General features: G+C 41.6%; 6 protein-coding genes across 7 annotated transcripts in view; 4 read left to right on the top strand and 2 right to left on the bottom strand.

The window, feature by feature from the left end:
- Positions 1–27,985: 27,985 nt before the first annotated feature.
- cks1b (CDC28 protein kinase regulatory subunit 1B) lies at positions 27,986–31,936 on the bottom strand. The gene is made up of 4 exons (XM_083900200.1): positions 31,817–31,936; positions 31,533–31,600; positions 30,805–30,932; positions 27,986–28,078 (listed from the first exon to the last, which is right to left on the bottom strand). Exons 2-4 carry the CDS (start codon positions 31,589–31,591, stop codon positions 28,029–28,031), a joined length of 237 nt encoding a protein of 78 aa, XP_083756326.1. The 5' UTR covers positions 31,592–31,600; positions 31,817–31,936; the 3' UTR covers positions 27,986–28,028.
- Positions 31,937–33,047: 1,111 nt separating this feature from the next.
- pbxip1a (pre-B-cell leukemia homeobox interacting protein 1a) lies at positions 33,048–43,863 on the top strand. 2 transcript variants are annotated; one of them, XM_083900330.1, is made up of 11 exons: positions 33,048–33,370; positions 34,124–34,255; positions 35,864–35,948; positions 36,029–36,096; positions 36,658–37,336; positions 38,640–38,870; positions 39,919–39,942; positions 40,333–40,376; positions 40,545–40,640; positions 40,737–40,917; positions 41,008–43,863. In XM_083900330.1, exons 2-11 carry the CDS (start codon positions 34,181–34,183, stop codon positions 42,012–42,014), a joined length of 2,490 nt encoding a protein of 829 aa, XP_083756456.1. In that variant the 5' UTR covers positions 33,048–33,370; positions 34,124–34,180; the 3' UTR covers positions 42,015–43,863. The 2 variants fall into 2 exon arrangements, with proteins under 2 accessions (XP_083756456.1, XP_083756455.1); XM_083900329.1 differs by having other exon boundaries at positions 33,048–33,603.
- A 2,525-nt stretch (positions 43,864–46,388) lies between these two features.
- On the top strand, positions 46,389–47,743 carry s100a11 (S100 calcium binding protein A11; the record flags this gene model as incomplete). Its single annotated transcript, XM_083900282.1, has 3 exons — positions 46,389–46,429; positions 46,508–46,657; positions 47,618–47,743. The coding sequence occupies exons 2-3, from the start codon at positions 46,529–46,531 to the stop codon at positions 47,741–47,743; spliced, it is 255 nt and encodes an 84-aa protein (XP_083756408.1). The 5' UTR covers positions 46,389–46,429; positions 46,508–46,528.
- A 3,721-nt stretch (positions 47,744–51,464) lies between these two features.
- Positions 51,465–58,695, top strand: s100u (S100 calcium binding protein U). Its single transcript, XM_083900054.1, has 3 exons — positions 51,465–51,562; positions 54,193–54,321; positions 54,460–58,695. Exons 2-3 carry the CDS (start codon positions 54,202–54,204, stop codon positions 55,039–55,041), a joined length of 702 nt encoding a protein of 233 aa, XP_083756180.1. The 5' UTR covers positions 51,465–51,562; positions 54,193–54,201; the 3' UTR covers positions 55,042–58,695.
- A 1,312-nt stretch (positions 58,696–60,007) lies between these two features.
- Positions 60,008–61,027, top strand: s100s (S100 calcium binding protein S; the record flags this gene model as incomplete). Its single annotated transcript, XM_083899483.1, has 3 exons — positions 60,008–60,063; positions 60,378–60,531; positions 60,851–61,027. The coding sequence occupies exons 1-3, from the start codon at positions 60,050–60,052 to the stop codon at positions 61,025–61,027; spliced, it is 345 nt and encodes a 114-aa protein (XP_083755609.1). The 5' UTR covers positions 60,008–60,049.
- Positions 61,028–67,173: 6,146 nt separating this feature from the next.
- Positions 67,174–71,334, bottom strand: part of LOC310935383 (SH2 domain-containing adapter protein E-like) — a gene marked incomplete at both ends in the record, with an annotated part of 8,954 nt that continues 4,793 nt past the window's right edge. Inside the window, 3 exons of the mRNA XM_083899271.1 lie at positions 67,174–67,357; positions 68,167–68,286; positions 70,808–71,060. Coding sequence (XP_083755397.1) covers positions 67,174–67,357; positions 68,167–68,286; positions 70,808–71,060 — 557 coding nt within the window. The remainder of the gene's footprint in view (positions 67,358–68,166; positions 68,287–70,807; positions 71,061–71,334) is intronic.

The following is a 71,334-nucleotide window of genomic DNA, read 5'->3' as shown; positions in this document are numbered from 1 at the left end:
AATCGTTCAGTACTTCCTGCATCACTGCTCATGACCGCTGTCTTTCGGCAGTGTGGTCAAAAAATCCACCAGACTCCTCCGTTAAATATTTTTATTTTAGATTTTAGACGTTTCCTTGCTATATGTTCACCAGCTCTCTGTGTGTCAGTTCGTTCGCGAATCATGACTGAGTCAGTGACTGACAGCGTGAACGAATCACAGCAGCACGGCAGACACAGTTCTTCTTACTAGTCACTCCATCCCCGCTCGGCGCACGTTGGCTGGCTTCGTTGGCCGAAGATTCACGAGTGAGTGACGGCGTTGCCGAACGACTTCACGAGTGATTCACAGAACGCGGCAGTTCCACTCCCGGCATCGCTGCTGATCTCAACTGAACTAAGAAAGGAACGAATCAGTTCATGAAGTGATCCCAGTCAGTTCGTTCACTCAAATGATTCGTACTTTCGAACGAATCACTCCTGACCGACACAACACTAGCATTTTGCACTGATTGTATGAATGAGAGAATTGTGCAAACATTTATGCACATATAACAGTACATCCACAAGTTCCTTTTTCCCCATGTTTTTGTATGTATGAAGTACCCATGTGTGCATGGGCACTGCTGCTCCGGCTTCTATCTGTCATCTCCGGACCAAAGGTCAGCAGCTCAACTGTCACATTTAGTCTGTCACAGGATCTGCTCTGTCTTACAACAACGGTGTGAGGTTCAAGGTCCGCTGACGACATTCGACCTTCCAGTGTGGGCTGCATGTGTGCCGGGGAGGAGAGTGACAGGGCCGGGCCCAGAAAAAGCAGCCAACACAGAGGTCACGGAGCCAAAGGGCCATGAAGAGAGTCACAGGGATGGAGAAAACATGGTCAGGGTGACGGAGGATAACCAGACGAGAGGACAACTTCTCTGGGTAGTATATGCATCTCTCTCATGCTCTCTTGCTCCACCTATCCCTATTTTTTCCTTCCCCACCTGGGTCTGTCTTTCTTTACCCTCACTCCCTTAGTTTTCTCCCACTCTCTCTCTAGCTCTGCTGCTCGCTCTACTGCTCCGTTGGCTTCAGGCAAGGCTGTCCGTTCCCCTCTCTCACTCTGTGATAGAGGGATGGCCTGTGGAGTGAAGGAGCGATGAAGCGATGGAGGCCTTCAACGCGGAGAAACACACCTCCTTTCCCTGTTGTGGCACCTTTTGTTGACCCTAAACATCCACCCAATTAATCATTTATTGTCCACATGTCAGCCTTCAGAGCCTCACAACCGATGTGCTTCTTACATTAAAGGGTCAGTTCACCCAAATTACTAACGGACAGACTGTTTCCCTTAGCTCTGATGATGATTTAGCCTTTGAAAAAGTTTTGATTTTTTTTTGTAAACTGCACAGAGGTGTTTTAGGTAGGTGCTGAGTGTGCAAAGCATAGAGGGCTTTCAGCATACAACAAGTGAACACGTTTTGGTTACTGTTCAGAAAGAATATGGTTCAATTTATATTAATGAATTAAAGGAGATATATTATGCTGTATTTCTCCAAGTTAACCTAGTTCCCTGGTGTCCTAATAAACATGTCTGTGACATGCTTTGGTCAAAATACCTTAAGGATGAAGCATCACAGCAGTTCAATCACCCTGCCAAAACAGCCCTTTTCAGAACGCTTCATACCTGTCTCTTTAAATGCAAATGAGACACAGGAAACGAAATCAGCATCACTGAGGCTCCGGCAGCTAACAGCAGTTAGCATTCGGAAAAGCCATCATTTGCCGACTCTAGCAGGCACATTGCCGTCATATATAAAATGTATCCACTGGACGCGTAAATCCTCTGAGGCTGGAAGTTTGTGTAGAACTCTGTGCTGCACTGTGCAGCCAAGAATAGAACAATTCGCTGACTTCCGCTCTTCCGGATACTAGTGCCCTTGCCCGCTCTCTCGCGTAGCAATGAGTGTGGAAGACAGCATCGCGTGTTTTATCTCCTGTACTTAAACTAGTATTAAAATGATTATAAAGTTGATTTTGCATTATATGTCCCCTTTAAACACACTATTTTCTATAGCAAAAGAGTATAAATGTAAACATGATCACAACAAGTTTTACCATACTGAGATTAAGTGGATATTTTAGGGGAATAACACTCAGGGAACATTTTACTTAGTCCACTGTTAGCATTTTAAGACCTGCCAAAATGCATGAATTAACATTTCCAAATTATGTTAATTAAAAAATTCATGCTGACAAAACAGTATTTGTTGGCTATGTAAAATATGAATAAGATCAGTGAGCTGGGGTTGCATAGGGATTGTTGTTTTAATATGAAGATCATGTACAAATGCTGGTGGAGGCTGAAATGTTTGGTGGACAAACAACACCAAAAGTGCCTGCATGGCACAATATTGCGATTACTGCTCCAAAGTGTCACTTCCTTCAGCCATCATACCACGGGAAACACAGGTGACTGACTGCTTACACTAACCTGGAGGGGGAGGGGTCATGTTACTCAATGCCTGTACAACCTGAGTTGAAGCAGAGCTGATCCCTCCACTCTGATTTTGACAAGTTATTAAAAACAGCTCATACCTGAGGGACAGTGTGACAGGAAAAGCATTTGTTGGTATATATGAATGTAGTATACTTGTGCCCTACATAAAGAACAATGTCGGTTATCTGTGTGGGTATTCTGGGTGTGTTTACTCCACCTGCATACTTTGCATCTGCAATATTCCCACATTTCCCCTGCACTCTGGGACATGCTTGGTTTTCTCCTCACACACATTAATGAGCCGGTTCCTCAAGATTGGACCAATTAGTCTCAGTAATCCGGTCAATTTAACCATTCTGCTCTCTCCTCAGGGTTTTCAGCCCCTGGAAATTACACTAACGGATTCCCATTCGATGGAGCATTGAATGGGGAGGAAGTAGGAGGAGCAGAGGGGCTGGTGGAGAATTGGATGGGGGTGGTGAAGGGAGTCCAAGGGAAGCTATCGTCCAGTCAATATCATAATGGTGCATTACAGCTCCGAAAGCTCCCCATGCGTCGCAGCAAGCCACACCGGAGGTTGGACAGAGTATCATTTAGCTGTGATAGAAGCATCTGTGTTGTGAGCGGCGGACCTCTCTCTTCCTCTCACAGGCATTATCGTTTAATTGCAGGTATAGTTTGTACCCAGGGTTCGCAAAGGTTATCCTTAATGGGAAGTGGCATGGTTTACGACCATGTATCACCATCGCTCTTTTCCCCATTAGACGCGACCAAGTGTCGTCTTATCGATTTTTTAAGCCTCATTTACATCCAATAGCCTGCACTATTATCAGAAGCTTTAATGAAGATTTTAAATCTGCATCTGGATCTGCTGTAACCTCAGCATTAAGATACGTGGTCCGCTGCCTTATATGCACCTTCTCTCTGACCCTTGTTCAACTCTGCCTCATTACAGGGTGACATCTGTGCGACAAGTATAACTTCAATCGAGCATAATTAGCTCCAACCTATAATTAAGCCACCTCTCATGGCTCTTCACTATCTGATTGTTTTGCTTTGGTGTGCTGTGTTATTAACTTTGCAGGGAGGAAGAGAAGAACTCCCAGGTTTCTGTCTCTCGGCTGACTGTCTCATCAGAAAACTGTTCACCGAAACATAAATGCTTCTGTTTATGTTTGCCTTTTTTTTTACTACAGTTATTATCGTTATGCAGCACAATTTAACCCATCTACAGCATAACCTTTGAATATAAACATTCAAACCACTGTTATATGAGTTCACTCAGTGCTGATTAAGCCTATCAGCTCCACATGAGTCTCTGTATCGCTCAGGTGTTTGGAGCATTTGTCTCCCAGCATCATCCACACAGTGCACACAGGAAGTTATTTGTTTACAGCTGCACATAGGCTGAACTGAAAACACAAAGAATTGCTCATGAAAAGTTTATACTGCTCAAAAAAAAACAGTCTTTCAGCAGTTCTATACACATGAATGCCCTGGTCAGGTCTGATAGTATTACTTGTCAGAGCCCATTTTTGTTCACAAAGCCTAAATAGATGCAGAATAAAATTAGCACAAACAACAAAAGACACCTGCAGCTTTAATATTCTCCTAATGTAGTTGCAAGAAGAGACGGAGCACACAAAAGTCTAACAGTGGCAGCCTAAAACAAATATAAATGTAGACAGCATCCAATAATATTAACAGTAAGATAAAAGTCAGCATTTCAATCTTTTTTGACAGTGGTTGCTGTAATGCATCATCATTCACTCTGCAGTGTGCATGAGTGACTCTCTATCAAAGTATGCACTGGCAAACAAAGCACTTAATTGAGATACAGAGTGTTTGTCTTGACCTAAATACACTAACATCACATCGATTCCAAGGCCTTGCTTATGTCACATTTGACTGAGCATTATCAATTTTGTCCTGGCACTTTGATTGATCACCAATATGCTGTCACAAGTATCGATCAAGGCTATGGTTAGAATAATGCCACTATCCTAAATGGGCTGGATGAAGAAGAAGAAGAAGATGCTGAGCTGGGCTGTATTTGTTTCTGGACAGTTCTTCTCTGACTCCGATTCTAACTTGAATTTCTCTATTTCTAATTTCTTCATCTTTCCCTCCTGGCCTCAGTCTCTCTTTCTTGCACAAACACACACTTCCTTCCTCTCTGTTCTTTGCTCATTATCCTTCCTGCTTCAACTTCTTGACTTGTCATTTTTCCAAAGCTTCTCCCAGATCTCCTCTGTGCATCTGTGAATTGTGTCTCACCATAGCTGTGCCCCTGTACAGCCAGACTCTTCACTCCATCCATCTCTGTCTCTCTCAAGCCTCTCCACACTCCCCTCATCCATCTCGCCTGCTCCCTTATTCATATCCTCTGAGCTTTCTCTCCTCTCTCCTCTTTGCTGTGGGATCATGGCAACCAAGTTTCTCCTTGACCCTGTGTAGTTTACACACACACACACACACACTACCTGGAATCAAGTCAATATAGGAATTGACCACATAGAAATTTTTTTTTTTTAATTTATGAAATACTGTATATTGTTCTGTATGGTAACTATCTATCTATTTCTCTCTAAAAAAACCATCTTAAACACTAATGTTGTTATTGGCTCCCTCCTCGTAGTGAGGTTGACCTGACACTCTCTGTCACAGTGTCACAGTCTGTGTTCCAGTTCATCCAAGTAGCACTGGATGAGGTTGAGGTCAGGTCTCTGTGCAGCTCTGTCAACTGTTTCCATACCAGACTGAAGGAAAACAGTATAGTTCTTTATGCACCTCCCTTTGCGCTTGAGGGTGCTGCCATATCAAAACAAATTTTAGAAGTGCTTCACTGAATAAAAACTGTGTGTGGAAGGATAAGTGTTCTCCTTAATTTAACTAAAATGCTCCACTTTGATAAAGAGCAGAGCTAATGGAAAGTATATAAAAACAAATGCATATTTTAACGCCGTCTTTGAAAGGTAGTTTATTGGTCTAGTTGTATGTTGCAGTTAATTATCCCTCACCCCTCACAGTTTGCATCAGATTGTGGTGTAAATATAAAAGGCACATTGTGGGGTCACAAAAATTCGGGGTAAGTATAAATCTGCTCCAACATGGCTAATCCAACTTCCCTTTCTTGGGGTTTCAAACAACAACTAAGAGCAAAAACGATCCTGAGGTGAAGAAACATGAAAGTGCAACCTCCTGCAACAGTGACATTTCAGAAAATACACCACTGTAAAAGTTAAATGAAAAAACCAACAGATTTATATATTTAGTATAATTATATACTAATTATACCTGTAGTAACATTAGAGGTATGTAGTACATAGCTCTAATGTTACCTGTAGTGGCAGTAGCCACTACAGGTAACATTAGAGCAAATGAATACAATCACCGAAGTCAACTTTTCATTTAAACTCAACAAAAATATAAACGCACGAACTTGAAAGGGTGAACAAAAATAGAATGTCATGACATTTCCTCAGATTCTTGATGCATTTGTTTATGGAATGATTTGTTTTGCTCAAACCCAGTAGTCCAGTCAGTGTCACTTGGCCACTCCTATTGACTCCTATTTCAACTCACAAGAGTCATGGAGCATGGCAGAGTGGTGGTCAATATGTGTAACACATACACAGTACACAGACACTCCTTATGGTCTGGTCAATAAAAGGGCACACCAAAATGTGGACTTTTGTCACTTGCCAATATGCCACAGATATCACAAATCATGAGGGAGCGTGCCATTGGCATGAGTGCTGGGTTGAGCGTTACAGCTGTGGCAACACAACTGAATGACACCGTATTCACCAGACATGTCACCTATCGAACACCTTTGGAATGTTCTGGATAGGCGTGTCCACCAGCGGGTTCCAGTTCCCCAGAACGCAGTAACTCTGCAGGAGGAATGGCACAACATCCCCCAGGCCATGATTAACAACCTGGTGAAGTTTGTGAACTTGGATCATTGACCCCCATTGTGTTCTTCCTGCCATTACTCCAGGACTTTTGTTTTGAAATTGATCCTAATGCTCGCAAATTAAAGCCACTTTATTGATAAAGTTGTACTGTTATTTTTGGATAGTTACTCTGTTTTGTCACATAACAATAACTACAAGTTTTTCTTTGTGCGTTGATATTTTTGTTGAGTGTATAATTACCAAAAAATATTATAATATTATAATAGCTGTACTGTAACTGCCAACAAAGAAAAAAAATACTGTCACAATTATTGAAACTGTTTGACATAACGTAAACACGAGCAATTCTTAATTACATGGCATTGTGTTTTTTCAACAATTTCAAAGAGTGAGGAAAGCTGAAGTAAAAATGTAATGAGTTGAGTAACTGCGGGAACATCTCTCCACTGACACATGCATCAACAACAGCTTCCTCATGTACAAACAGACAAAAGTCCAGTCATTCCTCGTCCTTTTCATCTCCTCCCTATAGTGTCTGTCTCGTTTTTTCCCTCCTCCCCTCTCTCTCTCTCTCTCTCCTCACAGAGCAGGGCCAATTAGAGAACAACCCGTGTTCCATCTTGGCTCGACCAAGACACTCTCCAGGGCTGCTAATTAAACACAAACCTTCCACCTCTCTGTCTCTTCCTTTCTCCCTCTCTTGTGCACTCCCTGGTCTGTCACCTCTCTCCATCTGCCTCACATCCCCTCACTCCCTCCTCCCTTCCTGCCAGCAACCTCTTTCCATCAATTTGCTCATGCTTCCCTCTATTCACAGCTCTCGCCCGGCTCTCCGTCCCCTGCCCTCTTTGCCTATTTGTCACGGTAGAGGTTTGATATTCACATTGGGACAGTCTTCAGAGTCAATCTGTACAAAGCACTGGACTTGTTATTCTCCTCTGCCGGTGTTAACCATGCAGCCTGTGACCTCGGCCATGTACACTTTATGAGAACGTCCAGATCTGACAATACAGCTGCCTTTTAACAATGTTAACCCCGCAACTACTGTTGCCCACTGTCCACAGCTGAGCCCACTGACACTGACAACCAGCCCTGTTAATGGGTCAGTCCTAGTTACTGCTGTGCTCCTGTTTTCTCTCTCAGTCTCCTCTTTTTTCCCCCCGTCTCCCCCATCACTTCCTGTCAGGGCACAGCGTCTGAAGCAAATATATGCAGTTTCATAGAAACATTCACCTGGCTTGGCAAAATGTCAGTCAGCTCTCACTACATGTACGTTTTTGGCAAAGAAAAACAGCCATTGTTATAGTATTATACGCTTACTTTCTTCCAAGACACAATTAGTCAAAGACATCATCCAGCCATTGTGTTTATTCCCATTAGGAGCATCTATTTGTTCTTCCTTTTCTTGGCTGCCATGCAGATTCGTGTGACAAACAGCGAGATAGTTAGCGTGTTCTGCTGTTATCTCCTTTTCCCCTCTTGCGTGTATACTTTGAAGAAAATATCAGAATGCACAAATGCTTTTGTAGTGTATCATTTTCATACCCACTATCACAGGAAAGAAGACCTTGTTGAGCTCTATTTCTATGATAAAGGCTCCCCCGATGGCATCGGTAAAAAGAAAAGAAAATATCTCACATGCAGAGCTTTCATTTCCAAGGCAAAGTAGGAGCAACAAGAGATTCCTGCCAAGTGAGAAAGAAACAGCTTTGGATGTTCATTCTGAGTCATGTGCTGCCAATTAGTGTTTGTTTTGGACCAAAGAAGGCACTTATTTGTAATTTTGTGGGATAGACTCAAAGAAGAAGAAAGATAATATATTTGAATACAATCATTAATTGGTGTGATCCATCTTTTTGGTCAGGCAGTTTTTTTTGCTTACCCACTGTTTTACAAGCAGACACAACAATGATATATGCCATCGGTTAAATCAGGGTCAGTGTTGCGAAATAGATCTGCGTCACAAGTTATATCTGCTATATATCATTTTGAAGAGGAGGATTTCTGATTGAAATGGCAGCGACAGTGTGAGCAGCAGCTGAACAGTAGTAATGCCAAATGCTAATCAACATAGTGACAACGATATTTAAAGGTCTCTCTTCGGTTGCCTCATTCTCCTTGGATGCACTGGCTGGATGTGAAAGACAGACATTACTCTTCACTTTCTTCTTGTTAAAGTACATTTTAAAAAATAAAGAGCATGATCTGGCTGGTCTGTGTGTTCAGGTTGCTATAGAAACATGTTGGCATATGATGGTGGCTTCACCAACTAAACTATTTGTCCTTTAAAGCATTTTTACTTTCATGCAAACATACCTATGGGTAGTATATTCAATTTCCACCTATAAACTCTGCTAAATGTTGCACACTGGTCTTTTGAATGATGTTGCTACACTCTTAGAAATAAGGGTTCCAAAAGGGTTCTTCTACAAGAGCTGAGGTTCTACCTGAAACCATTTGCTTCTGAAAAACCCTTTCACGGAGAAAGGGGTTATTCAAGGGTTCTTGGTAACACTAACGGTCCAGTAAGAACCATTTTGATCCAGAGAAGCCTTTAAAACCCCTTTCCTGAAAGGGTTTTTCAAGGGTTCTTGGTAACACTAATGGTTCCAGTAAGAACCATTCTGATCCAGAGAAACCTTTACAACCCCTCTCCTGGTTCTCCTATGAGGACAAGCCGAAGAACCTTATATGGTTCTATCGAGCACTTTTATTTCTACGATTGTATACACTTAGAAATAAGGGTTTCAAACGTGTTCTTCTACAAGGGCTGAGGTTCTACCTGGAACCATTTGTTTTTCAAGTGTTCTTGGTATGGCTAATGGTTCCAGTAAGAACCATTTTGATCCAGAGAAACCTTTAAATTCCCTTTCCTGAAAGGGTTTTAAAAGGGTTCTTGGTAACACTAAGTGTTCCAGGTAGAACCTTTTTATTTATTGTCTGGCTACCAGATGGTTTGTAGCCAGTGATGCTCCTCATACCACTCCACACGTCCTTTACATTGTTCTGCTGGAGTTTGTGCTCCAGCTTCCTCCTGTAGCTGTCTTTGCCCTGTTGAATCCTCTCCTTAAGCTCCCTCTGGACCTGCCTCATCTGCTCTCTGTCCCCATCTCTGAAGGCCCTCTTCTTCTTACCTTGATGTCTCTGGTGACCCACGGCTTGTTGTTGGGGAAACAGCGTACAGTCACTTTAGGAACAACGCTGTCCACACAGAAATTGATGTACCCCGTTATGCAGTCCGTGAGATCATCAAGGTCCTCTCCATGTGAATCACAGAGCAGCTCCCAGTCTGTTAGTTCGAAGCAGCCCTGTAAAGCTTCATCAGTCTCCTGTGACCATCTCCTCACAGTCCTGGTGGTCACAGGAAGCCGCTGGACTTGGGGCTTATACAGGGTCTGCAGGTGGATGAGGTTGTGGTCCGATCTTCCAAGAGGAGGAAGGGCAGTGGAGCTGTAAGCCTCCTTAACATTGGCATACAGCAGGTCCAGTGTCTTGTTTTCCCTGGTGGGACAGTCCACAAACTGCTTGAAAGTGGGCAGTGTGGCAGTCAGAGTGATGTGGTTAAAGTCCCCAGATATTGCAATGAATGCGTCTGGGTGCCGTGTCTGAAGATCCGCGACGACGGTGTGTATGACGTCACTCGCGTGCGCCGCGTTTGCGGTCGGAGGAATGTAAACAACGAGGACGATAACGTGTGAGAACTCCCTCGGCAGATAGTATGGTATTATTTCTAAGAGTGTATTGATATCTTTAGGTGTATCAAACCAAGTTACTTATCAAATTGTAAGTAACTGCTCCTACACTACTGTCTTTGCTTGCTAGCTGAGATGTCTTTGTCCCAAAGATGTGTCTTCCCTCGATGCAAATACATGCAGAAAAGCTCTGCCAGATGAGGAAGATGAAATGAAGTAGAGAAAAGGAACAGAAAGATCTGTGAGGCTGCAGGTGCCACTGATAATAGAGGACAGGACTGTTGCTAAACCAGTGCTGTTTGTGTACAGCAGCCATTCCCAAAGAAAAATGGTCCACACCTAAACCTCAACTCACAACTCTGATCAACACATGGATCAATAGGATCATATAATAATAATCCATTCACTTTATATCTTTCAACGGTTATGGTTATTACAGCTGGACTGTAGGTTTAGCATCAAAACTCTCAAAGTAGGAAATTATCCATAAAGATAAACATTGATTTAAAAATTCAAATGCACAAGTTAAAAATTACTGAAATGTTAGGCCTGTATTCTGACTGGCTGACACTAGATACTTACACATAAAAGTCATAATATCACCTTATATATTACCTGCTAAAGACAAATAGCACATACTAATTTAAACGCCGTGGCTTTGTTTAAGTATTTCTTAAAATGTATTATACACACTTTACAGCAATTTAAAACTTCACAGAGGTCACATGGTTGGTGTAGTGGTTCGCTCTCTTGCCTTTGCAGCAAGAAGACTCAGGTTTGCGAACCTTTCTGCACGGAGTTTGCATGTTCTCCCCGTGTGTGCGTGGATTTTCTCCGGGTTCTCCAGGTTCCACCCACAGTCCAAAAACATGCAATATGGGGATTAAGTAAATTGGACATGGATGTGAGTGTAAGAGTAGATGGTTGTTTGTCTATATGTGTCCCTGTGATGGACTAGAAACCTGTCCAGGGTGTAACCCGCCTTTCGCCCTATGTCAGCTGGGATTGGCACCAGCACCCCCGCGACCCTCATGTGGAGAACAAAGAGGTATAAGATGAATCAATGGATGGCTCTTTAATGGGCCACCTGCAGTACCGTACTGCAGCCCACACTTTGGAAATCACTGTTGTACAGTACGTTGTTAAACTGCAATGAAAATGTTGAAAATGTTGCTTCTCTAAATGTTTGTCAGACAACTGCTGCACCTACAAACAGCCATGACATTTGTGATGACTTAAAACCAGTTTTTTTAAACACTTAACTTTTTAACACTTGGCAAGATTGGTACGTATTACCTTTTCCTATGAGATGACAAAGTCAGAGCAGACTCTTTTTTTTATGGCTTTACACACACTTAAGTGCCAGAGCAACATTGCTGTTGTGCTCTGGTAAAAGTCAGTGTAATATCACTTCACTTCCTCCCCAATTAGTTTCAGATATGTCCAGTTATCTCACCTCACTGTTTAGCCCTGCTTACATTTCAGTTTCTGCCAGTTCATTCCCAGCATTTAGTCTGTGTTCCACTAGTGCATGACTTTCCCTGTTTTGTTCTGTTTTGTTTTTGACTTGTCTTTAGTCTCTGCTTTTGCCAGTTTTTGATTGACTGCCAATGTACCAGCCCTTTTCTGAGCAAGTCAACTAGTTTTGGGGGGATTTTTTGCCTCTAGCCTCTATTTCTGTGGTTGCCTATATCTGAGTTGTCAGTCATTTGTTGCAGTCAGGGCATCAACATAAATGTCCATCATGACAATTTGTCTAAAAGCTACATATGTCAATGTAGATCATGACTGGCCATCTGTAAAACCAGTAGAAGCACCAACTTTGCCATACCCGTCAAGTGTAATTAAGCTACAAATGTTAGGATATTGGTCAAAAAACAAAGTGCCGCCACTGATGTCTTGATATACACATCCCAGAGGGCCAGGAGTGCTGGGTGAAAGGAAGAGAGAAAGAAAGAGAGACAAAGAAAGAGAGGGAGAGATTGCTCTACGTCTCACTTTGTCAACAACTGATGGATAAGAGGTTTTGTTTTCATGACGCCACCAAGATCACCCAACTCCCTCACCCTCATTCAATCCCCAGTCCCTGGAGCAAAACTAATCCCAACTAAACTCCTACGATTCCTCCCAATTCCCATTCCACTCCTCTTTCTCTTACTCCACCGAGTTCTGTCATTCCTGAATTGGCACTAATCCTCCCTACTTCTCTCTTTTTCATCTCCTCTTTCCTCCCCTCTGTGTTTTTATGATCTGTCGTTACCGGAGCAAAACTAATCTTTCCCCCCTCCATCTCTCCCTGTCAGGGCTACAGTCCTCCTTGCTCCCTCCTCTCTTCTCTGGCACTCACTTCTTCCCTCTGACACCCTGCTGTTATTCACCTCAGACCATAACTGTATTTACCTCTCCCTCCACCACAGAACATCGCTCCTTACTCTCTGCAGGCAAAGATGTATTGACAGGCAACTCTTTGGGAAAAATGGCTCAGGTGAAAGCCGTTGTCATGTATGTGATGTTCCTCCCAGAAACATCTTACAAATAGACTTCATTTGACACTTTGTATTCAAACGCTGTACTAAAAGGAAGGAGATGTACCATGTAATAGTGCTCTTCCACCTTTCAAAAGGAGACAGCGGAAGTGCACGCGGGAATAAAAGCAGAAGCAAAGATTTTTTCCCCAGAAGTGCCTGCAGCCTAGCTGGATTCAGGCACCTTCTGACGTCTCATTCATGTAATGAGACACACTCAGACGCCCTGAAGTACACACACACAACTACGCATGTATTTGTATTGAACGAGGCCTTGCAATTTTAACTGTATCTCAAGAGTGGACATAGAGAGAAAGAGCTGTCAGCTCATTCTTTGCAGCTCTGCCTCCAATGTGTATATCTGCTGTAGCCACGTAATTACAGAGTTATCAAAGCCTTTCTCGGGCCCTCAGCTGCCGACAGCATATGAAAAGACCCCAATTAAGCAATTATCTTTAAAGGTAGAGCCTAATACAGTCATTTGTGCCCCAAAGAAGCATTAAGCAGGAGACCACAGTGGCTGACAGCTAATTCAGAGAGTGCAGCTAAAAACATTCAGGCTCAGATAAAAATGGAAGGGTCCTGTCATCACGTAACGCTCGTGAAAATTGCAGTGGCAGCGCCAAAATGTCACACTCTCGTCAGGAAAGATTACAGATTTTATATGCATGCAGTGGACATTCATGCCACTTTATCATACACACAGCTCTTAATAGTGGAGTTCAGTTCATTTTAATTCTTAGATAAGCCACTAACAGAAACACTAGGCAATCGAGTAAGGGATTCTTTCTCTCTCTCTCTCCAATGGCCAACAGCTCTCTCTGCAGCGTGCCACCTTTAGTGCCGCTGTTCAACAGTGGCTAAATGCAGTTCTCATTAGTTTCTCACACTTTCACTCTCTGTCTTTGTCACTCTGGCTGATGTGAAAAGTGCTTCTCTTAAAACACCGGCCGCTCACTATAATGACCCTCACAAATCATCTCATCAGTTACATAAGTCTATGCCCTGGTAATGAAAAAAACATGTTTGAATCTTTTCTCTTTTACTTTGTTTAGTCCTTGAAAGTCTTTTTTTTTTTTTTTTAATGTCTTCTGACTTGTCACCCCAAAGAAAAATGTGATTCTAACCATCTTACCAAATATGAATAATTAAAAAAAAAGGCAGTGAGTGTTTAAAACTGAGGATTCACATCATGTAAAATTCAGCAACGTTCTCTGGAGGAGCCAAACACACACACACATACTGACTTATAAGCTTTAGTGGGGACCAAAGTCTGCAAACGTCGCTGTTCATCAGAATATTCACTTAAACGCACCTGAATTAAACAAACATGTGGAGAAGCATTGTTCAGATGCTCTGTTGCCACCTAAAACGTGTATGTGAGTTTGTGTCCACTGGAGGAGCTCTGGCTTCTCCTAATGCACTGCCACACACTCAAAATGACATATACACTTTAGTGGGGACCAAAGTGTGTGAACGCTGCTAGTTGTCAGTGCTTCTACAGAATAGCTGATAACGATCTGGTATCAAACCACGTGTACATTTAGAGAAGCAACATTTCTACCATTTTGGTCACGGTTGACCAACATACTGTACAAAAACAGAGAGCTGGTTTATCTACAGTCCTGCCCTCATCAGTGCTACCTGCAGCCTCACAGAAAGATTTTCAGTGAAAGTTAACATTTTTAGGAGTTTTTGTTGCCAAGAAACTTCTGGTACATGTGCATGTTTTGTCTTTTCAGTATCCGGCACATGGAAGCCTCGTTTACGTTGACGTATCAGACATATTTGACCCCTTTTAGCCAATTATCTGTTTGACCATAGTTAGACCTCAGGGCATTGGAAGTGATGCTGTGTTCCAATAACTCCAAAAAGGAGGACAACTGAGCCAGACATTTTAGACGTGCCTAAAAAACAGAAGACAAGGTTTATATTCATCTTTACCTTTACTTTACTGAATGTTCAGACGTTTCCTCTCTTTGTACATTTGCGCTCTGCTGTCCACAGATGTAGTCTGTGAGGAGACAGTGCTCCTGCTGCTGTGAACTACTTCGTTATGTCCAGAGTTCTCTGTGCGCCTCTGCAGTTGTATCAATCACAATTGTGAGCACTATAGTGTTTGTCAGTCTGTCAACACCACCTGGGCAGAGTGAAGTGATAGACGACTTCACTGCCCGTCTTCATACGTATATGAATACGGAAGTGACGATTAAACTTTGGACTTATAAGAACTTTTTGGCTTTAGAGGAGCGGAGCATGTTTTAGATGGTTACTTCCACAAATGACTCAAATGAGTGGATCATTATGGCCAGTGGGTCCCCAGGACCAGATGGGCCTGTTCGATTAATCATTTTTAAATCATAATCACAATAAGTTAGGACAACGTTGGAACGTGAAAATCCCTTTAACTAGGGTATTTACGGTACAACCCACGTTTATGTATCTAGGCTATGCTGTGTTGCCGTAGTGACTTCCGCCCTCTGTCCTCCCATGCCATGTTGGCATTAGATTTCGACGTAAAAAGTCCGTTGTGTGGAAGTGGTACGGCTTCGACACTTCAGATGAAAAGGAAGTAACTTTGTCGGTTTCGTTTTCACATTGTGTACCATATAAGTCCAGTCGCGTTTCACTGCAATAGACATGGTCCCGATATGCACAGTAGAAAAGGCTGGCTTCAGATATTTACTTCATGTGCTCGACCCCCCCTAACAAACTACAAGACCGAAAACATTTCGGCGAAGTTGTCTTCGTAAAAATCGTAATCGTATTTGGAAATCCGGTTTTGAGATAAGAAAATCTGTTAAATCGAACAGCCCTAGGACCAGGATTGAGAAACCCTGCTGTAAGATACATGTGATACATGTTTTGCTGTTGGACTTATAGGTGAACGAAATTTATTTTCATTCCAACAACAGTGATCTGGCTTGCTCTGACAATAATCAACACAATGATAGCCAGCCATATTGTGATGCATTATTCATTTTTTGTCTGTGTCTAAATTACCACGCTGCCATTTGACAACTATCACACTCAAATGTGTTTGGATTACCAGCACTGAGGAGCGAAAAGGGGGGAATGGCTCATATATTGCCTATCTATCATGCAAAGAGGCTCTTTTGCAGTTGTACGGGAAGAGAAGTATACATTCACTGACTCACTGGGGGTATAGTTCATAAACACTGCGCTCCAGTTTGACACAGTGTCTGTCCTCGGGGAGGATAAGCAGTCCCACGTGTAGTCGATAAGTCAGACTGCTTCATAACACAGAAAAACAAATCCACGGTGCCAAGGCAATTCATAACGTTTGAGTTGTGTGGGGTCATTTAACTATTTCCATTGATTGCTGTTGGTATTGAAGTGTGTTGCCGTCAAAGGGTCTGAATGAAGAGGCTACCTAAGACTCAACATGAGGATCAATAGAGCAGTCTACATGTCCAGACAGCATCTCACACACATCAAGACCGTGTGGTCCTCCCCAGCTCTCCTGCAGGTGGATCAATACACCATGCATACGCACATTTAAGCACACTTATTTGCTCCCAACATCCCATCAACAGTTGCAGTTTAATATGCCTCATTTATAAGAGCAAGTCAGTGAATAAGCCCAGATTGAGTCTCCTTGTTCTACATAAAGAGAGCACTCAGACGCTTCGACCGCTACTCGCCAGTGCAAGAAATATACTAATGTTTAAAAGACCCGTAAAGGATTTGCCAAGGTTGAAAATCAAGATAAAGCGTCTGGTCGATCTCAAAATTGATTTATGACCTTCCTCTCACAAAGAGCTCCTGAAAATATGTGAGCCAGTGCCACCGTCTTTAAGGCCGATTTCATTTTCAGCAATTTATTTTTTTATTTTTTTAATATAGTGGCGCAGCACAATCTAAAAATATGGTTGGATAATATTTCTGTCAGCTTTAAAGCGATCGCTCCAAGAGAGAAAACGAAAAGACACTAGATGTGGTGTCATGAGTTCATACTGCAACACTATAAGTAAAGGCAGCTTGACCCCCCGCTGCTGGTATCGACAGCCATTACTGATTTTCTCTGCTGTAGGCGAGAGCAACGCCGCAAGCATTCCCGACAAGCCAGCCCATGAAAGAAGTGCCAATCTCAATGTCCTTTTTTAACAGGCCAACTCATAGAACAACTCTTACACAAACATGCCACAAATTCCAATGAGCAAAGTCTGCTGCTAAGATCAGTACAGATAATAGCGAAATAACCCGGGCAAACATCTTAAGATCTGTAGGAGGAGCCAGATTTGCTCCTGAGACCAGATCGATACCTGACCGGCTGATTCCATTAGAAGCCCTTGTTATCAACATAAGTGATTGGTAGGGACGCAGGAGTTAATGCTGGTGCAGGTGCTGGCTCAGCCTTTAAACTCTTCCAAGAGATTTGCACTAAATGGATTAACTCATTTGCCATCTTGGTTGAACTGCTTGTTTACTCACCAGACTACTGAAAATAAGAAGAAGATATGGATATGCCGTAAGTGGAAGATGCAGCATATTCAGATACTGTCCAGATGCTGTTTGTCTTAAGTGTACGATGGGGACACACTACACAGCTTTCACAGGCGTATACAGTACACTAACCGACAGATTTCAGCAGATTTTTTTATGGCTGGGGATCACACACTGACTGGGCCTGATGAGAGATCTCAGACTACATGATTTGTCAAACTAACTGAAACGTCGCTCTCACAAGAGTTTGATGCTGATCGTACACATGGTCGGTCTACGAGAGCATCAAACTCTCGCACAAACTCTCGTGAGAGCGACCGTGTCTATGAGAGCGATAGTTTAAGGGGTATGATATTCCCGCTACTTTCTGACGTCTTCACCTTTGGACGCTGTTTCCTTAGTCCCACATAGTCTTTTCTCGTTGGCTGTTAGGAACGTGTTTGCAGTTTGGTTGGTAATCAGTACAAACTACCTTATTGCGTCCAGATTTGGCTAAAATATCCAAGCATGTTTGAATGACTGCGACTGAGGTCGGGTCTGTTACCCCTCACACACTAACCAATGTTCCAACTTGCCCTGCCGGCTAGTGCTGACTGGTTCAGACTCTGCCTAACTGTGAATCGTGGGTAAAAAAAAAAATATATAAAAAATCTTGCAGTGTGTCCTCAGCTTTAATTTCAACCACAAATGTTTGGCCTCTCTATCAGATCAGTTGTCGCACGACGAGCTCTTTAAGGGAGTCACATTGCTTAATTAATTACCTGAGTAATCAAGATTTCTTGCAGCCGGACACTGCTGCATGGATTTCTGGAAGTGTCTTGCAGTTTGAGCAGCTCCGTGGTCTGATTTCCCTCGTGAGTGCTACTAACAGATCCATTATATAGTGTAGTAAAGCTTTTTTTTTTGTAAAGTAAATGTAGTATTTTAAAGCGGACCTAGACCAGAAGTTCCAATTAATGCTGGTTTTTTTGGTGTGTATCTGCGACATTACCTCGTTTATGAAGCCCTGAAGGTTCGAAACAAACAGTTCAGCCACTGCTGAGAACGCTTTGATGTATTGTAATCTCAGGCTCAGCGAGATCTCTGAAAAAAAAAACTCTGGTTACGTAACCAGCATTTCTCCTCAACAGCAGATCCTCCTGCTCCGGGCACTAGTCCGGGCACATCCGGTTGCGTACATTGAACCGCAGAAGAATAACGTCCGTTGTGGAGGTGTTTCACGAGCGACAGTGTCTTCTGACTCTGTGTCTGACTCCGGGTCAAAGTCATAAAAGGGACTGCGGCGGGGAGTCTTGAAGAAGCTATTTTTAAACATTGTTAAAACAATGTTTTGATAATGAGTAGCAGTGCATCCACCGTTTCCAGAGGGGGGAGCTGCACTTCTGAGAGCTGGTGTGCTAATTATGTCACTTCCGGGTATTGGCCAATCACAAGACAGTTGGGAAGGCTCTACGCTGGCTGGCCAATCACAACACACTCTGTCTTCTGGGGGTGAGATTTCAGTCTGAAACACCGCGGCTGAGGAGAGTGTCAGTAAGGAGAGATTTCTATCGGCTCATTTGCACTAACTAGGAGGTTTTTGACCATAAAAACAAGTTTGTAACATGTATGTAAGTAGACCTCCATAACTAACATATATGTGCAACAGGACCACTCTATGTGAGCTTTAAAATGCTGTCTTCAGTGAGACTGTGCCCTCATTTGCCACCTCACTTCCAAACGTATAACAGATCATAACCAATTAGCTGATCTGGACAGGAGGTGGCAGATTCTGGCGGTGATGCAGAGTTGGGGAACGTCTTCAATTATAACTTCCTTTGCAGGATGTATTAAATTACTGAACATATACAGTGCATCACACTCATTCTCAAATATGCTTGCTGACACTGCTGTGGTGTAATGATGCTGCCGTGTATTGCTTTCAAAAACAGCTTTTTTTCCGCCTTGGCTGTGATCCCACTCACAGCATATATCTGTTGTTTTCACTGCAGGTCACCGAAATAATTAAGATATTGAATAATGAATCATGCACTATGCTACAGAGTTGGTCGTCATCTCAAGGACAAGCTGGCACTGTGGAAGCGTTGTACTTTTTTTCACTTCAAGCATCATGCAATCATGCACTCCTTCACAAATTCTCCTGCTGAATGAGGTTCTCGGGCCTTTGCTGTTGTCTTTTTTTGGTAGAAATTGGTCTTGCTGCGTTTTAGCCGCACAGACTCCACTGGACCGCCTTAAACTTTATCCAAACACGGTTTGCCCTTGAAACTCCAGCTGTGGCCGCATGTTTCCAGCAATAATGAAATTGTCTTGGGGTTGTTTTCATCACTGCAAGCATGCCCCCGCAAAGCAACACCAACTATTCCTTCTCTTCAACAAAAACAGTAATCATTTGCCAATTTCCACAGGAAACTATGATCCATGTCACAAATGACACGAGTCAGCAAAGGAAACAGCAAGCGCTATGCGTGTTTCCTTAACCCCTGACCTCCGTGCAGACAGCAGGAACCATCCTGAAGGACATGTTAATCCACCTTTTTTCAGTTTTTCTCTTCTATCAGAGAAAAAAATAATTGCTGTCATGACATGTCTTTTGTATTCTACGCCTCCTGCTGTACAGACAGGCTGAATCAAATATTGAGTGTGTGGAAACACAATATAAGAAGTACTGTCTTCATCTTTACATAGTAGACAGCTTTAATACTTAGTCCAAGCTTCTCTTATCATTTTACATAACCATGAATCATGCTGCTCATTGTGACTCCGAGTGTTTCAGTCTCTTTCGGCTCATTTTGGTTAACATAGCTGTGATAAAATAACTCTGAGTTAAAGGAGCGTAAGTATTTAACTTGTGTTATGATTTGTACTGCAAATGCACGGTAAAATTCACATTTTTACAGCAGGCAGGTTTAAGGCCCAGAATAGGTACTATCCATAATTGATAGGCGTCATAAATCTATACATGATGTTCACTTTGCCTTATGATGCACTGTTTGCATTTCGTTAGACTCAGAGGACTCTTCTCTTCTCAACTGGAGGTGAAGATGAAGCCTGCTATTTAAATTACTGTGAATATATATATATTTTTCTTTTTTTTTTGGTAAATGGTAAAGTGTGGTCGAGAAAACTTACAATGAATATTTAAGACGAGCTGAAGAAAAGAATCCAGGTAAAAACTTGCACAAAATGTCATTGACTTTCCTCGTAGGTCTCCATTTTTGTGGCTCTTTCCATTTTATGACACTGCCACGGTTCACCAGCATTAATGTGGTATTAAACACGGCCCCTTGAAAGTTTTAATTTATGTCCTCATTTAGTCTTCCATAACTAATTATGTGTAAAATTGAAGCTGTTAAACACTGGACTGGATGTTTGATTATTTTAAATTGTACTTGAGAAAACGGCAAATAAAAAAAAATCATTGTATTATGTTATAACAAAAAATGCATGCTTTCTTTGGCATTTAAAAAAAATCTGGGTCAACCAATACTTACTTTAACCCTTAATGCCTAAGCCTCAAAATGTCCGTCTGGATTTTTTGCTTATATTAACCATAAAAGTTGCCAGAAAATGTCCTGTAAGTAAAGGGTTTCCCTATTTTACCAGAATAGCTTTCAATATCTGGAAGTTATTTACAATTTACTGCATATTAAAACAGTGTATTAACAATATAAAATGAAGAAAAACAAAAGGTTCCATAAAAAACATTGTAGTTGTACAAGAACACCAGATTTTGCGTGTTAAATGTTACATTTGAACAATATTAAACATATTTTGGTCTCATTTTGGCCAAAAAATAGAATTTATGTACAGGCGTTTTTCCAACTCTCTCCTCTCTGGTGACAAAGACGCTGATTCGCTGGTCTTCCTGCAACAGTGTGAGTGAAATTACCGTAATATTTGGCTTTGATGTGCAAATTCTCAACTGTCAGAAACAGTTGGACAACCATCGCGTAATTACGGTAATGCAAAGTGGGAGTTAAAGGGTTTATCAAGTACTAATCCTAACCGATACCATATTTTACAGAATACAAATTTTAACCTACTAGTTAATACTTTTGCTAGGTAACATTTTCACTATTTAGATATTTTAGATCACTTTGAAGTCCCACAGAAGAAAATCACAGCAGTGTCACTGACTTAGTGGCGGCGAACAAGCTGTCACAGTGATTGACATGCCGTCTTTTTTCCTTTAGCAGGAAAAAAAAAAAAAACATGTCATGTACGAGAGCCACAGCAGAGATGTTTCTTATATTGTATTAGAAGCGAAACAAGTGATTTCCCACGACTTTTTGTCTTCTATAATGTGCTCAGCAGTGGGCCTTTGCCTCTGGACACATCCCACCACGAGCTTTAATTTAATATGTGACACTCATTTTTGTCAGGTTTTTCCCTCCGTTTTTGGCCCCAAGGTCCTGGTATCAAGTGTTGAAGGGGTCACTGGATCATTTCATGTTTTCAATTTTTCCGTGACAGTATCAGTTTGGGGCAAAATCGCTAAATCGCATTAACTGAATTATACATTTTGGGAAATGTATTATTCAAGGATTAATTTATCACAGGCAAGTTTGTTTTTTCGCAGAATATTAACCTTAGAATGAATTGCCAGGGGCGTTTGTATACTTTGATAGATTAGTTTTATGAATTATTCCATGCGGCTCTGAAATTTATTTTTAGCATATGATTCACTGGACAGTCTAATGGAGCAATTTTGAGCTGTTTGTTCCATCGGCTGTCTTTCAGCTCTCGCTCCTCTCTCTTTGCTTTCTGTATCAAACTTGGCTTCCTTTTAGGAGGTGTCCTGCTGTGCCAACGCCACTAGACGTAAATACCCCCCTCTCACCAGAACACTTTCCATCTCTTTGTCTGACCTTCTGTCTGTCTTCTCTCGCTCTCCCTGACGCTCCCTTGTTTCTTTTCCGTGCACATCTCTCTCTGCCACCTGCTCCTGTAAAGACTCTGTCGCTCTCTATCTTTGTGTGTCACCTTTTTCTAACGGTGTAATACTTCCCTCTTATTTCTCTCTCTTAAAGCTGAGCACATCCTCACACCTCCAACATCACACTTTACCCTCACAGCCTTAAGTTATTCATATATTTCATATATAAGTATGTGCTTGAACATAATCACTTCCCAATACCAAAGTAGAACGGCACAAAACCAAAACATGATTAATGTGCATCAAAACTTTTTTTTTTAAATATTAACAAATTCACAAGTTCATTTCACACCATTAATCGCCCTATGTCAGCTGAGACTGGCACAGCATCCCTCACGACCCTCGTGTGGAGGATACAGCAGTAGAAGATGGATGGATGGATTTCACACAATGCTGATTCAGCCTCTCAGTTTCACACGACTCTATGTTGCTCTGTGTACGTGTTTTACCATTTTAAAAAAAACAGTACATTTTGTCTCCTTTGTGTGAAGATTTGGCCAACTTTACAGATAATAATAATTATAATTCATTCATTTACATTCCGGGAACAGATACGGTTCAGATCCATATTACTTTCTATTATACAACGATGGTAAATTATGATACAAACTAAACACATAGAAAAACTACAGTATATGTCTGCCTCCTCCACACACCTGAGGTTAATGTATGACCTACCTATTATGCCCTTTCAAACCTAATGCCCCCCTCTGGTGGCGTAACAAAAGAATTACATAATGGCTCCAACACCATAGAGGCGCTAGTAAAGCTGTAGTGGTTGGAGTACAAGGCTTTTCCACCATACAGTTCTAGCACAGCACAGCTCGACTCTACTTGTTTTTTTTTTTAACATTAGTGATAGCATGATGATGATAATGATACCATTAGTACCTGGTAAGTTTTTTTTAGTACCTGCTCTGGCAAGGTACCAAGAGAGCTGAGCCAATACTAAAATGCGACGTCACACCAACAGACTGCCGGCCACTGATTGGTCAGAGAGTGCCGTCACCGGAAGAGTCATGAGCATGAAGTCTGCACGTCTTAAAAATCCAGAAAACTTGTGTTAATCTCCGACATTTAGTAAGGAAAAATGTCTAAAATCTCAATATGAGATTCTGGTGGAGTCTGGTGTATTTAGCGACAGCAAGGCTGAAATCCAGCGATCGTGAGCCGCATCACAACCTGTTCATCGTCGTATTTCAGTTCAGCTGCTTTGCTCGGCACTAGTTTGTGCGATTGTGTTACAGTTTCGTGTAGCTGTGCTATGACGAAAAGAAGTGCACAAGAACGGATTCAGAAGTTATTCCCACTGCTCAAAAACGTGGTTGTTCAGCAATTCCTAAGAGAAAAATGTCTTGACTCTGCTCACCCCTGCGCTACTGCTGTATACACACAAATTCTCCCTCAGGCAGATCTGATAGTTTTGCTTGACAGAGGCCATTTCCAGATGAAGGATGCAGCATACAAATAATGTACAAAAGTTACACCCTACAGCTTCAATGCTCTTGGCTGCAATGATGAATCGATTATGAATCAATTACTAAATTAACCACTCACTATTTTGGTGATTAATTAATGGTTTGAGAGCTTTTCTAGATAATTAAAACAAGCTCTCTGATGTTTCAGCTCCTAAAAGGTAGATTACATTTTAAGGACAATACAGCTAATTGATTAATCGAGAAAATAATCAACAGGTAGTTGCAGCCCTAACTTACTACTTACTAGTAGTTGACAGCTTTTTAATGTCTCACAGCCTCAAACATATAAAGCAGAATGTCTTTTCCCTTGTTAGTGTGAAGAAAGATTTATGAGACTCGGACTGGAAAGTCAATATTTCAACACTTTCACATTTTTTACACCAGTGACAAGTATCTTGAACAGATATGACCGTGAGCAGAGACCGCCTGTGAGGCTGAATGTGATCAATGACACAACTCGAGAGTTTTCTCATGCTATCGAGGCAGACAATAGACAAATGTGAAAAGAACACAGACATACAGTGTCTTTGACAGGGAAGGAAATAATATTCAAGCAACAGTTCTTCAGTTCTTACTGAAGAGGACACTTCACCTGTCAATCAAAAGGCTTCTTTTTTTACAAGAGGTGAAATATCTACAAAACTCAGAATTATTATTATTATTATCATTATGATTATTATCAACAGAGGTCAGATGTGTTTAATTCGGCCCTTTGTGGATAATCATGACCCAGACGAAAATCTCCACAGACATGCATAAAAAGAGAAACAGACAAGAATTTTTTGACCCTGACATTAAACAACGAGTGGTTGTGAACGATCTCAGAGATTCACAAGAGAGTGTGTGTTTTATAGCAAAGAAGTAATGGAGACGGATCGACAGGAGACCAGAGATTTTAAACCTTCTAAATGAGGCATAACTACAGTGGCCCTGAGGTGCAAAACACAAACGCAAAACAAAAAACATAAACGCAAATCAAAAAACACAAACTTAGTTAATGTTTTTGTTTTCTGCTTTTGCATTTGTGATTTGTGATTTGTGTTTGTGTTTTTTGCGTTTTTGCTTTTTGTTTTGCATTTGTGATTTGTGTTTGTTTTGCATATGTGCTTTTTGTTTCGCTTCTTGCATTTTTTGTTTTGCATTAGTGTTTTTTGTTTTGCGTTTTTTGTGATTTGTGTTTGTGTTTTGTGATTTGTGTTTTGTGATTTGTGTATGTTTTGCATATGTGTTTTTTGTTTTGCATTTGTGCTTTTTGTTTCGCTTCTTGCATTTTTTGTTTTGCATTAGTGTTGTTTGTTTTGCGTTTGTATTTTTTGTTTTGCATTTGTGTTTTTTGTTTTGCATTTGTGTTTTTTGTGATTTGTGTTTGTGTTTTGTGATTTGCGCTTGTGTTTTGCACCTCAGGACCACCGTACATAACTGAGGAGGTTTGATAAACATTAACATATATGCTTTTGTGAGATTAAAACCAAACCAGGCAACAATATTCATTTTATTTGAAGCAGCATTTCTAATCGTATGACTACACTTGCTTTGAAGTTGGTTAATTATATTAAAGTTGTTTTTCAAGTAAATGTGCCAATCAAATTTAGAGACATGCAGCTTGTCTTTTCATTTAATTTGACAAGAGAAGCAATTTGAATAAATCATTATCATTTAAGAAACATGGAATTTGGTTGATTTTCAACATTTTACTGGCCAGGGGGGATAAAGAAAGAGGATAATTCAGAATCTTAACATATACTGGAAATAAATGTGTGTGTGACTTGCAGCTCTGACCTCTAAATTCTTGTTTAGCACACCCTAAGCTCGTCGTTGAAAATAAGCGCGGTAATAACGTTACACGTGAAAAATGCTGACTAGTAGATTCTCCATTGAAGGTCATCAGCGTGATAAGTGCTTCACCAAGCTCTTCTATAAATGCACCTCCAGATATAGGTCATCATTTACCTTGTAGTTTCTTCGAGGAACCACATTTCAGCATGTTTCATTGATTCTTCCGGCAGATGTTGAAGCAAGGTTGTTGGGGGTTTTTTTCCCTCCACCTCAAGGCGTGAGACGTTTTATTCTGCTCTGCACACACGTCTGGATCTCAGCAGGAGGCTCAGACTGCTGACCATCACAGCTCAGTGATTACCTGAACAACATTTCAGAGAAAATGGTCATTAATCTCTCTGGGCGTTACACAACATTTTCTTTCTTCCATTAAAAATGAACTCCAAAAGTTGTGTTATCTCCACCATAAACTGTTTTAGCAAAGACTCATTTGTTTGTATGTAACTGGAACACTCAGAAAATATGCAAAATACAACAATTTTATTTATTTATTAAGATCAGAGCTAAACAAACTGTTAATTGACTAATAAAAGGAGCAGTTTCAGTCTAAATGTCAGTGACATTTATGTTTATGTTTCATGCTCAATGCAGCTTATACAGTAGATGCAGCCGTTGTGCTGTACTGCCCCCTACAGTCCAAAATATGACACTGGTAAATTTCAATTATGCTTTGAACCATTTTGTGGAAGGATTATATTTGATTTTAATATAATTAGGTCAGTGCTACAATAATCAGCTGGACATAGTGACAAAACAAGATGTTTTCATTGATTTAAATAGTAAAACAAGAGCGTGGTAAGACAACAGCTCCAGTGAGCCTCCTGATCCACTACATCACACATTCACAAGTCTGTTTTCTGGCATCATGGACTCCTGCATATTTAAGATCACAGCTTCATACCAGCAGAGTTCATCACATTATACTAGAACAGCTGAGGTGATGTGATGAAAAATGTAAGAGCAGATCTAGCTCACACTGATGGCAGCAACACATGTTGAGCCATCTTCATTATTAACAATTCCTGTGAAGACTTCTAACATTGTTGCAAGGCATTTTTACAGGAAAATGACACTTGAAATTGCATTCACAGGAAAGCTGATGACATAATTGTGTGACATATTTATTCTGAACAGAAAATGCACATCAATTTCATTACGGTTATCATGGGAATACTTTTTTTTTTCTCCCCAAGCTTTTGCAACAAACGACAGTGAATCAAGTGTACGTTCAGTTTATTTTACAATTGACAGAGACAGGAAACGGCAAAGAGAGGCATATCTTAAAGAATTTCATGCTGCCGTCTACTTCAATTTGGTTTAGATCAACCACTACATGATGGGATGAAAACAATCGGATCAACTTCAGTAAATGTTCCACTGTTAAACATTCAAATAAGTTGCACATTTTATATTTAAGTACGCTCTTTTTTCCCCCCCCATTTAAAGCAGCTGCAACTTACAATGCAAAACGGAGCAGAATCAACTCTACAATGCAACTAAAAGTAATCCGACGTTTCCAGACGTCGTCAAACAACATGACACAAAGATTTCATCCAACATGACTTCAAAGATAAAATTCAGCATGACTTTCTTCATACGGATTTATTAAATCTGAGTTTTGAAAGAAGTTCTGTGAGAACTAAAGCACAGTGGTCATTTGAGGCCTTGAATGGCAGGAGCAGCTGACAAAGTGATGGTACGGTGGGCGAGAACATCAACACGTGACTGCTGGGTGCAAATATTATGAAGGCTTCAGGACAGAAGTGCAAATATACAATACAAAATACATGCAGCTGCATTTACATCCGAGTCACTGTTCTCTATTTATTCCAAAAGAGCATTTTTAAAGCATAGTGTTTGCTGTTAAAGAAGTCAAATGCCTTCATTTACTTATTCAACATTAATCTTTAAGAGGCCCAGTGTATTCACACAGTATATGTAAAGCCCAAATATACACTAATACATTTTAAAAGTTTATATTTATTTCAGCCGTGTCAAGACATTTATAAATACTGAGCAACTCACTGGTACAAATCAATTGAAATGAATTGTTCCAGAGAAGGCCTCAAAATCATAGAATAATCTGAATTAGCAGTTATGTGACCATTACAGAAGCAGCTTTTCATGTACGTGATGAATTGCAAATGTCAAATTACAGTGTCATTTTAAACAGAGCAGCAACACGTTACTTAAAAACCACAGTTTGACATTACGCTGGAGTTATATCAAGTTCGAGGTCCAACTTTCTTTCCGCTTGTGTCACAACCCGACCTTGACCCAGAATGTTGTTACGCCAACTCAACACATGAGCAAGTTTCATTCCCCACATTTTTATAGCAGTCGTTCTAAAAAGCTGGAATATCCAAGCAGGTTCAGCAACTTACATGGACAGATTCAGTCAAAAAAAAAAGAAAGAGACATTGATAACTGATGTGAACTGTGGGTTGCTGTTTAACAGGTGCACAAGTCTTTTTTTTTTTTTTCCCCAAAGAGAATGGTGATGATTTTGTTCCTTCAAACACATCCTCCATTCCACAACCACTGTTCCTAAGTGAGATAGTCCTTCTCCAGGTCCAACGTGATCAGCCCAAATTACAAGCCCCCCCGACCACACAGAGTTTAGTAATGCGAGGGCATGATCCCTATGATGTGTTGATCTGTGGCACATAAGTGAGACTGATCTTCCAAGGACCCAGAGTATCGCTCACCTATGACCTTTGGTTGGGCAGGGGGCGCCGGAACAGCAAGATGTGTGGCTCTAATGGAGGAGTGGGGAAAGGAAGGCAGTATTTAGGCAGATATAATGATACTTGGAAAAAGAGAGAAATTTGGCTTTTAGACTCAAATTACAACATGTCTGAACGGAAGCTGTGACTGGGATTACATCTGCTGTTGCCACCAGATCTACTGGAAATAGGTGACAGCATTATGGGCAAAAAACTATCTTTAAAACATTTTAATTGTTCAAGTCTTTAATTGCTGCTTACAGATTATAATCACTGGACACAATGTTTCAGGAAAAACAACACATTTTTCTTTCATCAAAAAACTAAAAGACACAACTAAAACTACCATACAAAAAAAACTGAACTCTTAGTTGCAGGGCCCGGTTTCTCCATGTTTTCTCCCAGTAACAATAGCCACACGCAGCTAACCTGTGTGGCAGGGAGGATGCTAGCAAGAGGTCATGTGATTACATAGGCCCATTTGTGGTCAGGTGACACTGAATCCTGCTCTCTGTTGCATCAAGGAGGGCTTCTGCTGCACGCATTCAGGGAATGTGTGGAGTTTCAGTGTGTGTGGTTTTTTGCAAAGTCACTTAAATACTTGATTTTGCCCACCTCTAATTGGAAAACATCAATATTAACATGCTCGACCATTGTGTAAATGTACCCATTTTACCACCAAACATCAACTGGGGACCATTAAGGGACATGTTTTTCAGACTTGTAATTTTTATCAACTAAACAAACATGGAAATGGCCAACATCAGCCTCCCTTAATACCCGATATTAAAAAGCATCTTCTGTGATTGGTTAGAGCCTGACCACTTGGAAGTAGGTGTAAATACAACGGAGACTCATTGAGGATGGATTGTTATCTACTTCAGGAGGTGGTCAGAGACACATTGGGTTTACACCCTTGTACAATGTGGTGGAGTCTGAACTGCACAACTTCATGCGCAGCTAACATTTTGTTGATATAGCAGCACACAGGATGTGATGCTGTAGTCTGCTGCTGGAAATCTTTGCAGAAGAGGGGGGGTGACATAATGGGGAGGTTACGGTTATCGGATAGCAATCAGATCTTGATATGGACACCGGAGATGCATGTTAATACCGGGTGTAAATGCATGTGGTGAAGTGCTATCCAATCACAGAAAATGCATTCTAATGCCAGGTGTAAAAGGGGCCCATATTATATAGAATAAAAAAGCAGACATAATCGACACCGATGAAAGAGGCACACCGTTCTCAAACCTTGGTTGACATCAAATTCAAGGACTTTCCAGAACCATTTTCCTCAAATTCAAGGACCAAATGTGCCGACCGTGTAAGATGGTAGGGCAACTCCGCCCATGGTGTCCTCTTTTATTGATTTGCAGCATGCTCTGCATCTGGACAAGTGATTGTCCTTGGGATGTTGGGCAAGTCAGACTTTAGAGTTTTATTTGGCGAGACAGATCTTGGAATTTGGAACTAGGAAACATGATTTGCTCTCCTGCTTAAAATTACTCGCCCATTGTTCTGCAACAGAATTTCATGTCAACAGCAGAGAGAGAGAGTGTACAGTGCCTACAACACCACAGGGGTTTGACAACATTTTTTCTGCATAGGACTATTGCACGTACATCAAACATTACAGGGCGCATGAAACAGTAGGTAGCAAACAAGCGCACATTGGCATATTTACCTAAATATCCACTTTTTTTGTTGCACAAAATTCAAGCATTGCAATGACCCATATCTCAACACATTTTTTTTTTTTTTAAATGAAGGTCCTTGGGGGAAAAAAATTAAATTCACAAATTTAAGGACAGTGGGAACCCTGCAGTCCTCGTCTATATAGTGTCACGTGCCTAGATGTTCTCAGGCAAACCATCCACTATGTAATTACAAGTGATCAAATCACATTTACGTGTGGAGAGATAACCAACACATCGACATGGGTTACTCTGACGATGATATACAAATAAACACGTTTGTATAGTAGCTTTCAAACAAATGCCAGGTGGAAAAAAATTGCATTGTCAAGTAATGGTGCAGAAGTAAAAGAAACTCAGTTAGAGTGATATATTGTAGATACTGCAGCATTAGGTCACAGCTGACTATTGTGCAGTGAGGGGTGTGGTGTTTTGATGAGTGAATATTTCCAACACCAGTTTTGTGTGATGCAAAAGAAGACAGAAAAAAAGGTCTCAACTCAAAGTTAAAAAATATAGTTCTATGGATTTTATAGAAAATATCCATCATTAAAAATTGTATTAGTCTAGTCTATTGAGAATCGGTGTTTATTATAGCATGGTACTTTAGACTTGGGCTAAAACTATTATGATTCGATTACCAATCAATAACTGAATTAAATCGTCAACCATTTAGATAATTGATTTGAAGTTAAAGTGGTTGAGTGTTAGTTTTCCTAATTTTTAAATGTGAATATTTTCTGGCTTGTTTACTCCTTAAAACTGTTGGTCTAAAGCTGACAGATCAACATTTTCTGACATTTTATGGACCAAACGATTAAATTAAGAAAATAAAGAGATTTATCAATTGTGAAAATATTTGTTTGTTGCAGCCCTAGATTTGGCTCAGGTTGACTCATCGTGTCATGCCTCCATTATAACTTCTTGGAAGTTATTGTGGGGAAAAACCCATTATTCATTCCTAATTGGACTAATCTAAGGACATTGACACAGGAAATTTTTAAAATTAGATGCTTTCAGATCTCCTGATGATGATGATACGAGTGTCATGGTTTAGATACCTGGCTGGTGAATCATGTAATGCACCCATCCTTGGCTCTGTTGGACACCCAGGTTCCTCCACTCAGTCTCTGACATCAAATGGGTCTTGGGAACACGTTTTGCAATGTCTTTGGGCAGCATTACATGCCTGCAATGATATACAACAATAATAAACTTTATCTTTAATGGCACCTTGCAAACTAGACAGAACAGGCTTTTCAGAAATCACTCCCAGACTAGGTTGGGACACACAGACGGGTCAAAGTGGAATATTTTTGGGTCACGGAAACATTCTATAAGCCTTTTACTTATACATGTCATATTTACATGTACATATACATACTAAAAGAAAGGGTAAGTCTACCAACGTGTAATAAGGGAAGATATTAACTGTAATAAAAACATACAGTGTTACATCTAATGATAGTTTTAGTACAGGGAAGATTTGCTCAATGGGTCAAAAAAACATGTTATTATTTATGACGGGCATTGCGGTTGTAATATGATTTATAATTAATACAGCTTATCCTTTTTTGCACTTTCCTTGTCATTTTCACATAAATGGATTAAAATCGTATTGTGACTTTTTAACATCTGTCATCACAATTTTGTTCTGACATACATTTGATCTCGGCCAAATAACTGATAACTTGTGCAACACTAGTGTAGCACTACTTTAGTTTGTTTATAAAATGTTTCATATATAGCGACATGAGAAAGTTCTGAAGCGTGCATGAGTCATACCAACCTGTACTCGTATTTTTCATCGTCGTACTTGTCAGAGTAGTAGATTTGTTTGGTAGACATGGTGAGAATCTGGTGAAGAGGTTTGTAAACAGTTAGTCGTCATTCACAATCACAAACATGAATTAGCCAACTACTTCAGTGGCCAACGTGACAGCAAGCTGCGCGTGGCTAAGCTAACAAGGCTGCCTTTAACTGACGGAGAACAAGAGTTATTTTTGACAACATAGGCCGGAATAAACAAGCTACTCCGACTCACGACAACAGCCTGTCAGGTTTTAAACTCACCTGAAGAACTGACAGAGTTTCCTGGGGGTGAAAAGGTGAAATAGTCCAGAGTACAACAGCGACGAAACGTTGTCCTCTTCTTTGTTTCCCTCTCGAATGTCGGCGAGCCCGCTTTACAATGTTCAAATCCTCATCGTCTCATGTGATTGGCCAATCGAGCCTGAGAGCGATCTTACTATTGGCCACTTCTATCTGTCGCAGGATGTCGTCGTCACGACCAAGTCGCTTTCTAATTGGTTAGCACGACAGCGGAGAAGAGCCAGGTTCTTTGGAATCATGACATGACACACTTTAATTACATTATATATACCTTATATTATATATATATACACACACACACATATATATATATATATATTTAAAATATAAACATTTATTTTTTTAATTATTATTATTATAATATTTATGATGATATTTCACATTATTTCAAAAGAAATGTGTCTGCATTGATATGGAACAATAAATGTCACAATATAAATGTATTTATGATTGTTTTAGAAGAAGTACCAAAACAGTTGCTCACAGTAATTATCACACATTAAATGAATAACAATACAAATGCATATGACACATGAAAAAAGATTGGAGGATAAATACAAAGAGTAAAATGAAACTTAGAGGAGCTTGTTGTTTGGCCCTCTTAACAGTGGTGTGCAGAGACAATTGGAAGGAGCGAAAATTAAAAGGGCATCTACTGTGCACCCATGGGGCCACTATGCCTAAAGCAGCCGGGCCCTGGGGACTGAATTTCATGTGGACCTCTATAGACCTCCACATATTATTGTTTAATTAATTTATATCACTGAGATGAGCAATACAGCACTGAATATAATTTCCTCTAAGGACATCCTTTGGGTCAATGCATAATTAATCCAAAACAAAGAATGTGGCAAACCTCTGATGGAATTTCTAATATGATCAGGTAAATAATTCCAACAGAGGTCCTTGGAATATGCTGCTCTGAATGACTTTGTACAATAATTATGCATTTGGGAATATGACTGAAATACTGACCAGACTAATAATAGAGAAGGAGTCGGATGATGAAATGAATGTCCACCATGGAGCAATAGGAGTGAAGGGGTTGTCCACTGTGGTAAGTCCCGCAGTTCAAATATAACTTCTGTAGACGTGTCAGAGTGTGGCTGGTGCTGGCAGCCCCCGCCTTCTGTGTATTTATATATGACTGTGTGTGTAAGCACGTATATTCTGGGTTAGGTTCACACATGAAGTTGTATTATTGAGAGCAAGAGGAGGGAGCAGCGTCCATCACCTGCCGCCTCCACCTGCAGGTGTCAATCAAGCGCGGCCGTGCGTCCCTTTTTCCCCTGACACGACACTCCTACCTGATTGGTCGAGCCTCGCTTCGGAGGCGGGCTCTCCCGAGGCTTTGCTGGAATCCTATTGGACGAGCGGCGCCTTGGTCGACGTGACGCAGCTCGGAATTCCCAAAGTTCCCAAGTTCAGAGGAAAAGAGGAGCCTTTTTTCTTTCTAATAAACACAAAGTTTTTTTGAAGGGAAAACAGCCGACGACTGCGCCGCGAGAAGGCTGGGTAAATAAAGCACGATCCTCTGTGTTTAATCTGATAAGAGTCGAGCAGGAGGAGCTGACGATCCAGGGGGGGCCTGCGTGAGAGAGAACGCGGAAGAGTGGAAGTGGGAAATTCAGCCTAGCATCCTTTGTTTACCTTCATGACTGAACCTTGAAATTTGGTTGCTTACAACAATCACAACCGCGATACTGCGTCGTCTGCTCAGCCTAAAGCGCACACAGTGTTATCGACAAGTGAGTATTAGCCCATTTGTTCGTTATGTGGATCAATGAACCGCTCGTGTCTGGCATTTGACCATTTTTGGTCATTTGACTGCCTCACAGAGGAGAGGATGGAGGGCTTTGAATGAATGGCTTGACTGAAAATGGCAGCGGCCATGAGTTACAATGCAATATCTCTCTGTTTAACTACGCAGCAGTTTAATATGGACGACACTGTTGCATAACTTGTATTGTCGTCATCCTGGTCTAAATCCCATGTGTGCGGTGAATCAGGCTCTTAATTGCATGTGGCTGTCATTTTACTATTCAGCCATCATAATACTGCAGGGAAAGAGGCGTAGTTTGTTGAAAGATTGTGTGTCCTGTCCTGTTTATGTCTGTGCATACGTGTGTTTTCCACTGCACACACACGTAATGCTCAGATTATTAGTACATTTTAAACAACGTGTATAACCTTCACATCAAGGCTTGTCCTGTTTGCATCGATCTGGCCTCGTCATTGAATAAGTGCCGTTTCTGTCGTCGTCTGCAGAATTATTGTTAAGCCGAATCTGCACCGTGCTGCGCCACGTTGAGCCTGAAGAGGGCGATGTCTGACAGCAGCAGCAACAGCACAGGCAGCAGTGCGTCCTCTACCAACAGCTGGACCCTCCTCTCCCCCGAGGTAAGACACTCAGGCTCAGTCCCAAAGACTGCCCCCCCCCCCTAAACCCCCATGACCAAACCCTCAAATGCTTTGATGAGGTGAGAGATTGCAAGGGCTCTACACGATATAAACAGAAATATGACAACACTTAATGCTCCATAAGACATCAAAAATTGGTTGGCAGGGTTTGTTCTTTTTATTGAAATAGTTTGCTTTAGGCTAAGTTAAAGGTCCAGTGTGTAACATTTAAGAGGTTTATTGAGTGGAACTGACTATAATAACCATTAGTTTGTTTGAATAGGTGCATATTCACTTTGGTTTTTCCAGTGCTTTATGGTGAGCCTGCTGCATGTACTTTTAGCTCAGGGCATGGACGTCGTCAGCCGATTTTTCAGCCAAAATAATTGTAGCCTGTACTGTACAGTAAATGTAAAGTACAGGTTAACGGCATGAAGAAAAAGCTTGCTGATGTACTTGGAAAAGGGAGTGGTGAACGGAGGAGTCCTCTGTTTGTTACCATCTGATATCACTGATTCTCATAAACTGAACCTTTAAAGTCTGAATGAGGGATTATTTTAAATGTTTTAAATGTCATGATTATACATGAGTTGAAATAAATGGTTGTTCTTTGAACTTAGCATATTCTTGTATTCCTATGTTTATATGAACATCTTTCTGTTGTAATGTCCACTGAAGGGATTAGTTACTGTCCTTATACTGATAAAATGTTGTTTGTTGATGTAATTGCTTCTGCAAATTACAAAAAGTGGCCACCAGAGGGCCCTCACATGGTTGATGAGACAGCCCTAAGCCCTTTTTTTTTTTTTTTTTACTGTGAACACACCCCATACTCTGGGAGTTAGTGAGGGTGGGTGGACATAGGCACTTGACCTCAGAGACCAGAGAGGAAACTGTTTGGATATGCGTGGGCCTGGATATTACACTGACTCCCTAATGCAGGCTCATTTATAGTACAACACGTCTGGGCTTGCAACCCCCAAGTCGCCCATATTGTATAAAAGCATAAAGAATGTTTGCCAAATTATGATCCATCAATCACATTTTGTTCAGTTTGAATATGCATTCAGGACATTTGTAAATTGTGTTTACTTTGTGTATCATCCAGGTATATTTAACATGCTGTACTGTGCATAAAGCCAGTGCATTGCAGATGCAAATGTTTTATTGTAATCATAAAAAGCTGCTGCTCATCCATCAATACACATTCTGCTGTGAGGTTTTTTTTTAAGAGCACATAAAATTCAGCATAAAACAACACAGCTGCCGTCATGATTGTAACACTGCTCACTCAGTTTTTGTTGAAACAGTATTAGAAACGTTTTGAATAAATAAATACACATGGTGCTATTGTAGTTTTATGCAACATTATAATATTGTTTTTTCAACTTTCACTGAGGTTAGTTGACAATATGTCAACCATGTGTGACTGAGTAGAGTATCGCTTTCAAGAAAAAGAGTTATATGTCGACATTTATAACAATTACATTTGACAGCTTGGCCCTTTTTATAGTGTGTGCTCTTACTGTCATGTGTTATTACCAAGTACAGCTTTTAATGTTAATATTTGTAGGAATCCTGAAGTAACTGGATGTTCTTGCTCCGTAGGAAGCTGCTGTTGAGAATGTCGGGCCTGTGGACGATGGCACTGAGAGCTTGGGTGACGTCCCCAGTCTCTCTGAGGAGGTGGCAGGTACTGAAAGTCTTTTGTAGGATCTGAAGCATGATCGTGTTCAGACTGAAGTGTTGACGCTGTGTCGATCTTTATTGCAGGAGCTGCTGGGGAGTTAAAACCGATTGACATTACCGTAGAAACCGTCCTGTCTGAGGAAGGTCATCAGGTTAGTTCACAGTTAACATTGTAATGATCGTAGCATGTTTATATGTAGTGCTGATGTTTAGTCTGTGCATCGAAATTAGAACACCAATAAAATATAGCAAATAGCAAATAGCAAAACCGATGCCCCCCACACACACACACCTTTTGCCCTATGTCTGCTGGGATTGGCTCCAGCGATCTATATCTATATCTACACAGTAAATTAACCGTTTCTTGTTTGAAGGCATTATTTAACTGCCCACACTTACTTAATTTAACTGCAGCAAATTCACACTCCACTCTATTTTACAATGCTTCATTTATGTTAACTGTAAAGATTGAAGAGGGAGTAAAAAATACAAATGAAGCACATCAAGTAGGCCTAATGCAGCGTGACGCCTTTTTTTTATCAGATGTTAGATGACTGGAAAATTACAACTGCCTCATTCATATTATGCCATTTCCTATGCTCCGTGTAAATGAATGAGTCGAAACCTCTTCTCTAGAACTTGTGTTTTAGGAGAACAAAAGGACTCGAAAATGATTCACACATTGTTTTCCTCTATCACCCTATCATTTGTAGGTGTGTCAAGAGACTTCTCCAGAGTCCAGCGAGGGTCCCATCCCTTCTAGTCCATCTCGAGTGAGTCCTCTGCCACACAACCCCCTCGACCTCGACCCTGCAGACCTGGACATGGAGAGTCAGCCTCCAATCATCCATGATATTGACACCAGCTCGCCCAGTGACAACGAGAACCTCGGAGCCATGCCCTTTCTCTCCAGCATGGATTTGGATGTCCCGCTTACTATTCCTGCTGCCGACTTCCCCCTATCTGAGTTTGAGGAGTCCTGCTCTGCGTCTCTCATGACCGACACTCCTGTCTCTACAACCTCCGTTTTTGACACACCTGCTGATGTATGTCAGATTCACGTGAGCCCTGCTGAGGAGAGTCCGATCTTCACAGATGAACCCGAGGTTAACATCACCGCAGAGACCATCACAGCCGCTGATGCTCCCTCTCACGTTGACACAGACATCAGCTTTGCTCCAGAAACAACAGATCTGCCAAACCCAGTTTCAGAGAGCCTGTTGACAGAAGAACCCACGGAAGAAACTCCTGCACCAGAGACTGTTAGTGCAGTCGAGCAAGAGGAGGAGGAGACTGAGGAGACAGAGGAGCAGGATGAGGCAGCAGTGGAAAAGGAGGCAACCGACACATGGGACACAGAAAACCAGGATGAGAGACAGGAAGAAGAAGATGGTATGAAACTTATGCTGCATGTATGATTTTAGAGAACAAAATATATGAAGCCAGTCAGTATTTTCTCAAACAGTCAATCCCACATTTCAGATTTGTGTGTTTTCTTTAGATTAAGTCCCTCATACCTTCAGTAAACACTCAAATGAAACAATGAGAGAAAAGCTGTTTGTCTCCACTCACAGCTACCCCACAGCTGTAATGACACAAGAAGGCGTTGCTTTGTTTCAGTGGGTCACACGGCACAAAATAACTGGGAACCGCTGGGGACCAGATGGCATGATAGAATCATAATAAGTATTTTAACAAATCCAACTGAACAAAAAAACAGATTAAACAACATTTTAACATTTTAGAAGTCATCATGTTTGAGTTAGTTGTGTGTAATGAGTGTGGAGCAAGATTCAGTTTACAAGGCATTCTGCAGCAACATAATAAGGCATATCTATGGTATGGTATAGGCTTTATCTACATATGTCAACACATATATAGCACATTGGGTCATTGGTCATTTATCAACCATATACTCCTCGTACTTACAGTATATAAAGGACTTAAATTACAGAAGAACAGCATAAGTAATGATAAATATGCACCGTGTAAGCTGAAATAATCACATGTCAAATCTGCAGTTTAATTTGGGCTCAGGTCATTACACAGGACTAATCATTTAGTATTGTACTTCCCGAAGGCATAAGACTTTCAGATAGTTTCAAAAGATATTTTAGATTGTCATACTATAAAATAACTGCGACACATTGAACATGCGGTTTTGGTTGGCTCGTGTAAAGTGAAAAGCTTTGCATGTTTGGTAACACAGCCTTCGGGGGAAGTTGTAGTTTATGGCTCTTTATAACAAGAGAAATGAAATGAGAGTCCTATTGTTGAGATTTGGTGAACGTGTTTCTTATTTGTGTCATGCTAGCAGCTGGAAAGTGATTTATTAGTACCTTAGGGAGGCGCGCACACACCCTGCTACGAAAATAAGAAACACACATGCATTAGATTAATGGTTTATTATATAGTGAGAAAATGTCATCCGTTTCCATGAGAGGCACTAAATGTTTTTGGTTGTTTTTTTGTTTTTTTGAACACACAGTTTACGTGTTCATAGACGGTGTCTGTAGCTAATTATCATTTGTAAATGAGCTAAGTTCTCACAGTTCTGCAACCAAAAATCTTGAAGTTATTCAGGGTCACATGTGGTTTAGGTTTGTCGTGGAAGAACATGTCAGCTCTGCGAGGTTGTCAGTCCTTCACGCTCACACTCTCTGTAATCCTCTTGTTGCATTTCTGCTTTTCTTAGAGCCGTCAACTAGTTTAGATTCCAGAGACACCAGTGGCTTTGATGACGGACTGAGGAGAAGAAATGTTCCCTACTTTGACGCTCCAAGACCGAGAACCTCAGATGAGGAGGATGAGGACGAGGAAGTGGAGTTTAAGGTGGCTGAGAAGAAAGAAAAGCCATGGTTCTCGCTGAACAAATGCATTGTGGGAGCTCTGGTGCTGCTCTTTTTAGGTTCCCTCTTCCTGTCAGGTGAGTTCCTCTCGTTTCTAACTAGGCTGAGCGTGTTTCTGCTTTTATAATTAACACAGAGTAAGAAGGGCTACTGCTCCTGTTGTGTGTTATACATTTAGACTACTGCTCAAAAGTTTGGCCTCACTTAGAAATGTCCTTATTTTTGAAGGAAAAGCACTTTTCAATGAATATAACATTAAATGAATCAGAAATACACTCTATAACAGGGGTCTCAAACTGGCGGCCCGGGGTTTTGAAGCTTTTTTCATGATTAAAACAAGCTTTATGATAGTTTTAGCTTCTTAAATGTGAATATTTTTAGGTAAATAGGAACATAATCGACAGATGAATTGATTACAAATATAATTATTAATTACAGATCTAAATGAGTTATTTCTCTATGTTTTTTATTACCATGTTATGTTATTATGCTACTATGTTTAATATGTCATAAATAGGTTTATATTATATTATTATATTATATATAAGTATAAATATATATATATATATATCTTTTTTCTTTCCATATCAAAACAATCATTTTGAATGTGAAATATCATCATAAATATTATTATTTCCATGTCTTTTTTTACTTCACCGGCCCCTTACTGACCAAACTAGGCACTCAGTGGCCAGCCGGTCATTTGAGTTTGAGACCCCTGCTCTATACATTGTTAATGTGGTAAACGACTATTCTAGCTGCAAACGTCTGGTTTTTAATGGAATATGTGCATAGGCGTATAGAGGCCCATTTCCAGTTCTAATGGTACAATGGTACACTTGCATGCATATTGTACACTTGTGATTTTTTTTATAGGTGACCCCAAACTTTTGAATGGTAGTGTAAATAAACAGTAAGAAACAATGTTTATGACAACTATGACAGTGTTTGCTTAGTGTGCATCAGAATTCTAGTACCTGTTTACTCCTGACCATTTTATGACATCACTTTTTTGTGTGTGTGTGTGTGTGTGTACAAAAACATGAGCACATTTATTTGCTTTTTTCAGCCAAAGTACAGTGTTTGTGCTTAGATCTTGTTGACCAAGCTGAACTGTGTCAACAGGTTTCCTGTCTGACCTGGATTATGGTAGGTCCAGAACTAGATTAGACAGCAGTGTAAAGCTTCTGCACCAGCTGGCTGACACTCAGGTGCTTGTCCAAACACTTATCTGGCCTAACAGCGCATGCAGTGGCAGCAAAAAGACAAGCAAATAACATGCAGCTGTGAACGATGTAATAACACTGTCACTTTGGAACGACTCACTGTGATGTTTAAATCAAGAGTCAGGTGTTCATTGGCGAGGTAAAAATAATAATAATAATCTGCCAAAATAAAAAGTTTCAAAGAAAGGTTGATGCCTTAGTTAAATAAATACACACAACAATGGCACATGTTGATGTTAGACTGCTTGGAATCTATATGTCAACAAGGTCTGTTTGCTGTGCTTGTATGAAATATGTGTTTTCTGTCTGACAGGTGACTTTGACGCCTCTGAACTGAGTAATGGAGAACAAAGCCAGGTCTGTTGTACTGTCTCTCGTTTTATTTGCGAAATATTTTGTCCAGTATGTGTCTGTACACTGCTTTTTTTTAAAAAAGAACTTGAAGACAGATGCTGAACTAATAAAGGGATTAGATTATTTTTAAATAAAGAATTTGTATTCCTTTGCCAATGATCTTCAATCCAGGACTGGCTTAGTAATGATCCACAGGATATGAAAGACTTATTGGATAAACTGACACAGGAAAACCAACACATTGCTCTGCTGGAGGCTCAACTAAAGGTCAGTGTACAGATTTATTCATGCAAATGAGGTGGTTACAAACTTGGGTTTGATCGTATTCAGCATTTAACATCGATAGTTTTCTTTGTCTTGCAGTCCCAGAAAGAAGAACTCGATTCAGCTCTGAAGACCGTGACTGAAAGTGGTGATGAAAACAGAAAATCTGATCTAGAGAAAGAAAATGCAAAGTTGAAGGAGGAGTTGTCAATTCTGCCTGAACTGAGGAAAGAATTGGAGACTCTGAGGGCGAGAGTGACCGAACTCACCCAGCTCACAGGTGCGGTGTGTGGTGTTTGCAATAGAACTCGTAGACCTTTCTGATAGGACTTATAGCACTTGAACTTTTGATGACTTTCTTCCTTCACAGCTGATCAAAAACTCCCTCCAGCTACTCCAGGTTCACCCCCTCAGCCCAGGGTCAAAGATGGTCAGAGTAACCAAAAAGTTGGACCTGAGAGGAAAAAGGAAACAGATGAGGGAAGCCGCCTGAAGCATGAACTCCAGAGACAGAGGGTTCTTTTGGAGGAGAGCAGAAAGAGGCTGGAGGGGATGAAAAAAGATGGAGGCAGCCGAAAACAAGTGAGGGATAGTTTGGAGGGGATCCAGCAAAGGCTCTCTGAACAAGTGGAGAGATGGGGCAAAAAGAAGCCACAGGATTTCAAATGGAAAGGCACCAAAGGCAAGAACACTGAGCGGGACCACTGGAAGAAAGACGAGAAGAAAGAGCGGAAGCACAGCAAAGAGGGAGGGTGGAAGGACAAAGAGGAGAAGGAGAGGAAGCCTCAGAAGCAAAACTCGCACAAAGAGGCGTGGAGGAAACACCAGGACGAGTGGGAGAGGAAGAAGGATGAGCGCAGAGTGGACCGAGAGGAGAGGAGGAAGGAGAAACCATGGCACAACCAGCCCAGTGAGAGCTCTCACCATCACCAGCACAAGAACAAGCATCAGCAGCCCCGGCAGCCTCTTCACCACAACCACAACGATTTCTGGAGAGACCAGGAGAAGAAGCTCCGGCGAAACTTCCGCCCTCCAATGGGCTGCAGCTCCGTAGACGACTGCGCTAGCAAGGAAGGGCTGTTCGCAGTGGAGGTGTCTGAGTTCGAGGAGCTGCTGGAGGGCTACCTGAGCAAGCTTGAAGGATCTTCGCCCGACAACAAGGACAAGATCCGAAAGCTGACTGCAGAGTTCTTTGAGGACGGCGTGTTCATCCACGACAGAGTTCCTTTCAGCGACTTCGCTGAGGACGTAGCTGACATTCTGGAGGACATGGCGGATGTTGTAGAGGGCAATGGGCAAAAGGACAGTGACTCCCTGGAGGAGGCGATGGAGGAGTTTGAACGAGAAGCCCTCTGGAAGTTTGCAGCCACAGCTTAAAAAGAGACTCAACAGAAGGGACGACAATACAACAATAAGACGTGGGACATGCTGTGGTTTTATAGGACTTCTCTTGCTTAGCCTCTTCTCTTCAGAGCTGTAATTGTAGTAACTTCTGGTACAGAGTGGTTGTGCCTCATAAATGTGACCCTCTGAGTCTATAATTGTAAGCTTGTACTTGTCATTCTGGACTTAGTTGTCATTAGCTACCTCTGTCAGGTCTTGTGTCCAAATGCAAAGTTCCTCAGTAATGTGTTGTGTGGATTTCCCTCTGCTTTATAGTGTTTCAGTCCCTATTGCATGTTGGAGTTCATGGTGTAAAATCACACTGATAATATACAGATTACACAAATAACAGGGTGGTGAAGAGATGGTATTTGCAAATAATGATTTAATTGGGTTCAAATTGACATTTTGTTAAATAAGTTGAGACATGTAAATGTGATGCTTCCTTTCTCCTCCTCCTTCCTTATTTGGGAATACAAGCCTGCCTTTATTCCCAACAGGTTAAAACAAAAGCTTGGAGGAGTTTTTGCAGATACTATCCCACCTCGTTTTGGGTGTAACCGTTTGATCCCAGAGGATCAGAACTGAGATCAAGTCAGACCAGTTTTTCGACAGCCGCTCCCGAGACAGAGCGCATCGTTTCAGAGCCCCGAGTGTTTGACTTCTACATTTCAATGCTCAACTCCCAACTGCCAGTTGACATCAGGTGGGCGGGAAAAAACAGGAACCACTTTGTGCAACTGCTAAAAGAAAAAGAAAAGAAAAAGAAAGCAACAGGACAGCCTGATTTATTTATGAACAGCCATATTCATTACTGCTAAACCACTTTAGCACTTTTCTCAAATATTCACATTTATTTACTGCCGTTTTATGTCCTCATGATTTCATTTCTATTTAGTTTCTTCCATATTTTGTAAAGTAGCCATGCGGATGTGCATCACATGGTGTGCATAGAGTGAGTTTAGTAATTTAATTTGTTCAAATGAGATCATTTTCCTCTTCTAACTGAGTAAGGTGATGCCAATTCAAGTGATTCTTTACAGAAAGAATAAAGAAAGAAAGCTGCTACATTTCATTTTTTCTGAGCTGAATAAGATCAGCAAAAAAAACATGGATGGTACAAAATATAGCATGCAACGTTACATTTTAGTTGAAGTAAAATATTAGCTTTTTTCTCCTCCTTTTTAAATCTTAATCTTGAAAATATCCCACCTTCGGTGAATGTGAATGTTGCGATTGTTGTTCTTTTTTCCGTGATTGACAGAAGCTTTGACATGTTAAATGTTTATTTAAGCTGTTCAGTGACGCTGCGACTCGTTTCCTTTTTGTTTTGTGACTAGATGAACCAGCCTTGGTTGCTGACCATAAACCAATAACAAACGTGGAGACGGCGACGTTTTCAGATAGCTTTCTGTTAAAGTTTGCCAGCTACTGCATATGTGCCTTTATTGCGACAAATATCTTCGAGTGAAGAGGTTGTTTTTAGTTTCATTTGCTTCTGCAAAGGATGAAGAAAAGTGTGTTTACACGGCAGATTATGAATGTTTAAAGATTGTGTTGAACAGATTTTTGCTGTTTCTACAGGGGAACTTTTGTGTGTGTGTGTGTGTGACAAGACCAAAGGGATCAAAAGAAGGTTTGAGTGGAACAGACGTATCCTGAAACACATTTATGAATCAATATTGGAGACATTATTTTTGTCTTTTTAGGACAACAGCAGGACTCTGTGTTTACTTATAGTGTGATTCAGATGTGCATGCCATCGATCCCTCGACAAATGTATTGATAAATTTGGATGGTTTCTGTTTTTTCCCCTTCATCAATTATATCCTCTTTTAGGAAGTCAGTGTTAAGTTCAATAAAGTTTTTTGCTCTCATGTAAGTAGGGTCTTGATTGAAGCACTTTTCTTGCTGTGATTTTTTGAGAACATAAATCTGTTTTCAGAGAATGAGAAGGTGTTCACAGTTCACATTGACACGCAGTCACGTGTGACTTGTAGTATGTGGAGGGAAGTGGAAGTGTTGGTATGACGGGCATTTGTTATCACAGCCGTGATCCTGAACTGAAATATTTACAGATGAAATACTCGGAGCACGCACACAAACACCAACACAGACTTCCTGCCTGATTTCACATGAGAGAGTATGTGGCAGTCGGTCATTGACCCGAGCTGCTGATGATGAATAAGAAAGTCTGAGAGAGTTCTTGTCATTCTTTGACTTCTACAAACAAGTCTTCACACACAAGCATGTTGTGCATATTTTTGTTTCATTTTCCAGCTGCTCCTCTTGGTGTTAGTTTCCTCTCAGCAGAGGTATTTCATTGTCAAGGCCGGCAGGAGAAAGAGAGGACACTGAATGACATTAAAGGTACAGTGTCTAAAATTGGTGAAGTTGAATTTTGCAGCTGAATATTCCCCACCTCACCTTTCACCTCCGTGTATTGGAGAATCCATCTATGGCAACCATTTTTAACATTTAATCAACAAGTTTGACGATCTGGAATTACCATTACAGATATTATCTGTGACATCATTCTTATTCTAAACCCAATTCAGTTTTCACTTTTGAGGTTTGTCATTATAGTTTACAATTCAGTTATATCTGAAACTGAATAGTCGATATCTCTAAATCCAGTTTCAGATATCCACAACATCATTATGACTATCTGAAACTTAATTCAAGATGTCTAAAAAGAGCAATGTACACTCAAAAATATAAACGCACAAAGAAAAACTTAGTAGTTATTGTTATGTGACAAAACAGAGTAACTATTCAAAAATAACATTGGCTTTATCAAAAAAGTGGCTTTAATTTGTGAGCATTACGATCAATTTCAAAACAAAAGTCCTGGAGTAATGGCAGGAAGAACACAATGGGGGTCGATGATCCAAGTTCACAAACTTCAATAACGTGTGTGTCCACCATTAGCCTCACGCAGAGTGGCGACGCATTCACATCACCAGGATGATGCGTATGCAGTTGTGTTGTCATTCCATGAACAAATGCATCAAGAATCTGAGCAAAATGTCGTGACATTCTATTTTTGTTCACCATTTCAAGTTTGTGTGTTTACATATCTTCTACCACTTTATCCTCCACATGAGGGTCGCGGGGGTCACTGGTGACATAGGGCGAAAGGCTGGACAGATCACCAGTCCATCACAGGGATACATATAGAGACGAACAACCATCCACTCTCACACTCACACCAATGGTCATTCGAGGGCCCAATTTAGCTAATCCTCATATTGCATGTTTTTGGACTGTAGGAGGAAAACCCTCGCACATTCGGGGAGAACGTGTAAACTCCTGCAAAGGCAAGAGTTGGATATCTTCAGCTGAGGATAATTAAAGATGTCTTGAACTTGAATTATAACTAGTCATAAAGATACAGATCTACAATTCAGTTATATCTGCAACTGAATTGTACACTCTTAGAAATAAAAGTGCTATGTAGAACCATATAAGGTTCTTCGGGTAAAAACCCTTTCTTCGGTAAGAGGTTTTTCAGAAGCAAATGGTTCCAGCCCTTGTAGAAGGACACTTTTGGAACCCTTATTTCTAAGAGTGTAGATATCTGAAACTGTAATTTTGACTAGTAGGAATGACGTTGCAGATATTGGTAGTGAATATCCTGTCGACCGCTTGTCATAGTCACCTCATCAACACTTAATGCTCACTTGGCCTCTGTAGACTGTGTCTGGGCTCCTTATATGACTATATAGTGCTAACTTTGGTGTGATGTAAAAACACCAGGTAGGTGATTGTACACTGTACACTGATTGTAGGTAAAACTGTTTTATTTTCAATTTCTGCCAGACAGCAACAATTTCATTTTCATTTTACACATTGGACATTTAAATTTGACGTGGTTTCCCAGCTACAAACTATCAATCAGACAGTCAAAAGAAATAACACAAAGGTAAAAGACAAAAGTACTGTTTCCATTTCTCTGATCACTCAGATGTACCCGTGTAACCAGAAAGCGAGCTGTGACACAGTGTGACACTGTGTTTCCCCTGAGTGCCATATCATTTGACTCATGTTTTGTATAAACTAATTAGTGCTTAGGCATGCACAATTCTCTGGCTTGATTAGAGCGGCCTGACAAAGATGTTATCAGTCATTCCCCTGCTGATTTTGTGCTATCATCGGTACAAATTTGCCCTTTGTGGGACACACACACACACACAGAGTGTATGTGTCCTTCCAGTGTGGTGGAAATCAGACAGATAAGCCCCTGCTGTAGGATGAGGGAGAAGAGGGCAGGTTATGTGTTTTCCGCTGAGGTTTGCAACAGTAAGCAGAGATGAAGCATATATATATATGTGTATATATTCAGAGAGGAGCTCAGTGTTGAAGAACAAGGTTCCTGGTATACCTGCTCACTAACTCAAACATAACAGGTAAGATTTCAACAGCTCCTTTTCATCACATGTTTGGCGGCTTCGTTGAGGTCATTGTTTGTTCATTTACTCTCTTAGGTTTTTTCTGCTCAAACAATCATGGAAGCTGCTATTGACACCCTTGTCAGCCAGTTCAAGGTCTTTGCCGGGAAAGACGGATCTGCCGGCACCCTGAGCAAAGACGAGTTCCAGAGCCTGATGAGTTCTCAGCTGCCCAACTGTGCCAAGGTATGTCCCTGTAAAACGTGTCCTGCGGATGTCAATCCAGTGCACCTTCACACATTTATTATGCAACGTTAATATTTGTGTCCCGGGGCATCACTGCAGTGTTATTGGGCCAGAAAACTGTTGTTGTTGCCTCTTAGTGTGTAATTTGCATATGTCAAAACAACTTTTTTGCATTTTCCCAAAAGAAACCGTGTTCACTTTCAGAGAGGGTTTATATAACATGTGACTGAGGCCTGTATGATGCATCCCAGTCAAGTTGGCTACAGGTTTTTAGTACCTGTGTGGCATGAACGTGCATGATATGTGATGCAGACAGGACTCTATACACAAAATGTGATTTATTTTCAATAAATGATTTGATGTGTTGCACATTTATAGTCTTGAAGACCGCTCAAAGCTGCTTTGCACTACAGTTTACAGTCACTCACACTTTCATACAGCTATGTATCTATGTGCAGCACATTTTTCTTTCACTCATCTTTCATACTCATTCACACGTTGCTGGCACAGACGTCAGGAGCAACGCGGGGTTAAGGGTCTTGCCCAAAGACACATTGGCATGTAGATTTGGACCTCGGAAGCGAACCCACAACCTTCAAGTTAAAAGACAACAACCACCGACGCACCACTTTGTCTGGTTAACAGAACAAAAATGTGATTAAAGTGGTTATAAACATTATATGCATACGTTTTAAGTTAACTTAAATTATGTACATGTATAGTGTAATGTTTGGTAATAATTGGTGAATAATCCCATTTTTCTTTGTAGTCCACTGACCTCTTTTATTACATGCTGTGAAGACACAGGAGACATGGATTTAGTTTTATTTTTTATATCAGTTTTATTTCACTTCTTTATTACTACATTTCACCATTAGGTGGCAGGCCAGTCTTTGTGTAGCCGCTGCAGCTCAGAGTGATCTTGTATTGATCAGACCCACTTTGTGTGATCACCTGCAGAACCTCAGCAGCATTGACCAGCTGATGGACTCGCTGGATGAGAACAGCGACGGCGAGCTGACTTTCTTGGAGTTCTGGCAGCTGATTGGAAAACTGGCGAGTCAGCGGGGCGGCTTCTGTCAGTAGAGCTTGTGGATTGTGCAACACCAATCGACTCAATTTAAATCATCCAACTGTAAACTTGAGGGCATTCGGATTCTGTCATCACTGCAGCAGTGGCTCATGTGTGTAACTGTTTGTTTAACCATACGCTGAATGCAGGGGACGTTGAATTAAAGGCCTCACTGTGTTCGAGCCCAAAGCCTCCATCACTGTCTTCATTCACTGTGTTATAAACTCCTCTAACTGCATTACAGCCTTCATGTAGAGGCATGTTTGTGCAATGTTGCCCATCCATACATGCAGTGATGCAACAGCTTTGCCTAAACTGTCAAATGTAATATCTCCATTCACTTGTGTGAAAGAATCAATTTTCTCTAACACTTATTGTGCAAGTTTAAACAGCACATTATTATCTCAAGTTAAACAACATAACTTTCTGTGTCGGAACAGTAACACAGAGTGGAGTTTAATCTCGTTTTAATCACGTGGTCTTCAGTGTCATGTGTGAAGAGACATGTGGACCAAAGACATCCCATCGTGTTTTAATGAGGATTTTTGTTTTTAAACTTACATTGTGCTTAAGTTAATTCTTGGTGTTATGGTCACTTTGTATTAATTCTGATGTCTAGACAGAGTTATGTGTGCTGGCACGCTCGTCAGCTCTTTGATAGCCTATAGGCCTGATTTAATTTAGTAAGCGAGAGAGAGAGCGATTTTGAGAATGTCCTGTAGATCTTTCAAGTAAATATGACCTTTGTATCCAAATTACACATGCAAAGGTGCCGCCGTGGGAGGAGTGATGATGAGAAAATGAGTCACCAGCAACAAAGTGAGACTAAAACAAGCAGGGCACCAATTTACTGTGCACTGGTACATGAGTGTCGCTACAGGAGGAAGGTCCATCGGTTAGCATTAAGGAGCTTCCCACTTACTCATAGAAAGGAGCTCAGGCAGTGAGATATAATCTGTGGGGGGGAAAGAACTCCAAAGCCCTTTTAAGAACCTGGCACGGTTGCTTCATGTCTTGTACCAACTTTACCACCCACTCAGGCTCTCTGGTGATGAGGAGTGCGGTATTGCAAAAGAGCAGCACTCATTTAAAACCTTTACTGTCGCCTGTGTTGTGTGTGTTGTGTTCACGGTATGTAGCACAGAGTATTGTTGAAACAACACAGAATCTGTGGTTTAAGGCTTCAACAGGATGAGCTCACCTATAAAAGAGAGGTTAGATTATCAGTTGGTGTGATGGAAACTTTTAAAAAATAGATATTAATTGTTGATTTTAGAAACAAATAAAGGATATTTTCCTGTTATCATTAAGGGTCAACAGAACAGGAGGTGTTGAAACCAGTGGGGTACACAGAGGGAGGGTGGCGGGATTAGCTCTGCGCTAAAGTGCCCTCTTGAGTCACAAGATGCACACTAAAGTACCCTCTAGAGTGGTAAAAACATGAGGAAGTGCCCCACTGCAATTCTCTTCTGGCCTCTAAAGCAAAATATAATGTATTGTTACTAATGCAGTGCCCTATAAGAACGTTGTTTACTACGGGTGTCCTTCCATTCAAAAAGGCTGCCATTATAATGGTCCCTACTGTATATGACAGTCAGTGTGTTTACATGCATGTTAAAACGTCCGGTTTTAGTCCGACTAAGACAATAATTTGGTTTTCTTAATGTCATGTAAACACGTTAATCCCACTAAAAATCGAGTAAGTCTTAATCGAACTAACGTACCTGGATAATGTGATTCATAGTCTGATTACGTCTGCTTAGTCAGACTGGAGTCAGACTTAATGTGCTCTTTGACCCCTAAGTGAAAGAAGACGTCGTATAAACTGCAGTAATGTAGACGGTAATCACACGGCGCAACACAAGCAATAACAAGAGCCGATGCTAAAGATCAATACCCACAATCTTATAGAGAGATAAAGCGCCACCTAGGGAGGCGGAGTCAGACGTACACTACCAATACATTTATTGTCTCCTCTGCATGTATACTCGGAGTCAGCAAGTTGTCCGATTGCCTGTCTTAGTTCGACTACTTGATTAAACTGTGCACATAAAAGTACTGACGAGTGTCCTAAAGGGTGTCCTCGTAGGAAATGATATTCAGTGATGTATAGAAAATGTGTGTGTGGGAACTTATATACTAGAAGTGTGCAGGAGGTGGCCTTTTAATTTTCGCCCCTGTCCTTTCAAATGTCTGTACACGCCACTGGTTGAAATCTGCAAACATCTCAGTAATAAATTAAACTAGAACACTGAATTAGTTCTTGCTGTTGTTATACTCCGTTGTGAAAACAAGCTTCTTCCAGCGAAAGTCATTCACACTTTTATTACTTCACGGTTAGACTACTGCAACTCTTTGTCTGTTGGTCTCGACCAGTCAGCACTGCGCCGTTTACAGGTGGTCCAAAACGCAGCCGCCCGCCTGCTGACTGGAGAGAAACGGCGTGATCACATCAGTCCTGTCCTTGCATCTTTGCACTGGCTGCCTGTTCATTTTAGGATCCAGTTCAAGGTTTTATTAATTGTTTTTAAGTGTTTGAATGGTCTGGTACCATCGTACTTATCAGAGCTCGTACAGCCTCACAGTACCTCCAGAGCACTTAGGTCAACAAACCAGCTGCTTCTGGCAGTACCTCGGTCCAGACTCTCTACTCGTGGGGACAGAGCCTTCTCAGTGTCGGCCCCCAAGCTGTGGAACAGCCTACCTTTCCAGGTTAGAGCTGCACAGTCTGTTGAGCACTTTAAAACACTACTAAAAACCCTATCTTTTTACCCTGGCGTTCAGTCCCAGCTAGACAAGAATCCTTGGCTTTCCTATTTTATTTTTACTTTTATTTTATTTGTTTTTAATTCTAATTTTAGTTTTTGTCTTAAGCTAAGCTCTTACTACTCCTTTATTGTTTTTATTTGTTGTCCTGTTGTCGTGTTGTGTGTGGTTGTATTGTGTTCAAATAACTGTGCAGCACTTTGGTTCAACTGAGGTTGTTTTTAAATGTGCTTTATAAATAAACTTGACTTGACTTATATTAGGCCTAACTGCCAAACGCTGTCAGTGAATGATTTATGGTGCTTCAGTGCTTTTTGTTTTTGTTTTTTTAAATGAACACTTCCACAATGGTCTATTACTGATGAACTTTATTTATATTTCTCTTTTTTTATTATTATTATTATTATTATTTGTACTGTCTCTATTGTTTATCTGGCTGGTGGCAAATAAGCCCCCATTTGTAGATGAATAAAGTCCCTCTGATCTAATCTAACCTAACCATGTTCGTATGAGATCTTTTAGTTTCAAAGTGGTTTTATTTGTTCTGCGCTAACATTTAATTAGTTTTTTTTTTTTAAAACAAACGATTTGAAAAAAGATTGAGACTCGGTGCGGATGAAGTAATCCCACCCAGCCCTGTCTCCTCGTCCCTGCAGTTGACGCCACACCGAGCCACAAAGCAAGGCCAGCAGGCGTGAAACTGTTCAAATCAGACATGACGTGAAACAGCTGGCTCGTGGAGCCAAAGATAATTCCGATAAAATAACAAAGTTGAGAGTTTTTCAAACACTTTTCGTTCCGCTTTTCCCGAGAGCAAGCGCGCGCGCTCTTCCACATTCCCAGTTCTCCCTCTCACTCTTCCAGGTACACGCCCTTTGACTTGTCAGGGGGAAAAGTTTTAAGGAAAGAAAAAAAAAAAAAATACAAAATCACGGAAGAGATTCTGTAGTCCTACTAGTTTGGCAAGTTCTCTGGGCGCAAAGCAGCGTAGAAAGGCGGAGGAGAGGGCAGAAACTCCCAATTTGTGCACATTTTTACACCGCTCTTGTCCCGCACACGGTTATACGGTGAGTTGAATGCGTCTTTCTGAATTCTTTACAGTTTCTCCTCCGTGCGAGCACTGAATTTGCTCCTGGTTTTTGCCACGTTTTCGGTGGAAGGCTTTTACTCCTGCAAGAGCCATCCCATGAAAGTTGGCCGCGGTGTGACCGCAGGACGGTTACTGTACTCTCAACTTATTTGCCTCATGTTGCACTTTTGTAAATAACTAAATGACTGAATAGTTTGTGGCAGTTTTGTTGTTACTTTTGTGTACTTTTTATTTCCACTTTGCCGTTTTTCACTGCCATATGCTCTCCCTCCCTTTCCCACCCGTCTCTCTGTGTCTGTCTCTCGGGGTGATATTTGATATTTAGATTATATCCTTTGTTAAGTTGACTTTAAACTTGCTTGTGGAAAAACTGAAGTGACAGGAGTTGACACCCGGTGCCGCGCGTAAAAAGCAAGTTTTGCGCAAAATCAACATTTTGCGCACAGTATGCTTCCTATTAAGGGGCCCACTAGAGTGACAGCTTTGGCTCGCTGAGTGGATTTTTTTTTTTTTGCTTGACGCTGCTCGCTACCGTTTTTCAATTCTTGAAATTGCTCGTGGCGTCAACGACGGTGAGTCTTTGGCAAACCTGCGGTTCGTCGACACCGTTTTGCGCACGCGTTTCGCCGTTTCAAGCCGCACAGGAGACTCGGGTGATAGACAGCCACTGCCCCTCCGCTCAGCGCAGTTTACAGCCACTACCTGACTTGTTCCTCTGTTAATATTTCATGACACACGAGCGGTAGTATAGTCATTACTCTGCGCACGTACCGTATCACGTTCGCCCATTTGGAAATGGAACACTCCTTCCTCGGGCTCGAGAGGGAAATGGGAAACCTCTGCTTAGAGACCTGTATATTTAATTATTTGCGTAAGTTTTTTTTGGCAATTTAAGACAAATAATGGGTATTGGTTTGTGTAATGAGAATGTCGTGAATACGTCTGTGGAAACTAGGGCGCACGTTGGGGCTTTAAATGCAGGCAGCACCGCCTCAAAAACGGCCCAGCGAGTAAATAATGACTGTGTGAATGGACAAAAATGTCCATCTGAGAAATGAAGACGTGTATTTGCTGTTTTTGATTGGGACACCATTACGTCTCGTGTGTGTGTGTGTGTGTGTGTGTGTGTGTGTGTGTGTGTGTGTGTGTGTGTGTGTGTGTGTGTGTGTGTGTGTGTGTGTGTGTGTGTGTACAAGCTGCTGGCTGCTTGTGAAGAGGGTGTGTCACTGGTGCAGGAAGAAGTCCCCTAAAGTTCCTACAAAACACAACAGGCCTTGCCTCTTAACAAAACACAATCAGACAAAAGACAACAGGAGGGAATCGATTGTCGTTTCATGTGTTGTTTTAGTGAGCGCTGGTAATATCATTACTTTTTCTAGGTTGGGTTGTCCTTATTGTACGCTCAAAAATGTTTGGTGGTTTGTGTTAGTGCACAAGGTCAGTTGTAGTTCAGTTGGTCACCTGCTGAAATCTGAATGGGGTAGAGAGAAACTTTATATTTTAATGGTCCTATATATGCCACACCTACAGTATCAGAGCTCACTGTGTCCCATGCTTTTACGACACTACAGCAGACACACACACACACAGTCTATTAATGCTTGTGGCGATTCCTCAGCTGTAGGTTGTTCAAGTGTGACGTGGAGGAGAGCAGGAGATACTGTACTCATTTGCTGTTTACAAATGACCACTCAACATGGAGTCAGCCATATGTGTGTGTGTGTTGTCCCACCAGTGTCACCTCCTGTGTGATTTGCAACATTTTGAGCACTGAAGCTGACAGACGAGTACGGTCAGCTCATCGTGTCCCTGCTCGGTGTTAGCCTGTAAATTCCTGTCTAAGTGAGCTCCACGGGCAGCAATGAATGGAATTCCTGTGAAGACGCGTCACCCACTGGCATGTTTTAGATTATCTATACTTTTGTCTCAGCCCCCCAAAAAATTCTGTTATGTCTGAAGTGAGGAAACCTTTATGTTTACGTTGAAATAGTTGTTATTTCTCTAAATATAAAAGGAAGTAGCTGCCGGTGTGTGTAACCCATATCGAGGCCTATTGTCTGCTACATGAGGATGTGTGTGTACTTGTGCATTGCAGTGTGAAGGCAGCGTTTTGAGCAGAAGAAAGGGCAGCAGAGTGGAAACACGCATGAGACAGTGGCACTGAAAGAGAGAGGCAGGTACAGCTGCTATGAGAAAGAGAGGGAGAGACAAAGAAAGAAAGGGAGAGAGAGCGGAACAGACAAGGACTAGGTAATCCCTTTTGGTAATCTGAAGCCCAGTTGCCTTGGTTGCTTCACTAGATCAGATGACCTATCAGAGATCAGAACTTCCATTGTGCATCAGTGCTTGTCTCTTGCTCAGACTCTCTCTTCGCCCTCTTCTTTTATATCACGTCACCATCCATTCTTTATGGTGGCCTCTGAGTTTACACCTCAAACGAGAAGGCCTGGTGTAGATACAGGGAAATCCTCTTTTTCATTTGCCTTCCTTTTCATGCTCATTACTAAAAATGTGTTATATATATATATATATATGTATATGTCTATACTATCTGTCCGTCTGTCTGTATATCTCACATAACTGCCTTCATCTTCGTCCTTTTCCCAGAGAGGAGACATGGAGGCTGCTATTCAGACCCTGGTGAAGGTCTTCCTGAAATCGTCCAAGAAAAAGGAGAGTCTGGGAAAGAAAGAATTCCAGACTCTCGTCAAGTCCCAGCTCAGCAACATCATGTCGGTTAGGAAATTTTCATTGCACTTTTTTACTACATTATGTAACTGCCTCGCTGAAAAGCAGTAATACCATAATAGTGTGTGATCGTTTCACCAGTGAGTTTCCACTTAGAGTTATTTATCATCATGGTTGTGTTTGCAGGGCACAGACAGCAAGGAGGCAGTCAGCAACATGGGTAGGGAGCTTGATGCAAACCAAGACGGCATGGTCGGCTTCGATGAGTACATGAAGCTGATTGGCTACCTGGCAGTCTCGTACAGCGAGCAGCATGTCCTCAATAGCCAGAATTGCACTCAAAATGCTGCTTCTGGACAAGTGGCGCAAAGTGCTCCTGACACAGAGGAGGAGAAACCGGAGGCAAATGCAGAGGCAAAGGAGGAAGCCAAGCCAGAAGCAAATGAAGAGCCGAAGGCAGAGTCACCTGCTGAAGTAAAAGTGGAAGCAAATGCAGATGCAAAGGCAGAAGTCACAGCAGAAATAAAGGAAGAGGGCGACACGCAGCCCGACGTCGCGGTGGAGGAGCCGGCAGCAGCAGCAGCAGCAGCAGCAGCGGCGGCGGTGGAGGTGACGCCAGCGGCGACGGAGGTGGCGGCAGTGACGGTGGAAGTGGCGACGAAAGAAGAAGTGGTAGAGATAACCGAAAAGGTGGAGGAGGCTGCAGAGAAGGTGGCTGCAGCTGTGGAGGAAGAGGTGGAGAAGAAGACAGAGGAGGCAACCTCATAGGGGACAATCCATTCCTTCACACAAACACAAAAACAACACACTACACTTACATTAAACACTATACAATCAATAGAAATACCAGAAGTAAGTTTGTAAGCCACTAAAGAGTTTGTTTTTTAATTAAAAACACATAAAGTTGATATACAAAAGATAGGTGAAAGTTCAAACACTACAAACCCAGCTCTGAAGAAAGCCCATTCCTTACACATGACGAATAATACATGACAATAGAATCAGTACTTTGTAGTGCTAGTTACCACTATGTTCATATGTACAGCATGTGCATCCCACTATATAGCACGTTTACCTCATCACGATAACACACTATGATTGCATGCAGACACACACACAGTCATGTGCATGCCAGACCCCTGTGAAAAACGTCACTGAAAAGTAGGATGTCCTTGCACACGAGACCAAAGTGTCGCTGCGTTTTAACCACTACACCGCTGCAGAGACGTCTCGTTGAAATCGTGTCCTCGTCTCACTTGTAAATCTTATCTGGGGCTCTTCTTCCACGTTTGCGACACACGCAGCCTTAGCATATTTCTAATGGCTTGAAAATAGTTTGACATTTTGGGATTAAGATTTCTTGCCAAAATCCGTAATGAGGCAAACTACAGCCCTCTGGGCTACAGCCCTGCTACGTTACCTGTGCTAGCATAAAGACGGCTACTCAAGCTCTGTCCAGCATGAACGCAAAGCTCCTACTAGCACCTTTTAAAAGCGCATGTGTGGTTTCTGTGCAGTTTGTTTAGTCTATATTTCTGCTTTTCTACAAATTAAACAAAAATATTTTCTACAGTATTGCGAGTTCAAGAGCTGCTGCAAATGCAGATATCGTTTTTCCACCCAGACGGAGCCGGAGTAGCCGTCTTTATGCTAAGCTAAGCTAAGCTAACTAGCCACTTTTGAAGAAGAGGAGTTTCAATCTTCTCAGGTGACACTTGGCAAGAAAGCAATTTTCACGGGAATCCCCAAATCTTGAACTATTCCCACTATGATTGAAAATGATCTGTCAATAACACTTCATGATTATTTTTTTTTAACATTCTCATCTTTTAACTGGCAATGCTGTGGAGCTGATTTGGCATGACAATAAACATATTGTTTTGCTGAAGTCTTGTATTCAGCTCATTGTAATTGTGTACTCAATGCCCCATCACACCCACTTCTCTCTTTTATTTTGCTTCACGGGCTCTCTGTCTCTTTCTTTTTTTTTTTTACAAAAAAAACAATTTTTCCTTGTAATTCTCAGCGAGGTTTGCATCATATTTTCTCTGCACTTGTTGTCAGCCATGGAATTGGAACTGGAAGATCAGGCGTGGCCCGCAGCTAAATAATTAAGGTTTAAGAATTGGAACCCACACCAAAGGACCCTTAAGGTCAAAGGGAGCCCAAAATAGTCCTGTGGGAGCGTAATGGTCACCAAAGGAGCAAGTCAGAGAAGGTGTTCGTGCAACCTAATACACCTTGATTAGCACTGGTAGACAAGAACAAGATAACAAACACCAAGAGTTAAAGAAACCCGTAACAGGTGGTGGTGGTGGCACGTTTTTTGTCTAAAATACTCTGGGGTATAGTTAGTGCATATGGTGTGTTTTGCAAACAATGCCATTAAAATGGTCATTTTCTACTTACTGACCTAAGGTGCTGGACCGTAGTGGTGTAGAAGTGCATTGGAGTGTTTTTTTTTTTTTTTGCGAGGTGTTTTCTGTTGGTTTTAGCACCAGTTGTTCAAGCTTGCTTGTTTGTCAATTGCATTGTGACACAATGTGGAGACCCTGTTTGATGTGCAAGTAGATCCTGAGTCTGAAGCATTGGGAAACTACTGGATTAGGCATTTTGTGGCGAACACGCCCTGGGACACGAGCAATTACATGAAAAATAATCCTGGCCTCCACCGATAATCCCCATTGGACAAGGTGTTAGTGTCAGAATACTGAGCCATCAATATGATTCTATGTGGTGTTATCTGTTTTTACAACAGGCTGATAATTACATGCTGCATGCTATCGGAAATGTATTTGCTCATATTACCATTGTATTACCTTTACCGTGGCCATTATTTAAGTTCTACATGGCCCCTTTACATATATATATAACTATATATATACACAACTACTTTTAACCTAATCCCTTGTTGTTTGGACCACTATGGAGATCACTTGAAACGTTGTCCTTCGTCACATTACCGCAGTTTGTTAATTACAATTTAATGATTTGCAAATTGTCTCGTCATTAATAATGCAGCCATGAGAGAAAAAAGGCTTGTGTTGCAGGATTATATCATAGGTCTACCTGGCCGCCCACGTAGTGCTTAAGGCGAACCCGTGCACCTTTCTGGCATGCTTTCAAAATGCACACCTCATGCACTGTAACTGCACCAGGTATCTCGAAACTGCTCGGCAACAAAATGGTCAGCGCAAATAAAGCGAGTCATGTGGTTATCCTGCTTCACTGCGACACTCCCATTGTAAATAGACGGTTCGCTCAGCTCAGACTTCATAGTCACATAGTATACAGTCGTATGCTGTGTTTCCTGCATGATCTAACAACTTACTAACAATCTTACTAAGACATTTCTGGACAATTTAGACTCTACTCTTAGTTCTTGTATCAACACCTATATAGTTTTTACATACAAATTTCAAATTTGTTCTAAATATGGTACTTCCTGTGAACAATGGAAACATATCACTCTTGCACCATCTACAGCCCGTTTCATGTTTATTGCATCGTTTAGCCATTCATACTGTATATATATATATATATATATATACACTTATTGTATATAAACACTCTGCCAAACTACATACCATCTGCACTATTTCCCATTGGCCAGGCGAGCTTGTGTGTTCTTTCTTTGCTCTCAGCGATCATAAAACACATTATGCTAAGCAGAAACTGGATCAAAGCTAAATTCACTTTGCTGATTTGTTGAAATAACTTGATTTGCACTCGCAACAGACCTGGGTTTGACATCATCTGGGATTTTTGTATCTCAGCCAGCGGAATGTTTTCTTTTAATCAGCTCGGAAAAAAGCAGATGGACGGAGTGAAGCGCGAGCATTTCTTTCAGAGAGGCTCAACTGTCAGTATTGGCAGATTTTTCGTTACTGTCCCATAGAGAAAACCCCACCCAGCCTTAACTCCGTCTAGATTAAAAACATGTTGTAACCGAGCACAGCAGAATTTGCAGCAGGGAGTGTTTGCAGCCAGATTTTCATCATCACACACACACACAAAAAAAAAAGTCTAATTCAGTGAGACGCAATAGATGAATATAAAAGAATCCGCCCAGTGGGTATAATAAGTGTGAATACAAGAATATGGATGTGCTCTTAAGGCTCATTGGGTTATTTGTGATTATGAGACCATTCCCAGGATATTGTGCAGGCTTTAATCTTTGTACATTTATGTACTCTTTGTTTGTTTTTGTTTTTGGTTTTTTTAAATATCCTGCCAAGTACTAGAGGGTGTGTGTGTGTGTGTGTTTGTGTGTGTGTGTGTTTAGCAGTTGGACTCATTTCAGTCCACTTGTCAATTCCAGCAAACTCCACTATGCAAGTATTTCAACTTCATATGTAACGCTGTATCATTTGTGCTTATTCTTATGTAACATGTAATGGCTAATATTAAATAAAACTGTGAAGATAACCTGGAAACCTCTGACGTGCTTGATTATGTGGAGATTCTGATCCAGTTGTGTGTGTGTGTGTTTGTGTGTAAGGGTGTGTTGATGGAGAGATGAAAGAAGAGAAAGCACCTGGAAAAAGGGAGGAGGGAGGGAGGGAGTGAGATGCAGTGTGAATGTACATTAAGTGGGTGACGGAATATGGGGGGGAAGGAAGGAGGGGGGGTGAGGGAGTCGGGTTATATTTAAGCCAGTGACAAACTCTCCCTGACCATCTCTATCCATCTCTATCGCCTGCACCTCTTCAAAGACAAAGGAGGCCCTTCATCAACACTCAGGTAAGACGAACACCTCAGAGGGATTTCTTCACTGTACTTTCTCCTCTCTGTCTCGTGATGGATTCATGATAACGTCTCAACTTTTAAAAGTCCAAAGACCTTTTTGAGCGTTAAGATACGAGCGAGTGCAAACACTGTTTTGCTTTTTTTTGAGAAAAAATTCACTGTGAGTAATGAGTGTATGAAATATGGAAACAAGTGACGCGCCTAAGGATTTGTACCAGTATAATGTTATATATGTGAAATAATATGGCATACATGTAGAGTCAAACATTTTAAAATGTCCTTTATAAATTGTTCCGCATTAAAATACAGTTTTATTACACGTCTCTCAACATGGATCTTGTTCCTTCCTCAATATTACATTGAGCATTTGAATTACCACCATAGCCAATATTGTGTTACTGTGTCGCCATGGTTTCCTATTGTAATGTGTCAGTCAGTGAGACAGATGACCCCTATAGGTTTTCCAGGGTAGCCGGCTTTGGTGTCCGCTCACCTCCTCTTTTGTGTACAACTGTGACCTCTTCGTTGACAAAACTCTGCAGCATGACAGGAGGCAATAATCCGCTGACTGACATCAGCATCTGTGCGCTTTTGTAAATGCTGATTAGCTACTAAATCATGCACGTGGAGATTGGATGTTTCTGTCGGTATTATGTGTGTGCTTATGGATTAGCTTCAAAACGATGCCGCAAGACATTTGCTATCTACAGGGCAGGCAAAACCGAAAACTTTGAGCTTGAGCTGAATGTGGCTGAGTGAGAGTGGAAGTGAATGAGTGGCCTTTTCTGTTTGGACACGATGCACACACATGCTGGCACCTCAGGTTACTCGCTCTCTAGGTTTGTGAATGCAGACGAATCTCATTTCCTATTAAAAACATCTCAACTGTTCTTAAATTTACCATTTTAATTTTTCCAGGTGAGGTAACATTAATAAGAATTCACTCGGTCTCTGCATCATTGACAGTGACTTATCTGTGTCTGTGTGTGCACAGTCTCTCCACGAGTCCAGCACGAGAAGCACCACCATGCCGGACACAATGTGTGTAAGACTGACCTGTCCAAAGCTATCCTCCACCTTTCTATCGAAAAACTCTGTACTGTAAAAACCTAGTAAGATCTCTCTCTTCCACACACACACACACACATTAGGGTCAGTAATAGCCTCTGCGATAGAAGCAGAGCGTTATTGGACCTGCTTTTGGTCTACTTTCATCCATCTTCCTGTCCAACTATCACCTTTTTTTCCTTGGAAGTGGCTTCACCCTCGATCGCCATGTGGCCGCACATGCATCAGGGGCCGGAGCGGGCATTTTGTAACAGAGGCTGACTCTTTCAAACCGATGTGTTTCACAGCATGTCCAAGGAGCCCACTTCCGACCTGGAGAGTGCCATGCAGATGCTCATACAGACCTTCCACAAGTACTCAGGGAAGGAGGGTGACAAGTTCACGCTGAGCAGGGCTGAGCTGAAAGAGCTGCTGGTCGAGGAGCTGGGCAGCTATTTAGGGGTAAGGAAAGAAGCGTGTGTGAAGAATTAGGATGCACACACTAACGCGCTGATGTAGTGTGCAAATATGTGACATGCAAGTGAAGGTATGCGCTCACATATTCTGGCGCGCAAGTTGGAACACGCCTGTGCGGTTACACACACATTCTTGTGTTAGAATTCTCAAGGAAGACACTCACACATGGCCACCTTCCTCTAACCTCAATCATCACAACTAAATACCTTAATACCTTACAAAGATAGGTTTGAGTTAAAGATTGTCTTCACGGCCTATAACAAAACGTGCTGTCTCTTTCTCTGTGTTCTCCACACTGACACAGAACTCCAAAGAAAACGAAGCCATCGAAAAGGTGATGAACGACTTGGACGCCAACAACGACGGTGAGGTGGACTTCACCGAGTTCATCATCCTGATGGGCGCCCTCACGGTCGCCTGCAACGACTTCTTCCTGGAAAAGGACGACAAAGCGAAATGCGAGGCGGGGAAAACAGATTGAATCAGTGCAGGAGAGAAGAAGGAGGGAAGTGGAGTGGGGAGGAGGAGGAGGAGGAGGAGGAGGAACTGTAAATCAGGAGAGATAGAGGACAGAGTTGGAACGGACATTTGTCTTGCACAATTTCTAAACACTACAGCAGATAGTTTATGGGTTCACAGAACACGGGTGCGTTCAGCAGAAATGTTTTTTCTCCTCCCACAGCATATCCATAGCTTGTTGCAGTGTTCTACAACGAATGAGTGAGCGAGCGAGTTCACAAAGAATATCCAAACTTATTCCAACTCACCATCGGCGGTCTCTCGTATATGCTCTGAAGAAGAAGGCGCTGAGAAGAAGAGAAGATCATTTATAGGAGGATGTTTTGGTATTTCTTGCACATTAATATTTTGTAAACATATATTCATGTACTGTGGGTTACAGATTATTATAGGATTGTATGCACTCAGTGTTCCACTGTCTTTTTTTTTGGCTTATAACCAATGCATTCCTCCCAATAATAAACGAGACATTTAACCAACTATTAAGTGTGGCATGTTTTTTGTTTGTTTGGTATACTTAGTAATCCCTTAGGATGCACGGGTATATTCATCAACATTTCATTTATGAATCGCCACACCTGGAAAAGTGAAGTTGAATGGTGCAGAGAGAAACAGTATGTCAGCAAAAAAGCATGTGTGTGTGTGTGTGTGTGTGTGTGTGTGTGTGTGTGTGTGTGTGTGTGTGTGTGTGTGTGTGTGTGTGTGTGTGTGTGTGTGTGTGTGTGTTGGGGATTCCCACAGAGTAAACTGCTCCAGTTCATACATCCTGCCAACAATATCCTGCAAGTCTTGTTCCACTAGATATAAGCTGACCCAGATGTTTGACTTGGCCCTGCATGGAAAACTTCTTCAAAAGAGGGAGACAGAGAGAGGAGAGAGGGCAAGAAAGAGAGGGGGCGAGGGTGTGAGGGGAGATAAGGAGAGGCTGTTTGTGCACATAAGTGTGTGTGTGTGTCTGTGTGTGTTGTGAATGAAGGAAGAGGCAGCACAGGGAAGGGAGGGAGGGAGTGAATCCAATTTATGGAGTACATCAGTCAAGTATGTAACTTGGAAAGTGGTGGTATAATCACAGAGGAATGTTCAAGTTGCTTTGACTTTTTGCATGTCCCAAAGTGTGTGTCACACAAACACACAAACACACACACACACATCAGTAAATCAACATGTCGTCTTCTTCCGCCTTATTGGGTTTTATTGCTGCTCGTCACTCAGAATGTGATACCTAGACGCTTCTTTCCAACCACAGAGAGATCTTCATTTGTGGGCGAACACTGATGAGCTCAACAGTCTCTCTTCTTCCCCGGCCTACAGCAGCATTCAGAAACTGTATTCCATGTCAGTTTGTGGCAAACGGGCGGAGCTCTCCCCTCTTTGTTTTCATTCCTGGAGCCGCTGTGTTCTCTGGAGGCGTCCTCTGATTGGACGGTTTGAATATTTGAGCTTCGGCGTGCACAGCCTGCAGATAGGTAAACAATTCAAAACATAACAGCGTCCACACGGCTGTTGTTAACCCTCGCGTCACCTGAAGGGAAACAAACAAAAGCTTGTTAACAAGCCTGAGTGTGAACTCACTGCTTCTCTCCAAAGCAACGACGATTCAACTGTTGGAGCAATGAGCGAGGGCCAAACACGGTCAACTGCTCCACAGCTGCAAAGTGCATTTGTGTGACATAGGTATTTTTATTTAAACTTCCATTGAAAAATGCACTTAGCTGCATTCCACCATAGGTGTATTGCATACAATGCACACAATGTTAAGTGGCTTGTAATGTTAGTGTTTGGACTGCCAAGCACATCAAATCTATATACTTAGTATTTAAGGTGATACATCATCAACTTTAGTGCTCATTAAAAGCAAGTAATGATTCTGTACAAGGACTGAAGTCTGTTCAGTGAACTATGCACCTGTAACTGTGAAACAGACGTCCTTCACGAGTAATGAGCACTCACTTAATTCTCAGTGGGACACACAATGGCTTGAGGGCGTCCCGCGAGCAGTATCTAAAAACACGCCTGACCTTACCAGCAGAGCCAGTTCAAAGTGAAACCGCAAAAATAAAGTCTTCTGCTTGGCAGGCGTCACGTTTGTGAGGAAAGGAGATGAGCAGCACAAAGCCAAGCCATGTCACTGGTCCGAAGCATCTGATAACGACGGCAGGGGCACTTCGATTACCAAGTGGAGCAGGTCAAGCGACACCCGGTTTGGAGCCGCCGTGCACTTCCATCAGCTGGAGTCAGGCAGCGAACATATCAAGCCCTGAAAGGCAGCAGAGATTGTGTGACAGTGACACACACACACACACACACACACAGGGACAGAATGAAAGTATACAGTAGCACAGGGAGATCCAGGTCTATATCATCTGATGATTAATTTCTTTCCAGGTGTAACTCACTCTCTTTTGGGTAGAATTTGAGAAGGTTCATGAAATGCATCTCGATAAAGGACCACGGGGAAACCTTCAGGCTACCACTCACAACAAAGGAGAAGCCTGGAGACAAACCTTATGTTTTTACTGTGCTGCATTTCAGAAGGTTATATGACAGGAGTTTTGAGTTACTTTGCAGCATGTGATTGCTGTCAAATCAGCTGTCAGACAAACACTGTTAAATAATAATCATCGGGTTTGTGAGCCTGTCTGAACAAGGATCTTTCTGCATGGACTTTGCATGTTCTCCCTGTGTGTGTGCAGATTAGGGGATTAGGTGAACTGCACACTCTAAACTGTCTGTAGGTGTGAGTGTGAGAGTTTGTTTGTCTCTATGTGGCCCTGTTATAGACTGGCGACCTGTGACTCCACCTTTCGCCCTATGTCAGCTGGGATTGGCACCAGCGCATCCTCATGTGGAGGATTGAGCGGTAGAAGATGGTTTTCCTCGCCTTTCGCGTGCACTTTAGGCAAAGGCCTTGCTTCAAGGAGGCTTCCATCTTGTGTCGCCATGGTTTTACAGCAGCATGCTGTTTTGCATGTTGAAGCGGGAAGTTTATTACACAAACAGAGAAGAACAACATTCTTTCTGGTGTGTGAAGGCCACTGTAGTTCCGCCGTGCACTTAGTTGAGAGAGGAATGAGCAGAGAAGTGGTGCATCTGTTACAATCTGTGCATTCCTACAGATGACATGATTACAGGTTTAGGACACCATGTGGTTAAAATCTATAACAGATAAATAAGTCACGTTTGTTTTACTGTAAGAGTCATTTTATGCTTGAAACTTTTTAGTATGGTTATACAGCACTGGCGATTTTACACGTTTTCGCTGTGTGTTGATCTTTACTTTGTCAAAAGTATTTTACTACTTGGTCAACAGTCGGCCGGTCTTTGCCAAACAGGTGTCACAGGTCGCCTACAACCAATTCTTCAAAAGTCAACAACCGGCAGTTTATCCATGAGGTAACACAACATTTGTGGGAAGGCTGAACCGTATCTCTGGTTTATGACAGATGACACCTGTGGGTAATTTTGTCTTTGTAAATTAAAGCGCATCAACTCTTGGCATCAAACGGGAGCAAACGGTGATCGTGTCCTCCTGGTGAGTCAAGGAGAAACAGGTGACAGACACATATCAGCCTCAGGTAACACCATCAGAGTGAGGAAGGTAAGAGAGAGGGGTGAATGATATGTAAGAATAGGAGGGAAGGAGAGAGGGATGGTGTCAGTTGCTCTTTTTTTTTTTTCCTTGACATTAAACGTCCTTGACATAGGTGTAATGATACTACTCTTACTCTTTAACTCTTTATCACCGCCTTTACCTTAGACCCACACGCAACAGACCTATAGAGTGGCTGTGTCATGTGTTTGTGATCCTCAGATGAACCTAAGCTTCCATATTCACTGATCCGCTTTTTGCAAAATGGAGAACTGAACTATCAGACAAATTACCAAACTGCTAAAACCACAATCATCATTTATCATGGTGTCAGAGATTCCCTCTGGGTTGGTGATTCTCTCTCTGGGCCTCAACACCGTCACCTTTATGGGATTTATGTGGATCAGAGTGACACTCACTGCAGATCTGCAACATTAACATTCAAGTTAGCTTTTATTTGAATCGCTTTACAACGTTTGAACATCGGGGCTCCGCATATCCAAAGACAATGGTGAAAAATGTATGGCAGGTGTGTCACCTGGGTTCACTGTTATGTGAGCGCCGGTATAAAAAAAAACAAAAAAAAAAACAAAAAACACACAAACCGGTTTCCCTTCACCGATGAAAAGACATAGCACCGGCAAACTGCCAAAAAACAGGAGACAACAAAACCTTATTTACATACAACTTGTGCCTGACTTGGGGCTGTGTTGTCGACTGGAGTTGCCCAAACAATTTGCAGCGTATCACTGAAGTAAAGACACGCTGTAACACAAACATCCAAGTGTTTTCAGTTGCACTTGGAATATAAAAGTCAAAAAAAAACAAGACATTATGTAGCGACTGAATGGTTACCACTACCATTTACACCTGAAATCAACACTCTGTAACATTAAATAACAGCTTCAGATTCATTTTTATGGGGGACTGACCCTGAACAGGGAGAATGGAAACACTTTCATTTTTACTCTGCACCTGAACCTCTGACCTTGCTCTACAGGCAGGTTTTGAGAGGTGGTGAGACTTCTATGAAAAGTGTGTAACTTAATGAAATACCACATTCTCATGACTTTTTAACCAGTGGAAATGGGTTAAATTGATATTTATTTCAGGGTCAATTGACTCTGTAATGCATGTGTTTTTTTTTTAATTGGCTTCAGCTGCGGTCTGCATTAGTGGAACACACAAATGTCTTCTTTGTCTGCTCTATTTTTGCTAGTGATGCACCATCCCTGGTGCAAAGCTTCAGTGTGCATTCATCTTTTAGCCGTTGTATACCCACTAATCTTTCATGTGAAAGAGGTTTTAATGATGGCAACCAGGACCAACAAATATTTAAAAAAACAAACTTCCAGAAACCAATTTTTGTATAAGATAATTATGGTGTGTGTTCTGCATGTCCAGCAAAAAGTTACACAATGTTTCTTTCAGTGCAACATTGTATTCTGTCTGTTTTTTGGCAACATGCTCTTATGAACAGTTATTAAAAACCAAGCTTTGACAAAACTGGTTTCTTTTATGCTGATATTGCTCTCAAATATTTTTTTCTTTGTTTCCTCTACTGCAATATATATATATGTCATTCATTTCTTGTACTCAGGTCTGTAAATCAATGACATTTTGTTAACAAGTTTAAAAATGAATTGAACACTTCCTTGCCACCAGTCACAAAGGCTTGTGATTATCTGAAATGATTATCTGAAAATCAGAGATGGAACCGGTTTAGTCCTTGACATTAAAAAGGCTCCAAGTGTTGTGCAGCCATTCCTCCTTCAACCACATTGCATTTTTGGTGAATCACTCACTCTTCACAGTGGAGATAATACAGCAGAAACAAAGCCCTCATTCACAGTAATACAGAGGAAAACCTTGAGGGACAGACAGTGGTTACAAGTACAGGGGATAAATTATAAAAACTGCTATGGGCATACTCATAAAACAACTGCACTTTGATCATTTATTGGTAAGTGTTAGAATAATACGCCTATTTGCACGGATTTCAGCAACTTGGAACTTCAAGGACTTGTTTTGGCAAGTTGGTGCAGTGTAGCAGCACACCCACCAGAGGGAGCGAGAGCGAGTTCTCCGCATATAAAATACTTCTGCTTCTTGCAACAATAAGTAACACATGTACCTGTTACTAGAGTCAATAAAAAAAACATCACATTTCTGTTTGAGTCGTCTTCAAATCCATCCCCACGTCACATTGAATCAATAAAAAAAAGTGCCCGATCACCTGCACTGAGCTGGTACACATGCAAAACAACAACCTGGGTGTTTTACATCAGCCGAAACACCCGGGTAAACAAATAAAAGAAGCAATCTGGAGTTCTAAACAAAGCACGAGCTGCAAATATGTCACGATGTTCACATAAAAATGGAGTTTCAGCAGTGGTACACATTGAGCTTCACTGATCAGGAATGAGGTTATTACGACTGATGTTTGGAAAGATTTAATCCGAGCAGGCCCAGAGGCGTGTTTGTTTTGTATACCTAATGTGGGCTGGGCCGGGCTGGGGTCAGTGGACGCGAGGCACTGGGTGCAGCAGAGTCATGTGCTCGGCTCCGTTGAAAGGCAAACGCTGGGTGCAGTAATGGTGCACCACCTCTGGGATGCTGGGAAACACACAGCTGCTCTGGTCCAGGGTGTAGCCATTTTCTTTGGTCTGAGCAACAATGATGTGCACACAGCCTTGGCTCGTCCTGAGTCACACAGAGGAGAGGGAACAAGAATGTGAGAGACGTGCTTTAGAGCAGCTAATTTTGCCTTAGGAACGCAACTTGGTGAGCTTTCTCTCACTAGCATCATCCTGTCTGTAATATTCAGCCTCAAAAACATTCATTAACACTGAAATTATGATCATAAAGATATTATTTATTATTTATAAAGGGGTAGGCATTTCCAAATAACACCTGGGTTCTACAGGTTTAAGGTTAAAAGCAAATATTAACCACATTGGAGAAACATACAGAAACATGTAGCAACAGATTAATACATGTGTTGTGCTCTAATACAGCATTTCCTAAGCATTTTATATGGGTAAAAAAGATGGCCAATCATCCAATTTACAATAAATATATAAATCATGACGAGAAAAAATGTGTGTTTCAGATTTGACAACATTTTATGTATATTATTTGAAACTTAAACACATAAATCTTCGGTAAAATTCTGGGACCCACTCTCTGGAAGTGACTGCTTTGATAAACTGCTTAATTACTGCAATAAAAGGACATTTTTGCTAATGCAACTGTGTGAACGGTGGAGCTCTTTATGATATAGATGAATAAGCTACACCGGGCTTTAAATATATGGCTAATAAAAGTCACTACATGTGTGCAGCTGGTCTGTTGGCGGTATGGAATGTACTGAATATTAACAGCCTTATATACGTTTAAAAGTATATAAAAAAATGTGACATTAATTACTTTCAGCTGTTGAGTTTTACAACTCACAGTGTAATGTTTCAGCCCTATTGGACAACACTGATGCACTTTCCCGTTACACTCACTTGAGGGCGATGGAGTACTTGCTGTTGTCCGACTCGCTGTTTCTCACCAGGAAACTGGCTTCTCTGCAGGACTGCAGCTGAAACTCCGCCTCCTGTCGAGTCACACAGCCGTGGTACCAGCTGAGACAGATTAGGGAGGAGAGAAATGTCATTTCGGATCGATCAAGTGTTTCTATTAAGAGCTATATTCAGTGAGGGAGGTGTCCACAGAGGTTCATCTCTTCAACTGCATGTTCAGGGTTTCTCAATCCTGGTCCTGAGGGAACCACTACCCTGCTCCAACACACATGGTTCAAATGAACAGCTCATTATCGGGCTTCTGCAGAGCTTGGTGACGAGTTGGTTATTTGAATAAGGTGGAGCAGGTATGAAATGCTTCATATCTACCCAAGTAAAAGCGTGTACATCAGGGCTATTCAAGCTTTTCTGAAGGCTGAAACCCCTGTACTACTATTTTGTGTTGCATGTGCAGTAAACGGATACAAATAGATACACAATGTTTTCAATTATTTAACACTTATTTATTGAAATCGCTGCTAGTTTTGTGCTAAAAAGCTAAGTAACAAAACCACCAACATTCAGGTACAATACAGTTTGCATATAGTGCAAAAAGGTTACAGTTACAGTACCACCAACATTTGGATAAGGCTCTTACAAAATTAGAGATAACTATATAAACAACATTAAAGGTACAATGTGTAGTATTTATGGGTTTATATTACCCAAAATCCACTTTTTTATACGTATTATGTGCTCCTGCATTGTCTAGTCGCTGTATAATAGTTTTGTTTCATTTTCGTAGTGTTTCAAAAAGTCATGTTAAATAACATGGTCGCAGACCGCGGTTGCATAGCCACTGTTAGCAGCGAGATGCCATGTTTCTACCGGAGCCTGTAAGGACAAACGCGAGAGAACAAAACAAGAGTCTCTTTACTTGTAGCGGAAGTCCCGCCTCCACTCTCTCCGCTTCGTCTGCTACCGCCGCGGTAGCTCGCCCTCTCCCTCACCTCATGAACCTCATCTGCTGACACGGAGAAAGACGACGAGGGCGACATTTGACCAGCTGCGGATACCGTAGCGCTCAGGGAAGGGAGGGGGTGAGCAGAGCAGCAGGTCTTTGTTGTAAATTTCAGCTTCTCCTCTAGATGGCACTATAAACTACTTATTTCCCCTTTAAGGTGCAATGGCAACAAAAGGCTGTTTTTGCAGAAATCTAAGTTACAGTACCAACAAGACACATGTACCGCTACAGTTGGCTCATAATGCAAAATATTCTGGTACATACATAGGCCGCCTACACTTACAGCTGTAGTAGTATTTGCCAAAAAGGGACGCAAAGTCCATTATTTATGGGTTAATGGGCCGCGGGCCGGTCCAAAGTGCTTGAAGGGCCAGTTCTGGCCCCCGGGCCTTAAGTTGAATGGCCTTGGAGTACATACTGCTCTCACCACATATATAAATATGTGGTGAGATAAAAAATAAATGGCTTCCCTTTTCTACAGCTAGTTTTAGTTTTAGACTTAGTTTCCGTTAAACTATAATAACCCTGGCTCCAACACACCTGATTCAAATGGTCACATCATCAGCAGGTCAATGCAGAAGCCCGATAACGTCGCCCGTTTATTAGAATCAGGTGAGTTTGACTCACGGTCAAGACAAGCTGCCGAAGTTCTAACTGAGCATCATCGGAATAGAAAAGAAGAAGAAGGTGATTTAAGTGACGTGGTTGTTGTTGGTCTGAGTAACTGAAACTGGTGACCTACTGGAAGGGCACGCAGCGGAGATGTGGCGAGCATTGTTGCCTCACAGCAAGAAGGTCGAGGGTCCTTCTGTGTTTGCATGTGCGTGAGCGTGGGTCTGTGATGAGATTAAATAGGAATTCTTATTATTATTTTTCTTTTGCCGCTTTGATCTTGAATTTGACCCCTTGAAGGTGTGCGAAAAAGGAACGAAAATGGCCACACACCAGAACTGAAAAATTTAAACATTTTGTAATATTATGGACTTGCGAAAAAACCAATGCAAAATGGCTCAGTAGCGCCCCCACAGGTCAAACGCCTATGGAGCGGGCAGAGATTTAGTTGTGCCGAATTTCGCAAAATTCGGTGGGAACATTGTCCAGCCCAAGACGAACAAAAAAATCCTATTGACACCATGGCCTCAACTCAACAGGAAGTCGACCATCTTGGATTTGGCGTTTCGCAAGTTTCGTAACTGAGCTTGCTCGTCTGATGGTGTTTATCCTAACTGTAGGTGAGTGTGTGAGTGACTTTTCTCTATATGTTGGACCTTTGATGGCCTGGTGACCTGTCCAGGGTGTACCCAGCTTTCCTTGAAGTCAGTGAAGTCAGTGGAGAATGCCCAGACTGGTTAGGGATACTAGAGAAGCTATAGTAACTGAAATCCCCCGTGGTTACAACCAGGATACAGTATGCAGATTTGCCCAAACTTGAAGCAGAGGGTCTTCAGCAGCAGAAGGTGACCTGAGTACCTAATAAACATGTAAACTCCTTCTTCCCATGTATTTACAGAGCTAATCCAATGCTAATCTACAGTTAAGAACACCTTCCTTTATTTGTTTTTTTGCTCCTTTATAATTAAGGATTCAGGATTATTGTGTTGTACTTGTTTGTGAAGGTACCTCTGTTTTTCCAGGGGCAGGGACGGGTCCACAGAGCGGGCGTCCGTGTCAGGGCTGTTGGCTGATGAGGCGGAGGACGGTGACAGCGTTGGGGGTGAAGATCGCAGGATCTTCTGGGTCCAGCTCTTCTGCCTCAGATGCTGATGCTGAGACGGCGGCTGGGTCGGCGGGTGTTGCGGCTGCCTGGTGAGCGTCGGCAGCGGCGGCGTCGGCGTCTCATCTTTGGCCGAGCGCTCCAGACTGTCAAACTGTGCTGTGGGAAGACGAGTCATGAGAGAGAAGATATGAATTTATGTAAAGAAACAACTGACTCCATGCCCGGGTTTGAATATAGAATAAGAAGACAGCACTTTGATGTTTCCATACACAGACATTATTTTGTATGCTGTTGGTATGTGCAGCGTATAAAATATAAATGTGGTGCAGGCACTGACTTGCAAATATTATTCACATGGATCTGAGACAGAGAAGAAGAAAGGCTCAGGCACAGGCTACTGTGTTACAGAAATCTTTCTGGTTCAGGAAGA

The sequence above is a fragment of the Microchirus variegatus genome, assembly GCF_963457635.1.
Source record: "Microchirus variegatus genome assembly, chromosome: 13".
Taxonomy (NCBI): domain Eukaryota; kingdom Metazoa; phylum Chordata; class Actinopteri; order Pleuronectiformes; family Soleidae; genus Microchirus; species Microchirus variegatus.
Note: the sequence above shows the minus strand (reverse complement) of the source record. Positions and strands in the feature narration are given on the sequence as shown.

Coding starts and splice junctions, on each gene's coding strand:
- cks1b (XM_083900200.1), bottom strand. CDS start 31,591: ATGTCTACCAAACAAATCTACTACTCTGACAAGTACGACGATGAAAAA. Junction 30,933..31,532: donor GATGAAAAATACGAGTACAG/GTTGGTATGACT, acceptor ATATCATTGCAG/GCATGTAATGCTGCCCAAAG. Junction 28,079..30,804: donor TTACATGATTCACCAGCCAG/GTATCTAAACCA, acceptor CTCCTCCATTAG/AGCCACACATCTTGCTGTTC.
- pbxip1a (XM_083900330.1), top strand. CDS start 34,181: ATGTCTGACAGCAGCAGCAACAGCACAGGCAGCAGTGCGTCCTCTACC. Junction 34,256..35,863: donor GGACCCTCCTCTCCCCCGAG/GTAAGACACTCA, acceptor CTTGCTCCGTAG/GAAGCTGCTGTTGAGAATGT. Junction 36,097..36,657: donor TGTCTGAGGAAGGTCATCAG/GTTAGTTCACAG, acceptor TATCATTTGTAG/GTGTGTCAAGAGACTTCTCC.
- s100u (XM_083900054.1), top strand. CDS start 54,202: ATGGAGGCTGCTATTCAGACCCTGGTGAAGGTCTTCCTGAAATCGTCC. Junction 54,322..54,459: donor AGCTCAGCAACATCATGTCG/GTTAGGAAATTT, acceptor TTGTGTTTGCAG/GGCACAGACAGCAAGGAGGC.